General features: G+C 27.7%; 3 protein-coding genes across 3 annotated transcripts; all 3 read right to left on the reverse strand.

Annotated features, from left to right (window-relative positions):
- Positions 1–35,476: 35,476 nt before the first annotated feature.
- On the reverse strand, positions 35,477–36,076 carry LOC136076288 (uncharacterized). Its single transcript, XM_065789761.1, has one exon. It carries the CDS (start codon positions 36,074–36,076, stop codon positions 35,477–35,479), a length of 600 nt encoding a protein of 199 aa, XP_065645833.1.
- Positions 36,077–39,071: 2,995 nt separating this feature from the next.
- Positions 39,072–39,715, reverse strand: LOC136076289 (TNF receptor-associated factor 2-like). Its single transcript, XM_065789762.1, has 2 exons — positions 39,178–39,715; positions 39,072–39,076 (listed from the first exon to the last, which is right to left on the reverse strand). Exons 1-2 carry the CDS (start codon positions 39,713–39,715, stop codon positions 39,072–39,074), a joined length of 543 nt encoding a protein of 180 aa, XP_065645834.1.
- A 148-nt stretch (positions 39,716–39,863) lies between these two features.
- Positions 39,864–40,298, reverse strand: LOC136076290 (deoxyuridine 5'-triphosphate nucleotidohydrolase-like). Its single transcript, XM_065789763.1, has one exon. The coding sequence runs from the start codon at positions 40,296–40,298 to the stop codon at positions 39,864–39,866; it is 435 nt and encodes a 144-aa protein (XP_065645835.1).
- Between the last annotated feature and the right edge of the window lie 31,791 nt (positions 40,299–72,089).

The following is a 72,089-nucleotide window of genomic DNA, read 5'->3' on the forward strand; positions in this document are numbered from 1 at the left end:
AAACATAGCATCATAATTTAAAGTAAGTTTAATATTTAGGTTATTATACTTTTTTACTTCAATAGCCTGATTACTCAGATACAATTTTAGCATTATTGTATTTTGAAATAGCCTTGTTCTCATTTACAAATTTCAAAAAAAAAAAAGATATTTGAAAAACTAATGAATTAATTACATATTTTTGTGAATATTGTATCTATAATAGGACAAATATTTTCTCTCACACACAGAGAGAGTGAGAGAGTGAGTCTCTCTCTCTCTCTCTCTCTCTCTCTCTCTCTCTCTCTCTCTTTATGCTAGTTATGCAAGTTAAAGTATATACTTCAATAATATTATTGTATATATTTTTGTATAATATAGTATAGATAGTATAGTATAGATACAACCATAAGTTAATATAGTATGGATACATCATTATGATGTATCCTTTATCCTTACAATGCATCATTATGATGTATTATCATTATGATGTATCATTATGATATGATGATTATATAGCATTGATGTATGACAATAACTAGTTATTAAGTTAATTTATTAATTAAGTTATCGGCATACTGCAAAACTATATGATATATCCATACTATGGTCGCTCTCCTTGTTTTAGCTAGGCTATGAGAGAGTGAACTACTCATTATATAGATTGAGTGTATATTTTTTTAACTTTAAATTTAAGGTGAAAACAAGTTTTATAAAGAAAAGTTTATGTAGTACATCTAAATTTTTGGTAAATATACTGCTATTGTTGTTGTTGTTTAAAAAAAAACTATTTTTGTATTATTTAAATAAATAACTTAACGTATAGCAGTATAAAATTAAGATAAAATTATATTTTATTGGCAATAACAAACAAAATCTGAAATCTTTCATAATAATAAAAACGCCATTTTTAATTATTATTAGCTGATTTGAAAATATCAGACGTAACTTTTCTTTCGTAAAGTTTGCTCAGCACTTTTTAGGAAAATGCTGTGAATACCGTTTTTTAGACTTTTTGCGTTAGTAAAAACTAAGGAATTTTGAAGTTTTTGTTTACGCAAGGTTTGTGAATACCACTTAGCGTAATTTTGAACTTAAGCAAAACTTACGCAAACTTTACGCAAATTTTGGACTTACGAAAGTGTTGTGAATCTGCACCCAGATGCGGATATATAAATAAAATTATTAAGAATTAGGGTCGTTTTCACATCTACCATAAGTCGACGCTTATCGTAAGTTTTAAATACAAAAATAAATTTTGCAAAAAGTAATTTTTTTTTTTTCATATTTTGTGTATCAACAAAATAGTCATGCACTTCTATTACAATCACTGATCTCAAAATATAACTGGATAGCGTATACGGCAAATTTTTTGAAGCCAGTTTTGGCCTGCCAAGATGGCGACGGTTTCTGTTGATTACAAATGAAGAAATTTTTAATACGAACTTTTATGTCATTTACATATGTAAATATTTTGAAATGTACATGCCTCAAATATTAATATAATTTTTGGTTTTCCATAACAATAATTTAAAAAAAAGGCAATATTATATATTTACTTAAATTTCTAAATTATGTATTGTTTAACAAAATATACTCTAGACAATAAGTTTGTATAATATCTTGTTTTTTTAAAGATAAATAAATGTTATTAAATAAGATAAAAATTTTCAGTTTTTTTAATTAAGAATTAGTTTATTTAACATTAGTAAAGAACAAATAAGGAACTAGTAGTTATCCAAGTTAATAATTTCCAAACAACTTTTGAATAATTATTTTAAGCTTGAAAAACTGAAATAATTTTATTCATATTTTGTTTATTTTTCATTTATTTACTTTCTTTGAATTTTAGTTTTACAATAAATTATTTATTTAATATTGTTTATAATACAATTTATGCACCTTTTAGTTCTTAACTACCCAATGCTGTGTGCTAAAAGGTTAATAACACAACTGCATGGTAGGCAGCTGAATATCTTTTTAAAATAAACTATTATGAAATTAGTTTTTCAAATAGATATCACAAATTTACAAATACTGCATGAACTATTAGCTGAGCTCTGTGAGTACATACAACTCAGGGGTTCCTTCTAGAATTTTTTTATATAGTTATTTGTGTCTTATTTTATTTGGTTGTACTTTACTTAAATCACAAACATATATATATATATATATATATATATATATATATATATATATATATATATATATATATATATATATATATATATATTTGTTTTTGTAATTAATTTGTCAGCCAAACTGCCAAATGAGCTGAAACAAGGAAAATATATTGTTATCGCTTATAGTTGAGTCAAACATGAGGAGCTAGTTCAATTATTTTTTTCAAGAAATTGACTGATCTCAAAACAGCACTTGCTAATGCATTTTGAATTCCTATTTCATTTGGAAAGTGGCAATCTATTAAAGCAACCAATTAATTTGAAAACACCTTTTAGTTTCTTTGCATATGATAATAACACTTATGGTTGGTTTAATCAAACCTCCAATGTCTTCGAATTTTAAAAAGCTATTTTGTTTTAAATGAAAAGGGAGTACTAGTGCATTCTGACATTTAATGAGGATATTTTTTTTTTAAGTCATTTTAGCTACGTATCCAGCAATATAAGAGATCAAAGCTTTTTTGTATTCTAATAGATTGTTGCAGTTTGGAGTATCTGCATTATCGTGATCACTAACAGTTGGTTCTCTCTCCAACAAATCTTATTTTCTTATTAATTCAATTTTAGTCAAAGATATTTTTGTACAGGAATCACCAAAAGAATCGTCTAAAACATATATATGAGTTTTATCTCTGATGCTGTCATTAATATGTGAATTGTTGGCAATTGATATTGCTGTTAAACATTTCTGCAGATCTCACAGCACCAAAAAAGAGCTCTAGATGATTTTGACTGAGCTTATATGTTAATAAATAATTTAATGGTGAACCTTCTTTTTCAACCCAGTCAAGAAATACCTTGAGCAGATTTAATTGCTGACAAATATCCAATGAAATCACTTTTTTGATTATACAAGATCATTTGTGTACCAGTAATCTCTTTAGGACTAATAATATTATTTTGCAATTCATTTTCTTAAATTTAATGTCATATAATCAATCTATTATTTATAAAATTATTTAACAGCTATTTACAGTTCATTAATATAAAAAAGTCAGCAAGCTGTAATATATAACCATAATACTTAACAGCATTTAAGCAGGATATTTAAATAAAGTTAAGGAGATATTGCAAAGAGGAGGTAATGTTTTGAACATTTCTATATAAAGACATAAATACATTTTTTCAAACAAATGTATTTTTACATACATTTGTTTCTTCAATTGTATTGAGTGATTATCCTTCAAACTATAAGAAACTATTATTTACTTTTTTATTTGTTTTAAAAGTTGTTATAAATAACTATAATTCAGACCTGGTTTTTTTTTACCAGTATAAGTGACACTTTAGAATATTTTATTCAAATAGTTTATGCAATAATAGAATTCAAGTATAATATAATTCTAGAAGGAACCCCTAAGTTTTTGTATACTCAGTTAACAATTCATGTAGCATTTGTACAAAATGGCAGCTTGCTACAAAAAGTAGAGAATATAAAATTGTAGGTAGAAATGATAGCCGTTTATCACGCTGTTATGTTATTAACCTTCTAGCATACAGTATTGGGTAACTAAGAACTAAAAGGTACATAAATTATACATAAGACTTAACTAAATTAGTAAATGCCATTTAATAATAAATTCGATTATGCAAAAAAATAATTTCTTTTTTTTTCTCTAATGTTTATAAAATTCATTTGATTTCTTTTATTTTTAACAAATTTATAAGCTTATTTAATTATTTTCTTTTGTAGTTTGATAAAGCCGTTTAAAATATATATCATTTTCAATGCATGGAAATAAAATCGCCGTTATCTTGGGAAGCCAATTTCGGCTTCAACTTTTTTTGGAAAAAACAATAGAATCCGCTATCCCGTTATATTTTGAGATCAGTGATTACAATACATGGAAACCACAATACATAATTACTTATACATGAACTCAGTGGGTTTATTACGTCAGCCTTTCAAAATACTTTTTTTAAGTACCAACTGTTAGAAGCGTTTCAAATAAAACAAGAAAATCAAACAGGACAACATAAAATTTTATTTTTAAAATGACTTAATTGGTAAATAAGACATGAATCACTATTAATATTATTAAATTAAATCATCATTATAGTATCAATGTAGTATTTCTGAATGTACGATAAGTATAAACTAAAAAAAATGTCATTCCATGTACACGTGTATATCTTAGGTCCAATGAATAACCAACTTGTTTCTTTTTTACTATAAAATAAACATTACTTTACTTAGATTCTTTATAATAGCAAAACAAAAATATGAGACAAAAGTTTGTAGCTCAAAACAAAAATTTCAATATACAAATAGTCAATTATGTGATACAATTAGTGGTGTTAAACAACGTATGGTTGTGAACAAAGCAAGAAAGACGTTTAGAATTCCATATCAGACGTTATGTGATAAAATATCTGGTAGAAATTCTTTGAAAATACAACACTGCGGGTATGAATCGGTTCTAGGTGAACAAATTAAAAACAAGTTAGTCGAGTGGTTACTAACATGCACCAGAATGGAATTTGCCATGTCTGTAGTACAGTTATTAAATACTGTGCACAAAATATTTGAATTCCAACAATATAAAAACACAATTTACTAACAACAGTCCTGTAAAAGATTGGTTTTATGTACTTCGCCTTCACAAACAGCTATTTCAAAAACGAGGTGAATACTTAAACCGAGCAAGAGGGGGAGTAACTGAAAAAGCCATAAGAGATTTTTTTACTGAAATTCCGAAGCTTTTAGGTAAAAAAGCTAAATATTTAAATGATTCGACGCGCGTTTTCAATATGGATGAGAGTGGTTTTCAGTTGTCACCAAAAACTAACTTATTAATTGGTAAATGAGGAAAAAATACATATGAAGAAAGTGCTCTAAGTAATAAAAAAAGGGTATTGGAAAAAGTGAAAATGATTGGATGACCGCAGAATGTTTTTTTGGGTATAATACAAACGTTTTTTATTCACCTTTGATAAAAGAAGAAGTTCCTCTACCAGTTATTATTTTTTTAGATAATCATGCGTCACATTTTTAGAGCAAAACTCACAAAGTTCAATAGAACTTTGTGAGTTTTGCTCTAAAAATGGAATAATTCTTGTTGCTTTGTTCCCGAACGCAACACATATTTTGCAACCGCTCGATGTGGTAGTTTTTTGGCCAATGAATGCACAGTGAAAATGTTTTTGTCGACAATGGCGTATTGACCATGAAGGACAAGAAATCAAAAATCAAAATGAACCAAAAGCATTAAATTCTTTTATAATCGATCCTTTTATGGCAAATAATATTAAAACTAGTTTTAAAAATACCGGAATTTCTCCATTTGATGCTAACAGTGTTGACTACAAAAAAATTGTTCTGAGTCAACTGTTGCTCCAGCTCCTTATTTAGAAGAGAACCATTCAAGTGCGACATTGTCAGCTTTCTCTCTCATCAACTTTATTGAAAAGTGCATTGATTTAAGTATTTAAGAGAAGTTTGAAATTGCTGACAAACATGTAGGGTGGAAAGATGATCTTAAATACCTCCAGTTGTATCATTTTTGGAAAAGATCCTGAAACTGAAACATATAAGATCATAAGTTTACCAGATGAAATACAACAGGGTTTTAACTTTTAACTTTAAACATAATTTTTGTAAAACTCACGGTAAGTGTGGAAACGACCCTATAATCTAATTTATGCGGAAATACAAATTAAATTTTACGGAAATAAAAACTAAAAAGTGCGGAAAAAAGTTAAAACGAGGAATAAAAAAAGTATGAAACCAAAAAAAAAAGATTAAAAATAGACCCTGTAATTTACAATTTTTTTTTAATTTTCATATTTTATTTTTTTAATTTCCTATTTTCTTACTTATATTTTCTTATTTGATTTTTCTGTTTTAATTTATATTTCTTCATTTTTTTTATTTATATTTCCGCATAAATTACTTTATATTTCCGCACAACCAAAAAAATTTAAATAACAAAAGATTAAATATTTCAACATCTTAATTATTAGTTCTAATAAAATTTTTGCACAAAAAATTACTTTAAACTAATTTTTATTGGAAATTTCTGCAATAAATTATTAGGTGAAAAACTCAGATCTAAATAATACAGGTTCAAAGCGTCAGATTACCTAAAGATATCAAAATATTATCTAAAATTTATTGCAATATTGAAAAATATATTTAAGTCAACGATTTTTTCTGGTAATAATTTAAGTAACATAGGTTCCATTTAATTGCGTCAAGTCAGCTGTTTAAGCTCTAAAGATTTTGTTATATATATATATCTAAAGATTTTGTTATATATATATCTATATATATATATATATATATATATATATATATATATATATATATATATATATATATATATATATATATATATATATATATATATATATATATATATATATATATATAGGGCGCAAAAATACCGAAATGGTTTGAATGTGTATAACTTTTTTATTTAATGGTTAATTGTTATAATTTTTTTCATATTTCCATATTTGTGCTTCATATTCGTAATTCAAGTTTTAACACTGGAAATTTTTAGCAAAATTTCTATTGTTATGACTTGAATTTTATTGCGAATATTTTGTTTTAGCTCTGATATGGTCGCTGGCTTATTTACGTATACCTTTTTTTAAATAATCCTCAAAAAAATAATCTGGCGCTGTTAAGTCTTGTAAATTCCGAGGGTAGTTGAAATCACTTCTAAGCGAAATAATGCTTCGGCCAAAGAGGTCGCGTAACAGAGTCATTTTGTTCCTTGCAGTGTGGGCTATGGCTCAATCTTGCTTGAACCACACTTGTAGATGGTTTTCTACGGCTTGCTTAAAAGTTCGGCTGGCACAAAAAGTTGTCCGGCATCGTTGATATTCAGCACTATGAACCACAACTCTGGTGCCATGTGCATTTTCAAAAAAATAGTGATGTTTTCAGACGATACACCGCACTAAACAGTACACTTAAGTGGGTGTAATTGTTGCTGATGAACTGTTCTTGGATTTTCTTTAGCCTGTATTTAATAATTTCGCTTTTTTACGAAACCATTTATTTAGAAATGGATTTCATTGCTCATAGTCAAATTGTTAATGAAATTATTAATGCGATTTTTTTCTGCTTTTTGTCGCAATGAAACGGCATAATCAAGCCGTTGCTGATCCTCTGAACGGACTTCCGCAATATTAACAGTTGTTCCAAATGTCTATTTATCAAAAAGTAGAGGTTTGGCACAACTGTCTATCCATAACAAGGTAAATACTTGTTTCCGTTTGGACCGTTTGTGGTCTTTGGGTACATGGAAGGTGTGATGCTGTGTCACGTTGTCGAAGATATGCAACCAGGCGGTTTATTGTTGGAGTGAAGATTCAGTGAGCATATTAAAAAAACAACGATAGACACTTTCAACAATGTTGAAAATAAAATTCAAAAATTATTGATCGCTGTTCTCTATTGTAGTGTTCCATTTCGAATTCCCCAAGCTTTTTTCAAAAAATTCTAAAATAAAATTAAAAAATGTAAGTGAATTTAAAAAGTTGTTAAACATTCAAACCCTATACAGGTAAAAGGACCTCAGAATGCAGGTGGGACCTCAGAATGCCAGGTTGGAAATAAATCAACAACTTAATTTTTTTAAATCGAGTTCTATGTTGTTTGAAAGCGTTGAATAATCTGAAAAAAAGATTATAATGTTAAGTCATAAATAAAAAAATATTACATGTAATACTTTAAAATTGTATAAATTACAAAGGTGTTGAAAAAAGTCTACAAGTTATTAATACATTTTTTAAAACTAATTTTGAATATTTCAAGCATTTTTAAAAATAAGTTTGCAGAAACTTATCAGAAATGTTGCCTTAAGACTCCAAAAATAGTGCTAAAAAGATGCGTGCGGAAAATAAATCCAATTTTCTTAAAATCTCCTTTTAAAATATCTTGCATTTTGAGGTGCTGCACCTTTTGGTTTTGAGGTACCAATTCAAAAACTATATAGCAAACCTCACTGATTACTTTTGATAATTTTTTTAATAACATTAGCAAACCTAAAAAAAAAATTAAAATAAAAAAGTATATAATTAAGATCCTGGTGAATCTCGAAGCTCAATTGCTGGTCAAACTTTCTTTCGACATGTACATACTTCCTTACATTTATAGAATGTCTCAATTTGTTGTTGTTGCTTGGATTTCCTTTCTTTAATAGCTTTCACCTTTTTGTCTTTGTCTTCCTTGATTGAAGAAACCGTTTCCAATATATTTTCCCCTCTATTGTGGCGTAAACCTTTGTAACTCTAACATTGTCTTTGTTTATTTTAGGTGCTACTTTGGATATTGATTTATCAGATACCGTTTGATAAGCTTCCATGGCGTTTTTGTATTTATGTTTCCAATATCTTGCTGAGCCATAGCGAAAATCTTTTGGAGATGAAGTTGTTATTGCTGTTGATAATTGATTATTTTTAGTATTTTCATGAATACACAGCTCAGCTTGTAAAAACTTATCTTCCTGCATCCACTTAACGCTGAGTCCTTGAAATGCCAGCTTTTTTACCTGCATTGATTGTTTGTGTTGATGCCCATTCTTGCCATAACTCTGCGAGTATATTTATAAAATCTTCCCAGTTGATTGTCATAAACGAAGAATAAAGTACAGATTTAGTATTTATTATTTACTATAATACTAGTATTTAGTATTCAGAGAGCAATTTCTGCTTGATTTGATCAACGAGTTGGGTAACGCCAGTTGTGTCAGGTGGAGTAGATAAAAAGTATATTATTTTTTGAAAGATTGTTAATGTAGATCAAAAAGAGTATAGGGCCAAGGATTGAACCTTGAGTAACTCCTGAAGTTACAGAATAAGAAGAAGAGTGCTGTCCATCGAGGACAACTTTTATACTACAATTGGAAAGGAAGGATTTAATAATCTTTAAGATGTTACCATATACACCGTAAGAAAAAACCTTCTCGAGAAGACCAGCATGCCAAACTTTATCAAAAGCTTTAGAAATTTCAAGACAAATGTCTTTTGCCATATCTCGGGCGGATCTTCTAATAATTTCCTTTCTCTTTTAGACAAGGTGCAAAAATGCATTGTAAACATAGTTGGATCTGCTCTTGTAGCCAACTTCAAACCATTATCACATTGCCGTAATGTTGCTTCACTTTATCTTTTCTACATATAATATAATGGGCACTTCTCTAAAGAGCTAGCGTCTCTCGCGCCATCTACTAAAATTCATTCTTGTGTTACTCGTCATTCAATTAAGTCTCAATTTTTTCTGTAACTGTTCCTAAGTGCTCCAAAAACTCTTATTCGTCTAGTTTTTTTGTTCAAACCTCAGTTCTTTGGAATTTGCTTCCTTTATCTTGTTTTCCTGATTCATATAATTTGCAATCTTTTAAGACGTCTTTCAATCGTTATCTTGCTCTACAATCTTCATCTTTTCTCTTCCGGGTACTTCCAACTCTAATTAATGATTGCTTTTAGCCTTGTTGGAAACATGAGGGATTTGTTTGTTTATTTATTAAGACGATGTGTCATAATAAATACATCCAAAACAGGATATTTAAAGAATGCTGTTACAGAAATCAGAGAAACCGGCTACTTTGAAGATAAAAAGAAAAGTGGTAGACCTCCTAAACTAACAAAAGATGACAATGAATATTTAAAAACCCTATCATTAAGAAATACAAGAAGAGCATCAACCGAACTGGCAAAAGACATTAACAAAGCAACTGGGAAAAATGTCTTCTTTTATTCGACGGCACCTACTTAAATCGGGATTAAGAGGTGTGTTGCAATTCAAAAACCATTATTGCAATGTGGCAATAAAGAAAAACGATTTAAATATGTAAAACAACTCAAAGATCGGGACTAGGAAATATTTTATTGGGTTCTGTAAACCAATGAGTCCAAATTCGAAATTTTTCGAAGAATTGAAGAAGCGTATCAGCTCGAGTGTTTAAACTCTACTATTAAACACAGAGGAGGCTCTTCACAAGTTTGGGGCTGTTTATCTTCATCTAGAGTAGGTGATTTGATCGAAATAGAGGGGCAACTCACCGGGGAACTTTATGTGGATATCCTAAGGCATCATGCTGTATCATCCGGAATGAGAATTATAGGTCGTATATTTATTCTGCAGCAGGAAAATGACCCATAACATTGTTCCTGAGTGGCAAAAAATTATTTAAATGAAATGGCAGAGTAAAGGAGTACTGGAATTGATGACCAGGCCTCCCCAGAGTCCAGTTTTAAATATAATTGAGCATATTTGGGATTACTTGGACAGAAAGAAGGTCGAACATGCTCCACGAAATGCTGATGAATGTACTTAAAAGAGAATGACATAGCATACCCCAGGATTTTATAACTAACTTGTATGAATCTATTCCCCGGCGAATATTGGCTGGGATTGAGGCAAAAGGAGGACATAGAAAATAATAAGAGTTTTTTATAAAGTTTGACATTAAAAAGTTTGTAATTAATCCATATTTTGTGTGAAATGCATGTGTTTTAGTAAGTTTATAATTTAGAACTACAAACTTAAATATTAGAGAAGAATTCTCCGGGATTTTTTGAAAAAGTGTAAGTGGTCTAAAACTTATTCACAGTACTGTATATATATATATATATATATATATATATATGTATATATATATATATATATATATATATAAATATATATATATATATATATATATATATATATATATATATATATATATATATGTATATATATACAGTGCTGTGAATATATGTATATATACATATATATATTTATATATATATATATATATATATATATATTTATATATATATATTTATATATATATATATATATATATATATATATATATATATATATATATATATATATATATATATATATAGTGTGGTGACCAAAACTAAAAATCGCAACTAACTAAACTTAAAAAACCGTAAATAAAACTAGCCGATTAGTTTTATAGTTAACTAAAACTAGTCAACTAACTTTTTAGTTAACTAAAAATAGTCGACAAACTTTTTAGCTAATTTAATTTAGTCGACTAAAGTTTAAGTCTTAATAATGCTAGCATTGGTGTCGATAGCCTTTATGCCGCCTGGGACAGAAAAACCAAGTCAGCGCCTCTATTTCTAAAAATTTTCCAATATTTTCAGGGAAAGAATCTTTTTTTTTTTTTCAGATACCTTCTTTTTCTTTGACTCCCCTTGGACATCTGTCGCCTTGGACAAACTGTCCCTTTCGCCAAACTTGTCCGTTTATAAATTATTTTATAAATTAAAAATATATATAAAATATTATTAATATATTAATAAATATATAACATATTTATTTTGTATAATATATTTATTAATAACTATATTATATAAATTAATTATATTATATATAATACAATTAATTTATTTAATATAGTTATTAATAACTATACTATATAAATTAATTATGTTTATATATTTATTATTATATTAATAATATATTTTTATCTAAATAAAAAGTCGACAAGTATTCAGGGCCGCCGAGAGGAGAATGGGGAAAGAGAAAAGGACAGTTTGTCGCACTCGACAGAAGTCCTAGAGGCGCCAAAGAAAAATAATTATTTTCAAAAATTCTGACAGAAACGACACCATGAACTTTAATTAAAACTCTATCAGAATTTTAAAAAAAAAAGTTTGTTAGTACATGATCGTTGTACCGCAAAATACCGCAAAAATAAAAATAATAAAAATATCCAGAAATTTAACGAGATGCCGGCGTGAAGAAGTGGGCTGGTTGGTTGTAAAGTGTGTGAAACCCCATCAATTAACTTTTAGTTCATTTGGTTGGCAAATTTGATTTTTTTAGATAAGTCTATCAGGAATTGTAGACCTTTCAGACCAGCCAGTCAGCAAATTTTAAAAAGTGAAGACTTTCATTTTCTTTTCCAGTCAGCAACAATTTTAATGGCGCTCTGGACGTGATACCAACTTGCGCCGGCCGTGTAAGTAGCAGAGGTGATTACAACCATTTTAAAAATGAAATATCTTAAAAAATGCAACTTATTAAAAAAAACTTTAAGTTGGCCTAAAAATTATATAAGCTCCCAAATTATGACTATTATTCAAAATAATTTTTATAAATCATGTTATGTGTTAGTTGTAAAGAGGTTAGATCTCCAAGAATTTATTCATTTGCCTTTACGAATTTCTGTAAGTTACAATTTACAGTTGTAATTTGCTAAAGCGCATGAATTTAAAGGTTTGCTTTTCAGAGTTTTTCAGGTTTTTCAAGAGCAATAGTTTTCAATTTTTTATTTAAACTATATGTAATAATAAAAAGAATTATGTGAAACAAATTTATAAAAAATAGATGGTGCAATATTTTTTTTAAAGTTAGGTTTTGTGCCGGAACTATATTCGGATTTCCTTTATGTAACACCTCGAATCATTTTTTGATGTAAAAACTCGTAAATTAGTTAGCTCTACATTCTTAAAGCGCTAATATATTTACTTACGACAATTAGATTATAAAATTAGGACGATTAAATTTTTTTATTAAACTTTTATTGTTTAATTGAATAACTGTTAAACTATTTACTTTTTTTTTATTTTAAAAATTGTAAAAAATAAATTAACTTATTATACATTCGATATAACGGCGGATTTTTTATAAGATAAACTAAGCAGTTACCTTAGGTCTGCTTAAAAAAAAGGCTCGTAATTTTAATCTGAAACATTTATATAAAAGATATAGATATATACCGTATTAAATTAAAAGGAAAAATAATAAATTAAATAGCATATGTTAGTTAAATGTTTTTGTTACTAATATTGTTTAATATTAGTAATTTTATGATTTAATTTAAACAGAAAAAATGGTTTATCAAAATACAACTTCCAAAAAAAATTTGGTAGTGAAATGCCTAAATTTATGGGCCATGACATGACATTTTAATAAAAAAAAAGCAGTTAAAAAAAGCCTTTTGAAAAGACCCTCAGTTGGCATCAAATTAGGCCCTCGAAGTGTCTCTGCCTAAAGCCTGAAATACTTTAATCCGTCATTGGTTCTGTATGAAATTATTTTTTATTAAAATATCAGCTGTTTTAACCAAGTTATTCTGCTAAAAATCCGATTGTTAATTAATTCAGTAAAATATCATTTGGGGCAATACATGTACAGACAAAACATTTTATTTACCTATTTTTCACAAATCAAATATGGTTTTTGATATTTCTGAAATTTAAAGGAAATTTAATGAATGTCTTTGAGTTAATTTGATTGTGATAACTTCATTAAATTTCTCACCGCAACAAATTTTATGCAATGCCCTTATTGCATAAAACTTCTGCCTTTCCTGCTTCATACTAGATAAATAGTTCTTCTAAACAATATCTTTAAATTTATTTTAAGAAATTAAATTATTAAACTACGTCAAGCAATATTACGTTTTCTCCAATTCAAAACGGTTGCAAAACCAGTTTAAGTTTTTTATCCAGTCAAAAAGAAATTGAAATTGATACACAGTCCATTGAGGAAGCTAATAAAACGACATACGAGTATTACTCAGATGAGGAGGAAACTTCAAAATGGGTATACAATGAATGTAGTAATAACTGATCTAAAAAGTACTCAAGTGAAACATCAAAAAGTATACTAGGTTATCATCTTGAACATGATTACGAAATTATAACGCCGAAAAAGAAGCGAAACATTAGTGGTTTATCAAAAGAAAATAGCAATTAGATTAATAGAAGTCTTTTGATATTCATTATTGCCTATTGTGTTTCATTTATGTTGGTAGAAAGCGTTACGGAAAATTTTAGAAAAATTCAAGGTAGACGATAAAATAATGAGTGTAGACGATAAAATAATGAGTGTACCGACAACGCGAGTAACGTACGCAACTGTTTAAATTCTTGAAAAGTTAGTTTAAACATCCAACCAATAAGATGCATGGGGCATGTTTTGCAATTAGCAGTAAAATATGTCATAGATTTAGTTAAAGAAGGTGAAAATGATCGTTCATCTAAATTCTTTTTTATTGCAAAAACATTAACTAAGTGCAGAAAAATTGTTTTTTTCCTTTCAGACAATACTTATGCAACATGTTCTTTAATTATTCCAAGTATAAAGTACCTTGAAAAGCAACTAAATAAGAAAAAAAGTGAAACCCCTCCTTTAATTATGAATTTAAAATTGCATTTATTAGAATCTTTAAAAACTTACAAAGACTCATATGATTTAGAGAACAATTCGTTTTTATTATGAGCCACTTTTTTGGATCCAAACTATAAAAGTTTTTAGTTCTTAGAAAAGTATGACATTTAAAATGCTTGAAGGAATTTTTTTCAAATTTTTACCTGACAAAAAAAATTTGTGAAATAATTCCAGTTAAAAAGGTGACAATCAAATCAAAAAAATTTAAGCTATCATTTTACGATGAAAATGATGATTCAGGAAATGATAGTGGCATAACAATAAGTTTAGATTTAAAAAAAGAAATTAGTGGCTATATAGAATTGTCAGTACATGATCAAAATGTTTTACACTTTTGGCATCAAAATCAACATGTGTTTCCAATATTGTATTGTATTTCAACAATGATTTTGTGTACACCTGCTACCAGTGCACCTTGTGAGCGCCTTTTCTCTGACGCATTAAATAATTTGTATGCAAAGCGAAACAGAATGACAACTGCATGTTTTCAAATGTTGATGTTTTTGTACAAAAATTTGGAATTTTTTAATTTAGTTTAAATTTATTAAATGTAATACGAAAGTTTTTTCTAGTAATAATTATATTTTTAGTTCATTTTATTAATATAACTCTTTTGTGTAATAAGCTATTATAAACTCTTTTGCGTTATAAAGTTTTACAGTCGCGTTGCGAGGAGAGGTGGCAAAGGGGCAATTGTCTACCCAGTACGCACAGGACGTTTTTAAAACGTTTAAAAAACTTATTGAAACAAATATTACAGTTTTTTAAATGTTTTATCTGTACGATCTGTGCTTACTGGGTACGGCATGAAGGCTTAAATGGGAAAAAAGAAACAAAAGAAGAAAAAAAAACTATTTTACATAAGAACATTTTTTTAAATTTATTGTAAATAAAAATTTTATTTATTTTTACCCTGTGCGCAAAAATCCCCGGTACGCCGCTGCATCTTTATATTATATCCAACAAAGCGTAGGGTGTGATGATATAGTATGTTGGATTTCCGTGTTACGGGAAGAGTTCAGCCTCCACTTGTTTGAGAAGGGGGGGGGGGAAGGTCTACAAAAAAGCAAAAAAATGGGGCCTGAGCAAAAAAAAGGGGGCCTGAGCAAAAAAAAAGGGGGATCAGGTGTAAAAAGTTTTAATTTGATCCGTAATGCGTGTGCGCAGATTTAATAGAGAATCAGGTGTAAAAAATTTTAATTTGATCCGTAATGCGCGTGCGCATTTATAATACAGGATCAGGTGTAAAAAATTTTAATTTGATCCGTAATGCTAGTGCGCAGATTTAATAGAGAATCAGGTGTAAAAAATTTTAATTTAATCCGTAATGCGCGTGTTGCGGGAATAGTTCAGCCTCCAATTGTGTGAAAAGGTGGAGGGGGAGGGAGGGGGGGAGGGCCTGAGTAAAAGAATGTTAGGAATTTTAATTTGGGGATTTCCGTGTTCAGGGAAGAGTTAAAAGTTGTTTAAAAAGTTAAAATGAGGGGGACCGTCAAATGAGGCTGTCAAATGAGGGTCTAAAAAAAAGTGACTAAAGCGAGAAACGGCTTGAGCAAAAAAAGGAATTTTAATTAGTTTAATGATCCGTAATGCGTGTGCGCAGACATAATAGAGGAATTTTAATTTGTTTGATGAAGCGTGACAAAAAGTATATAAAGAGTGAAAAAATAAAAAAAGTAGGATCATAACGAATGGAATTGGAAAAGTAAACCGTTACAACAATTTCAAACTCCAACGACAGTGGCAGTAGTTCAACCTTACAAACCTGATCCTCCAATAGATAATGGTAGTACGAACGACTCGCATGGGAATCGTATTCGATATTTTGAAGTGTATTAATAAAGAAAAATATTGACGATATTAGCACTTTCGAGCTTGTTTATTGTTATTGTAGTGGGAGGATATTTATTTGGAGCGTTATTGGCAGCTTTTATATTACTTGGAACAATGTTGTGATTATATATTTGTAATAAAATAATAAAAAGCGAATTGTAAATTTTTTTATATTATATATTATAAATATTATTTTCCAATTCTATTAATACCGTACGAAATTCCACCAGAGATAGCTCCACCCAAAACAGCTTTACCAATGGTAGGTAGAAGAGCGCTAGTAAAGGAAGGTAAAACGGCTTTAGATACCATTCCTAAAAGAGATCCAAAAAATTTTCCACGCATTCGTCTTGTTCTATGTTTATAATGTTTTTTATAATGTCTTTTTTTATACATTTTTTTATCGCGGTATAAGAGACGATATTTAAGTCGGTGCTAAAACTGCAGCTAACAAGGGAAGAAATTTACCACGCATGCGTTTTCTTAATTGTATTCTTAAACGTTTTCTACCTGGGCTTTTTAACGGAGGTAAATAAACTCATCCTCTTCCTCTCTTTCTATGCATTACGACATGTTTGAGGTCGGTTAAAGTAAATTTATATTGTAAAGTTGAGTTTTTTAACATGATCAAATTTAGTTTTTTGCATTTGTTTCTTTTAAGCTACATACCAATGGTAAACTTTAAATTTTCTTAAAGTGTTTGCTAAATCTCCTGTTCCTAAATTTCTTCGTCTTCTTAAGCGCTTTCTACCTGCGCCTTTTAAAGGAGGTAAATAAACTCTTCCCCTCCCTCTTTTTTAACATAAATTTTTTTTTATTTTACAAGCGGTGCAACAAAATTTTTTACGCATTGCGTTGCTTTTGAAGATAATCTAAAGCGTAGCCTCCTACGTTTGATTTTAGTAAACGTTTAGCAAAATTTTTAACTTTGGTAAAAAATTTTCCTTTCCCTCTATGATGTCGTGCGCTACCTCTATGATGACGACGACGGTGACCGCTTCTTCTCGTACGCCTGCGAGCCATTAACACAAGAAATAAAAAAAAAACAAGATTTTTGATTTTGAGATTTTTTTTAGAAATAAATAGTCGTTTGGTTATAAAATAGTAAATACAAATAGGGTTCGTTTAATAAAAGTAAAATTGTTTTTTATAATAAATTAAGACGATTTAAATTTGGTAGGAATATAGTTGACTTCAGTTTCGTCTCTTACCCCGCTTTCTACAACTGCAGCTGGATATTGCAAATACCTAACAAGTACACCTTTAAATTGTTCTGTAAATTGTACATTGATTTGAAACGAATTATTTCCAGCAATTGTAGCAGGAGGTTTATTGTTGATAAAATTAAAATCGCTGGTGGTGTCTATGACTAAAGGTTCGGTAGTGTTAGCAGTACTAAAGTATAATTTAGGATGTCTCAAAAAACTATCATCATCTCTATTATAAAAATCTGCAAAATTGTTATTGTTAAAAGTAGAGGGTGTATTTCCATTAGACCAGGAAGCGTAACTTCTCCAAATTGTCCATTGATCGTCTTGCTTTGTCAAATCGTATTCAGTAGTATCACCTGCTGAATTAACATATGTTCTTCTGTAATTATAAAGGGTGATTTTTTTAATAATGTTGCATGCCATTTCAACCGGTGTAAAACAACCTTTGCTTAAATGATCACTTTCTTTTTTTGAATTAACAAAAAATATAATGCTGTGAGGCACAAGATCTGCTCTTTTTATACTTCCCAAATTGACAGTGACTTCTGTAATATTTTCTACATTGGTGACAACTTGTTCGTAGTGAGCAATACGTAGTAAAGTATACATTTCGTCTTTTTTACTGTTGAGATATAAAGATTTTTCCAAGGGTAAACTGGGTTTGAGTCTATACGTATTGCAATATATCATTGGGTTTTTAAAAGCCACTCCCACATTAGCAAGCGCTGTTATGTCAGCGTCTACAATAGGTCTTACTCTTTCTAATAGTTGATTCATATCATTTTCAATATAAAGTTCCAATCTAATTGGTTTATATTTTCCAAAATGTTCTTTCATTTGAAAAACTTCACATAATAAACTCAAAGGTACTCTAAATTTACAACCTTTTTCTCCAGTCATGAAAGCATTATATTTATTTCTTTGTGCTGTTTGATAACCAGCAGGTGCCACAGTGGCAGGTGCTGTTGCATTAAGAGGTCCAATGAGTCCAATAGGGTCTGCAGCTTGTATAAGCGCTTTGGTTTCAGCATAACCAATAGGGTTTGTTGCATTTTCAGTTTCTTCGGTTAAACCTAAATTAGGATTAATCATCAATTCTCCAAAAGATTTCATATAACTTTTTTTAATCAGCATTGCTCTAAAACGATCATAAGAACGATTAATGATAGCGTTGTTTGCATAAGTAGTATTATTTTTTGAATAATTGGGATAAAATTTGACAGTTTTAAATAATGCATAAATAAAGTTGTTGCAAAGACACACTTTTTTTGCTAAATCATCGTCTGTTGTAGGTGTAAATCTTGTTTGCGTGCTCAAATTTTTATAAAGAAATAAATCAAAATCCAAATACCAATCTTGTGGATATGTCCATTCGTTAAGTACAGTCGTAAAAGTAATTAAATTAGCCATGTCAGAAGTTAGATCGTAAGAAAATTTTTGATTATTAACAGCAATGACTTCATCTTGAGCTTGAGCTGTTTGAAAACCAGGATATTTTTCATTTAATATAGCTTTATGTTCTGCGCTAATATTACAACTTGTTGCTTCTTTCAATAAACGATTTTCGTTGTCGGCTTGTGCCAAAACATCTTCAATAGTAACATGACCGTTTGTATTGGGTGTATAACGATTGCCGTCACCATCTCTCATATATTTAGCTAATCAACCCATTTTTTTTAAAAAAAGAAAAAATAACTTTTTTTCTAATTATTCATCTTCTGATTCTGAAGTGGTTTTTTTAAATGGTATTTTTTTATTTTTAACGTCTTTTAAAGCGCGAGTGTAACCAAGTTCAATTACACTTTTTTTGTTCAATTTCTTTTTATTTTTTTCGTTATTATGCATGAGTGGACTTGATAAATTGGCTCTTTGTTGAATAATGCAGTTTCTACATAATCCGTTTATTTTGTCGACTGCATTGACTTCTTGAAAGCATTGTGAACAGATGTGTAAAGGAGTTGATTTCATTGTAGGTTTTTTTTCAACAATTTCTTCTTCTTCTGAACTTTTGGTTTGAGATTCTGAATATTTTCGTTTTTAGGTTTGGGTTTGATTTGTACATTTTTTTCATTTTTTGGGAGGTTTTCCTTCTTGAATTTCTTCTTTTTTATTTTTCATTTTTTTAATTTCATCCAATTCAGTTTTCATGTTTAGTAATTCAGATTTAGTAGAATATTGAGTAAGTTGATTTTGTAATTGTTGCATGTGATTTTTAATTTCATTCATTTGATCTTTAGGATTTATTTTTGATTCTTGCATCATTTTTTCTTCTAAATTGACTAAATTTTTATGATATCTTCCTTTAGCACAAAAAAGACTCATTTTTAGTAAAATAGAGAGAGAAAAAAAATAACAACTTTTTTTTCATTTTATATTTTCTTAATCATAATAAAAAATAAAAGACATTTATTTATATCAATCAAACTAGTTAATTGTAAAACGGAACCATTTGAATCTTTAACGTAGGATTAAAAAAAACAGTAGAACTAAGATATTAAAGGTGAGGGGTTCAGATTTTGAATTGAGAAACGACCATCTTGTTTGTTTCCAATCGTCAACATCGTTGATATCAAAGGTGGTCAATTGTCCTTGAGTAGAAGTCTTACGATCTTTTGTAAAATCAATATTGGTGGTGAATTGGGTAGAATTAGTATAGTCTAATAAAGTAAAAAATGCAACAATTCCAGGAACATAAATTTTGTTCATATACATTCCACATTGCACAGCTTGATCACATTTAATAAAAATGTAAGTGTCTGTAGTTGAAGGAAAATTGGAAACGGTGTTATTAAAGTTACTAATTTGAACGAGAGCACATCTTAAAAAAAATAGTCTTTTTTTTTTTTTTAAATCTAGTTACATGGCGTTAGTCATATTTTGATCGACTTGCATAATAAAAGGATTGATTTGTTGAATCAAACTGTATTGATCTCTTTGTAAAAGTAAAGTATAAGGTATAGGATTGTTTCCAACAGGTTGATACATTTTTAAAATGATATTTTTTAAAGGTAAACTGTCTGTCTAAGTTTGTACAATAGTACCATCGCTCTTTTTTTGATAAATGAATTGCCCATTAAGTGAAGTGCAATAAAATAATAATTCTGTTGGATTATTTCCTTGTAATATACCTTTGACACTATTTAACCATGTTTTATGACTCGGTGTAGTAGCTCTTTCGAAACTAGTTGTAGTGACAAGAGGTACTTTGATGGTATTTGAAAAAACAGGTTTGCTTTGTTCGCAATATATTAAAACTTCAATAAAAGTTTCTGCGCTATATTTAGCGATTAAAGAGCTATCAGATGTCCATATTTTATAAATGTCATCAGGTAAGTTTGAAGGTAATACTTGAAAGGGAGTGCCTTTTATTTCGGGAGTACCATTATATAGGAATATAATAGGAACATTATTCCATGTATAACTGGTATCATAATCTGAATAGAAGTTACTTTTCATTTCAAAATAGGCGTTACTTTTCATAAGTAATGTGCTGAATTTAATGGGTGATAATAATTTTCTTTGGAAGGATAATAAAGAAAAAAAAGTATAATAATTTGAAGTTCCGTCTATAGGATTAGGAATGCATGAAGGCACACCCCTTGCTTTATTTGTAAGATATTTACTAAACATGTTAAAATCGGACCCTGCATAAGTATGATCGTCGAAAGTCAAGTTGTTTAAATTGAGATTGAGTAAATTGTTTGTCATGATTAAACTTTCGTTAAATACATCCATCATTTTTAATTCTCTTTCAGGCCATATGACTTGATCTTCCTTTAAAAAAAGTAAAGGTAAAGAAGCTTACGGTATATTTTTTAAAGTATAACGATAATATTTTCTTTTGGATGTGAGAGGAAAATAATTTCATAAAAACTTGTTAATAATTCTGTAGGTTCTACGCCTAAATCAGCTGCTGTAATATAGATAAGTTTTGTACCAAATCCAGTTGGAAAAGGCAGTTGTAAAAGCAGCCTTGATAATATCTACAAATTGTGGTAGTACTAATTTTTCATTGGTATAAACTCCAGGATAAAGTGAGTTTTTAGTGTCGACATAATCGTTCCAAATTTTCCATAAAGATTGAATACGAAGGTTGACATTATAAGGTGTGTTGAAATCGTTAAGATTAGTTTTTACGTTATATAGGTTGCCTTCAAAGGGTTTTGTGTTGGTGTTGGTTATTATTTTTAATAAAAAGAAAGCAATTTGCCACGGCACAATGTGTTTCATTTTTGATTTTGTGCTTTCTGCAATAGGTAAAAAAGTATTAGGATACACATCTAGATCAACACTAAAAATATTATTGTCGTCGGTTAAATTTGTTCCAGTTAAAGCCGGATTTATATAATTGGGTGAGAGCATAATATGAATAAAAGGTCGAACAAAGGTTTCTTCTATACCGTTTAGAATAGTTTGTCTTTCGGGTGAAATAGCTGCTATTTGTGCGGCGGTTAAAAGCGGATGTTTTGCATAAATTAAATAATTTTTACAAGTGTTAGTATTTAATGATAATTTGAATATGTTGTCTTATAGAGAATTAGTAGTAATATAATCAAATTGTAATAATTTTGTAAAATCTTCTAGAACGTACACATTACCACGTGTTCTATTTGAAAAAAAAACGAAATAAGATAAACCTCTTTTTTGTAAAGGCGAGATCACGCTTAAGGTAGATCGAATAGGTTGTAAAAAAGAAGGATTTCTTGTGTATTCGTTTCTTTTTTTATAATACCATAATAAATTATAATTGGTCCTATTACTAAATGGGGAAGTATTAAAGTTAAATAAATTTTGTTGAACATTGTTGTTGCTATCTAAACTAAACTTTATCATGGGTAAATCGATTACAGCCGTTTTGTATTGAAGCTCAGTTAAAGGATCAAATAAATATTTTAGGTTAAAATATTTTGTTGTTGAAATTTTACCATCTTTGTTATAATAACTTAAAAAAAAGTCTGAAAAATATAAAACTCTATTTAATTTAGAATTATAAAGTTCTAAGTTTCTAACAAAAGAATCATCTTGATAGGCGGTGGGTGACATAACGCCAAAGAGTTTACCTCCACCTGACGCATTAAAGGTCCACATATAACTCAAATGAATGGCGTTCATGTTTTCCATATCTAATTTATCATAGCAAGGAAACGTGTCACCTGGTAAGGGTATATGATTGGTGTACAAGACAACATTTTTAGTAACAAGATAAAAATATTTTATGGGTCTTGTAGGATTGCTAATCATATCGTTTTGAATATCTGATAACATTTTTTTTATAGCAGGTTTGGATTCCATTCTTAATTTGTAATTGTTTTTAGAAAACGATAGGTTTTCGTCTACTCAAGTTAAATTAGTAGGAACATCCATACTCGCTAAATGTAGAATGGTATTATTTTTAAATGTAGGTTTGTCGATATCGTTGGGAGTTAACGGTAAACTAAAGTCATTCAAGACATTATAATGCACGCTAATGCACGCTAATGCACGCTAGCTTCATTTTTATTTTTAATTTCGCTAAAATAATAAGTAGTACAATCATATTTATTTACATCTAAAACATCGTCAAATGTTAAATTGGTCATTTTTTCTTTTTTTTTTTTTTTTCTTGCAGTCTTTTCTTCAAAGGTTTTAAAAAAGTATTAATACATTTTTTATAGTTTTTATAGTAAATGTCTTTTATAGTAAAGTCTTTTATAGTAAATGTCTTTTATAGTAAAGTTTTTTAGTAAATGTCTTTTATAGTAAAGTTTTTATAGTAAATGTCTTTATCTTCTTCGTTAATAGGTAATAAATCTTCTCGTTTCATTTTGAAAGTCGTATTTAAATTGCCTTCTACTCCCACTTTATAAATATAAACGGGTAAATAACCTTCTACTGAAAGTTTAGAGCGCTTAGAGATTTTGATAATATTAACTTTTTGGTAGTGTCCTAATAGGGTTGATTACGAGTGGTCGATTTGCTAAAGGTGTCTTTGGGATCTATTTTATATTTTTTCAAGTAACATTCAGTTCCAACGGATAGAGGTTTATAAATTTTAAATTTTTCGTTTTTGTATTCTTTTTCTACTCGATGTAACATGTTGGAAGAAAAATGAAGACCTCCTCTTTTGTCGTCGCGGTTTTGATCGACTAAACGAAGAGCTTTACCTTTGGCGTCGTCAGCATACCAATCTTCAGGAGCTATTCCACTCGTCACTTTTTCTTTTTCGATGAGTTTTTGTTCCATGTCCTCGATATAAAAACTCCAATTGTTTTTTTGAAGTTCGCCTTGTTTTCTTAATTTTTGATAAAGTTTTTTTAAACGTCCTATTGCCGATTCGGCCAAGTAAGCTTTTCCATAATTTTTAGAATTAAAATGAACAATGTTTTATTCATAACACCATTCTTCCATTTTGTTGTTAAAAAAATCTCCACCTTGATCGGTTTGCAAGTAAATAAATGTTATATCGTCTCTTTTAATGTCTTCAAAAATATGCTTAAAACTGCTAAGCACTTTATCGGCAGTTTTTTACTGGTGACTCTCAAAGACTATTTTTTAGATACTCCATCTAACACAACTAAACAAAATTCAGGTCGATGAGGAGCAAAATTTAAATTAAAACTGTTCATGTCGGCGAAATCAGTTTGAAAATATTGTCGAGGTCTATCGTATGAATATTGATGCGTTTCGTAAACTTATCAATATTCATACGATAGACCTCGTATACTATTCGTAGGCGCTTGTTTTTTAACGTTGACATCCGTTGTTTTTTTAAAAAGTAGAGTGACTTGTGACCAAGCTGTTATGAGACCGTTCCATTTGGCATAAATGTAACTTTCTAAAAGCGCTCTTAATTGTTCATAAAATTTTAAATCAGTTGGATTTTTTTTTAAAGTGTCAAGTTGAAGCAAAACTTTTTTAATTTTGGGAACGTCTGTTAAAGCAAATAAACGACTCGATAATTTGGTCAGTTGATCTTCTACAAGGTTGTCAATAGCGTCTCTCAAGACATTATCCATTTTAATAGTCGGAATATTTTGTTATTGAAGCTTTTTTTTTTCTTTCTTCTGGATTTGTGGATGACGACCTAGTAGTTACTTTTTTTGCTCTTAATTCTATACGACCACTTCTAGTTAACATTGGGGTTTCAGTACTATCACTAGCACTTGTTGGTTCAACTGTAGTTGTTTCAGGTAAAGCAGTAGCACCTAATAATTCGGGAGCACTTTCAGGTGTTTCACTAAGTTCGGCTTTAGTTGTTTCAGTAGGTTCTTCTTCTTTTTTAGTTTCTATTGGTGCTAAATAGGGATCGGATGCTCGTGTTTGTGGTTCTTTTTTGGGTGTAGGAATTTCTAATAAGGAAGACCTTGTTAACGGATGAGCGAATAAATTTTTCATTTTAAAATTGGTAAGTAGTTTTAAAGCGTTGGCAAAATTTTCAATATTATTAGAACCCATTTCAAAACATTTTTTATAAGATATTAAAAGTGAATTTAAACGAGCAGGTTGAAAATTATACATTGCACCCATTATCATCAACATTTCGAGTAAACTTTTTTCTTTGATTGAATTTTCTGTGCTGTAAAATTGATTTGAATTTGATTTAATATGTTGCAATAATCGCAACGCTCCTTCTTTAGCACAAGTTTGTTCTACATCTTCTTTTAATAGGACTACATCTGTTACATCTCTAAAAGGTAAAGAAGGTACAGGATTGAAAAAAGTTTTAAATGTTAAATAGAGCATGGTTTCTCCGATGGTTCTGTTAGCTAATGCGTTTTCGTCATAGTTATTTAACATTCCAACATAAATATCTTTATTAGGTAGTAAATAACTGTTCACTTGAATGTATTCTCTCAAAATTTCAAATTTGAAACCTCGAAACATTTTTCCATTTTGTATACATCTTTGTTGAATAATGTCTTTGGTTTCTGATAGTATTTCAAAAGCTCTCTTTCCACCGAAACTTTTATCGGTTATGGATTCGCTTTCTATAAAACTAGAAGTCATAACAGTGTAAGGATCTTGAGCTAGAGCGCTAGCATATATACCTTCGGATGTTAATTTAGTTTCGTTTCGAAAGGGTATGTTGTATTTTTTAATAAAACGCCACAATTTCGCAAAAGTAAGATGTCTTATTTGATAATAATCGGCAGCTATTCTCATGCTAGCTACAGAGTGAGAAGAGGTTAGTAAAGTTAAAAATTCGTTAGCATAAAAAGAATATTGTTTTGGATCATTAACTTTTTGAAAGGCAAAGTTGGTGACATGCTTAATAATACTAGCTATGGATTCTTCTACATCTACGACATTGGCTTGATATAAAATATAAATTTTTAAATTGTTCAGAGTGGCTTTTTCGTTTCTCGGTTTGTAAACACGTGAAGAAATTTGATGAGATCCAAACCGATAATTGACTTGATTTTTACACATGTCGACGAGATGTTTAGGTAAGTTGGGAATTTTTTTTACAGATTCGTTTTTATAAGGCTGTTTTAGAATTTCGCTCGAATTGGCTGTTTCGTGAAAAGTTAAAAATTTATTAAGAGGTGTCAAAGCATAAAATTTTTTTATGAGTCGATGGAATAGTATTTAAAGTACTAGAACGCGGTAAAGTGTTTAATGTTGATTGAATAGAGGAAGGAGGCGTAGAACTAAGAGAGCTGTGTTGAATAGGAAATCTTTTTAAATTTCTCATCATTCTTAAAGATTCGCTTATGTTTCTTTGATCAATTTGATCATTTAATTTGCTTTGCTTATTCAAATTTAAAAGGGTTTTAAAAGCGTAAGAATCTCCTCCCACGTTGAGATATGTTTTCCATTTTTCTTGATCGCTGATTAAACTTGTAGCTATATCGCTGTTAAGCATAGTATCAAGAGGTAAAAAAGCATTTAAATTTTGTTGAAAGCTTACTTCCCTAGCGATTTGATTTTCGAGATTAATGGCATCTGCATAATTAAAAGAAGAGGGTAAATCATATCTTAGGATAAGCTGAGACAAATCCGTTCTGTTTGTTTCTTCAGATTCTAGGTTAACTTCTGTGTTTTCTTGTTCATTAGGGTTAGGGTTAGGGTTAGGGTCAGGGTTAGGGATAGAGTAAGGGTTAACCCTGAGTTAGGGTTAGGGTTAGGGGTAACCCTGAGACTCGTGATAAGGTCTATATCTATTCATGTTTCATAAAAATCCAAATTATTTTGAAAATACAATTCTTATTGACAATAATTAACCTTAAACTGCTGTCTTAATAAATCGATTACAGTTTTTGTAGGTTGTATAGTGTCGAATGAGATTAATTTATTAGCATAATAATTTAAAATTTCGTGATAAAGTTTAAAACGAGTAGAGTTGAAATATTCTTTTAAAACGTCGTAATTGTTATAAAAAAGTCTGATATAGCTTCATTTTTATCTTTCATTTTTTCTTTTTTCATGATGACTTTTCCGTTTTCGTTAAATTTTGGATACGTATATAAATGTTCTTTGACAAAGAGTTTAATTTCTATACAATCGTATTCTTGAAAAGCGTTTTTTATTTGATGTCTTTCGTAATCTGATAAAAATTCGCATTTTTACAGCATTAAAAGGTGTTAAAATTTCTTTCATCCATATTTTAATTTCGTTTTCATCACTGTCTTTTCTTCTATTCATTTTGGGGATAAAAATTTGTCCTCGAACAGCCAACTTTTGTCTCATGGCTTGACGTTTACTCGCTTTGTTTGAAGGATTGCATAATTCGTAATCGTTTTGTAAAATTCGTAAAAATTCTTCGCTTTCCCAATCATTTAGAATTAGAACTGGGTCCACCGTCTGAAGATTCGTCTGAAGATTTGTCTGAAGATTCGCACAATCCATATCGTTTATGTCTTTTAATTTCTTCGAATAATTGTGTTGCTCTTTCGCTTTCACTCCGCTTTCTTTTCTTTAGCGGATTTTATTTTTCCTTATTTATATCGTTTTCATCTTCCTCGTTGGGTTTATTCTCCTTCTCTTGATTATAGTTGTTGTGATGAGATTTGAGATAATAATGATTTTTTAATTGGATAGCTTTGACATAGGGAAAGGATTAAAAACTAACAATTTTTTTGTTAACGCTCATGTCTTTATAATCAAAGTCCAATTTGCCTTGAGCGTCTACTGGAACAAATACTTTTTGTTCTTTACTCGTAATCTGCGTTCTCAAGCGTGCTACCGAAGAGTTTCTTTTAAATAAAGCCAAATGTCCGTGTTGATTAGAAGTTTCTTTATTTAACAAATCGCTTATAACGTGATGATGCATTTTGCCAGTAGAAGGAAAATTATTTTTAAATATTTTTTCAATCTCGCTGTTGTTATCAAAAGAAATTGTACATTTGTAATGAGTCACTAAATTGTTCCAACATTGACTGGCTTTAGAAGGTACAGAATAAAATATGATAATGGTACCTACTCCGTGATGAGAATCGCTAGAACATGCGCTAGTATATTGTTGACTTTTTAAGCAAAAAGCACTAATATCATCGAATAAAAGTATTGTTTTTAATAGTCGATAATCGCTATTTTGAATACCGTATTTATCTTTGGAAAAACCAATGGCTCTCTGTATTACTGAATCTAAATTTTCTGGACTGTTAACTGTTATAATATGATAAGCTTCTAAATTATTTTTAGAAGATTCGATAATATTTTTCCATGTTTTGTGTTGACAATCGCTAGGTTCTCTCATTTGTATCACAAATAACATTTCGGCATCAGGAAATTTTCCACAATGTAATAAATCTCTAGCCATAGTTGACTTTCCGCTGTTTGTAGGTCCTGTAATAATTGTATTTTCAGGATATACATCTTGAGTAGGTTTAAAATATTAAATTTAACTTGTGAATTGTTTTCTTCGTCTTTGAGTTCAGTTTCTTTTGATGTTCCTTTTAAATAAAAATCATGAAAATCTTTTTCGTTTAATATTTCGGTTATAGATCTACCCTCTTTTTTTTCTAATGGTATCTCTGCAGGTTGTTCCACAGTTTCGAGTTTTTATTCAAGAGGTTCTTCTTCTTTTTCCTAGATTTTTTATATTAATAAAAAAAAACAATTTTTTTTAATTATATCTTTTTTTTTACCAAAAAAAATTTACAAAAAACGGTCTAAAATAATTTTTTTAATGTCCATTTTTGGTATATTATCCAATACGTAAAGTAATTGTTCTTTTGTCCCATTACGATTCGATATATTTTTAACATTTGAAAACTTTTTTCTTCGATATTTATTTTATAATCGTAAGGGTTAGGGTTAGGGTTAGGTCACGGTTAGGGTTAGGTCAGGGTTAGGGTTAGGGTCAGGGTTAGGGTTCAGGGTTAGGTGTTTCTCGGGGTTTTAAATATCTTTCACAAGGTTTCCGATTGATCGCCAATCGTCTTACTAATTCTGTAAGTAATATAGTGTCCTCTATTAAGTTATGATTCGTTTTTTTTCTCTAAAAGACAAGAACAATTATGTATTCTATTAAAATCTTCACAATGCTCACAATCTTCTTCATAACAGCCTAGATGACATACAAAACTCAAACATTCAAGTAAACATTCTGTACAACAACTTAAAAATGCTTCAGGGATTAACTCGCGTCCGTTTAGAGTGATTAGAATTAAACAAGAAGTAAAAAATCCTTTTTTATCGTGATAATATTGAACTTCGTTTTCTGTATTTTCTACTAAATAAAAATTCTTTAAGCCAACTTCTTTCAACTTTTTTTCGAGTTGTAGGGTTGTTAATTTTTGATCAAAAAAACAAAACTTTATTTTTTTTATTGACAAAAAAAATTTTACAAATTTATATTGTTTTTAATATTGTATAATAAAGGTATAATCAAGGTCTAATCAAAACTTTTCGATTAAACATCGCCATTGTATGATAACGCTCTGAATCTTTTATAATATATTTTTCAATTTGAAGTAAATTTTGAATGTGTTCATCGCTACAAAATTTTTCAATATCAGGTAAAACTTTTAAATTGGCTTCTCGTATCGGTTCCAAAAGATAATGATCTCGAATTTCAGTCATGACTCCGTCATCAAAATCATAATTTTTTTGTGTAAATCTTTTTAAAAAATCAATAGTGTGCGTTTTTATTTTAACTTGTTTGTAATTGACACTCATTCTATTTTGTTCGATAGGTTGGTTTTCTTTTACCACTGGAAAAGGAAGTGGTCTACACAATCTTTTTGCAGCAAAGGTATCAAAGCCGTTAACATAATTTGAAAATAAGAGTTTAGAATTGGGTACTCCTTTAGCTCTATTTTTGTAATAGTTCTTTTTCTTCGTCTCCGTTGACGCTGTGAACACTATAACATTTAGGTCCCATAGCAAAAGCTTGAACAATATAATAGGGAGGTATTTCGTTTTGAAAATGATCCGTTTCTTTGGCGTAAAGAGTGGAATAAAAAGGGTGAGTTTTTTTATAGTTGGATTAATCCATCCAACGATTGCCAAATTTTGAAAAATAAATCCATTCTTCTACTTTTTCGCGAAACGTTGAAGAAAGCATTTTTTTTTTTTTTGCGTAATGAAAAAACAACCAGAACCAGTATCTGTTACTACCAAATGTTTTTCAGCTCCATGATTTCTTAATACTTGTCCCAATTCCCAACTAAAACGTCCTACGTTGAGTTTTGCATAAGATAAAATTTGTGAAGGAACAATACGTAAAGATTTATTAATGAGTGTGCATTTTTCGCTGGTTGTTAAAATGAGAGCATTTTTATGATCTTTTGATTTTAAGAGTTTTAAGACGTCTTTCATTTCATGATGATTGTTTTCATAGTGAAATAAAATACTTTTGGTTTTGACATTGCTCATCAAACTGAAAAGAATTTCTTTAAAATATTCGTTGTAATTAAAATCGATAGTGTCGTAATAATCTAAACACACTTTTTTTTCAAAAACGTCCGATTTATATCTTTCAGGTTCAACACCAATAAACATGACTCCATTATATAATAAATTTTGAAAATGAAAAGGAAGTAACAACTTAACATTTTCATTCGTTTGACCTTCTTGAATTAAAACATGTCAAATATTTTGAAAATTTTCAATAATGTTTAAAAATGCTTTTTCTTTGTGATTAATAAAAGAAGTATTTAGTTTTTGCGCAATTTGTTGACTTAATGTTCCATAATGTCCGTTAGTTTGCAATTTGCAAAAAGCATCGACTACCTTGTCACCCTTTTTAATGGCTTCTTTTCTTTTTTTCCATATTTCTTTTACCATTTTTTGAGCTAAAGGATAACGCCATAAAGGAAGTACTTTGTAAATGTTTTCAACAACACATCCACAGCATGTAGTCAACCATATTAAAGTGTCTAAAAATTCACAAGTTTCATGCGAACTTAATTTCATGACCAGTTTAATAGTTTTGTCTTTTTCTATACCATAGGTTCCATTGTTTTTGAGATAACGTCTAGATGCAATTTCAGTTGGAGAATAATCTTTTAAGGATATAACTTCTTTTTGTACCATGGGCGAAAAACCTCTTACTTGATCTTGATACTCTGGTTTCATAGTAATTTGACAATGAACTAAAGCACTAGTTGAGAAACCGTTAAAATTAACGCTATGGTATTTTCGAATCACATCGTCTAAAGTAATTAATGTGAAAAGGTAAAGGTTTTAATTGAGCTCCTCCATATTGACCATTTTCGTCCATAAAAATTAAACAAACTCTTAATGCGCTGTTTAATTTGAGTTCTTTTATTTTAGGATCAAAGCAATCTGTATCAATGGCGAATTTTTGCGTACCGTTGGTTGACATGCCGCCTCGAATACTCTTTTCAATCATTTTTTGATGTTCGTCGGTCGGAGGAAATTGAACAGGAATTAAACTGATGGCAGAATTTAATTTACTTGTATAGCTAAAAATACTAACATGATTGAGAATATGAAATTTTGTAAATTCAAATGTTGTTTCGTCAAAGTCAATCATAACAGAACCTTATATGACCGCGTCAAGCACAGTATATATACCTAATAAGGATTTTAAAGTTTTTAAATTTATAAGGTTCGATAATTTTTGAACACCTTCATAAGCTTCTTTGATTTTTTTAATTTCTTCTTGTAGGTTTTTAGACTTCATTAAATCGGTTTGAGCAAATAATTTAATAGGAGGTAATGTTTTATATTCAATGTTTAATAGTTCGTCTGTTATTTGCGAGTAAGGAAATAATGTTTTTTTATGAAAAACAGTTTTTAAACTCTTGATTGTCGGTTAAATGAATAATTTCAGGATGAAAAGGTCGTAAATAATGCAACATGGTGTTGACAATTTGATTTTGAGCTTTTTGAGATAACATACTACTGGCTTGTTCTAAAGAACAGTTTTAAATTTTCAAGCTGTCCACAATTTTAATATGTTTACCAATGCAAATAATATTAACTTTGCTCACATTTTTAGATATAACAAAAACATCTTCCATGTTGCTATATTTTATAAAAGCGTTAAAAGGTGTTGTTTCAGATTCGGCCAAATGACCGTATAACGGAATATCAAAAAAATTTTTTAAACCTTCTACAATCATAATACGGTTATCAAAAGAAGCGTTATGAGCAAAAATAGGAAAAGACAAATGTTGACTATATCTGCCTAAATTTTTGTTGCAATAATCATAAGCTAATCCATACACTTGTCGTGAAAAATGATCGTGATCAATAACTAGATAATCTTCAAAAGCGTTGAGAAAAAAATTGCATTTATTTAAAACTTTTTCTCTACTTTTTTAATCTTAAATAAAATCGGATAAACTAAATTTTTTTTCATATTGACTATTAAAAGAAACCAACATGCAATGATACCATAATTCGTAGACGGGTTGCGTATATTTTCTCATAAGAAACATAAAATTGAGGTTATCTGTATTTTGACCGCCTATTTCGTTGATACATTTTTTAATCAAAATCTGTCGTTGAAAGATTTTGATTAAAAAGTAGGGATCATCTAACAAGTCGATATATTCTTGATCAAAGTAGTTTTCGAGTTGATGATCGCTCATGATAAGGGAAGCCAATTGTTTCATATAATCTACAAGTTCTCCACTGGTTATTCTCACATAATCACTCAACAAACCGTTAGTGGCAGGTAGGTATTCAAATTTTTCCCACCATCTACAACAAATGTAACACAAACTTGATACTTGAAATAAATCTTGTTTTATTTTTTCCGCATCATTGTTGATTAAATAATATTAAACGTTACAAGGTAACATGAACAATTCTAAACGTCCTACTCTTTGAAACATGATGTTAACAACTTGAACTCGATTGTCGTTGTAAATACGAAATTCGTTATCATTTAATCTTTCTATTTCTTGGGGAGTCATGCGAGAAAATTTATTTTTATAAGTATCAGATTGACGTATTTTATCTGCAGGATATCTGCAAATAGAACATAAAGGATTTTCTTCTTGCCATATTAAATTTCTTTCTTCAGATGATATATTTAAATTTTGAAAACGCGGTAAACATATTTCATATGCAAATCGAACCAAAGTATCTGCTAAAGCTATTAAATTGTAAACTCGTAATTCCATTTTTAAATTTTCATTATTTTCACGAGTCGAATTTAACTTTTCCCACATTATACGTCTGTGTGTTTTGTGAAGTAAAGAAACTCCTGGTTGAAAATAGGCAGGTAGACAGGTTAAAGGATTTCTTACTAAACTTTCAATAGTATTTTCGAAATAAAAAATCCATTGAGTGATCACGTGACTTTGTTCATCCAAACCAAAACATTCTCTTGCTAATGTTTCATGAATGCATTGAATCACGATATAATGACAATGATAACTGAACTCAGATAAAGGTTTGACTTTGGAAGTGGCATTTTCTTCAGACTTTGTAATACTCGTTTCACAATTAAATGTCATTAAAAAAAGAAATAAGTTTCTACTTGTACACATAAACGAATTTTGTGGACGATAGTGAGTAATGCAATCGCCATATGTAAATTTGACCGGTTTATAATAACCTTCACATTCGTGTGTCTCTGTAGTAAATTTTTGTCCACATTCTGAACATTAAAAAAGAACACGTGACTTGTTAGTAGAAAAATGTACAGTAGAAAATTTTTCATTCAACATGCTTATAGCATGAAAAGAATTGTTTTTTTGAAAAATACAAATTTTTATAGTGTTGTTTGTTTTTTTCCGTTGATTGGCTTTATTTCTTTCCTCGTCGTTAATAAAAACTCTTTGAGAATCTTGATCGTATTTGGTAATGTTTGCACTTTCGTAGACCACTTTTAATAATTCTTTAAGACTACTTTTATATTGCGACTTTAATTTAGAATGCAATAAACGAATTTTGGTATTACTTTTGTTAACGGCAAAAATTTTAATGTTAATACGATCAAAAGTATTTTCATAAGCAAAACAGTGACACAAATCAATCAAAGTTTGAAACGACATACTTTTAGATTTTTCTTTTAAATTTTGTAAAACGTTTTTCCAAACCAGAATATTTTGCTCATCTTGATCTTCAAAAAGGAGTTGTAAAATATTTTCTTCCGAATATAAATCAGTCGCATTTTTTCCAACACTTTTTTATTCAACTCTTTAATGGTGCTCACATTCCATTGGCGAATCAACAAAGAGATTAGAAAAGCAAAACAAAAACATAATCCTGGTTCAAACAAAATACTATAATCTAAAAACATTTTCCTTTTTGTTCATAAGAGAGTTTAGTATAAGATTGACTTTTTAGCGAATTTTGCTATTGTGTTATAGAATGAGGTTTATACCATTCACCAAACCATTCGTCTACATCAATTTCTTTGCTCCTTTTTTGTTGACTTTTATATGAAATTGATTTTTCGTTTTTTTTGTAATATGATTTCTTTTCTTTGCTACTCTTTTGTTGTTTTTTTATCAAAAGTATTTTTTTATTTTTTTCGTAATATGCTTTGTAGCGTTTTTTCTTTTTTTGAATTTCTTCATCTGTCATGGACATTTTTCTTTTAAAACCTGACAATTCAAAATCTCGTAATTTCATCATTTATCTTTCTGTTAAATTGGATAGAGTTTTAATTTTAATATTACATAATCGTATTATCTTCCATCCGCTATCGTTTTCCAAAACATTAAAAACAGCTCGTACATTGGCATCTTGAATAAAACGTAAATAAGTCGGTCCTTCTAAAGGTTTTATAAAATAAACAGGCGAGTTGTAACAACGTTTCATTATTTTACAATATCCATTTTCAATAGATTTGCAACACAAAGTAACAATATTATAACCAGTTATGAAATTTTGAAACAAGTCAGCAAAATGAATACTGTTTTTCTTTTGTGTTTCAAACCCTTCCATTGTTTTATGTTCTACGTGATAAACAATTTCATCAGGACTTTGAGTTTCAGAACAAAAGCGTGATTCTTCCACAATATCTTCATCTTTTTAATCATCTTTGATGTAAAAAAAATGTTCAGTGTAAATAGTGTTATTACTAAATTTAGTTTCCTCAGTTTGATATTCAAATTTCATTTTTTATCTAAAAAAAAATTACATGTATTTTATATAAAATTCCAAAACATCAGAATCAACAGTGATACTTTTAAATATTTTTCGTAATTCTATTTTATTATTAATAATTATAAAAATATCATTAATTTTACAAACTCGTGATAAAGAAACATAATAACGACTATTAATATAAGCCTTTGAATTAAATTGAACAACGGCTTTATTCATTGTACTTCCTTGAGCTTTATGAACAGTAAAAGAAAAAGCTAATTTTAAAGGTAAACCAAATCTTGAGCCTACAACAGCATGAGAGCAATCTAAAATATCTTCTTTGACACATTCAATTTTGACTTTTTTATTCATATTAACCCAAACTGCATTATTTTCTATTAAAAAGACTGTATCAATAGTACCATTGCACAAACCTTCTTCCACATTAATATTTCTTACAAGCATAACAATAGCACCTATTTTGAGATAAACAGCTGCTGGAATCTGAAACGAACATTGTATGTTTTGATTTTTAATAACATCTTTAGCATAAAACCAATACCCTTCTTGTTTTATAGTCTCCATTTTATTATTATTATAAACATCGACTTCCATATTTCTAAAAAATAATCTTGTAAATTTAGTGTTTAAATTTTCATCTTTTTCAAAACAACGCGTCATAAAATAATCAATAGTTGGTCTGAAACTTGTCCAAAACGTATTTCATTTAAAGCTCCAAAAAATTGCGCATCTTCTTTTTGTTTAAAGCATTCAGTTAAAACCAAAACTTCCGTCATGTTTTGTTGCCATATTTTAGATTTAAAAACAAATTTTCCTGTGACAGGTGGTAATTGAAAAAATTCACCACAAGCAATAACTTGTATACCACCAAATAATTCATCATAACATTGTTTTATTTCACAAGCAATTAAATGTAATAAATCAAATGTTTGAGCATTAATCATTGAAATTTCATCAATAATTGAAACATCAGTTTCTAACCACCTTTTTTTAATGTCTGGATGCATGTGACGTTTATAATAATCTAAACTTTTAACACCAGTTTCTATACCAGCAAAAGCGTGTATAGTGACACCATTTAACAAATGAGCTGCTTTTCCTGTACTCGCAGTAATATGTATTATTTTATAAATTTGTCTACTTTGAGCAATTTCTTTGACAATATAACTTTTTCCACAACCAGCACCACCAGTAATAAAAAAATTGATTCCATCATCAAGCCATTGAAGCGCTTTTTGTTGTTGCAAAGATAACATTTTATTTTTTACTGAAAAAAAAAATATGACAAAACATGTTTTTATTCTGAATAAAAGTACTTGTAAGTACACTTGATAAAATATATCAAAAAAATAAGTTTAAAACCCAAATTCATTTGTAGTTTAAACAAAAAGTCACTGTCATTCTCATTCAACAAAAATTTCAAAGATAATTTTTATCGTTATTTAAAGTTTCATTTTCTAAATGATATTTTTGATTATTTTCCTCATCCAAAGAGTTCATATTTAATATTTTCACCAACATTTTTTTATTTTGATTTATAGTATTCATTTAAAAAAAATTTATTTTGAATATAAATATATAATAGCATATTTTTCAAAAAACATCATAAAAATAATGTTCTGGTCGACAATTTTTTCCACTATAGATAATAAATCGTCTTGTTCATTAACAATCGACAAAAACTTTAAAGCCATCATTTCATCTTCTGTTAATAGGTTTTTTGTTCACTTAATAATTTGAGCATTTTTTTTATTATTATTGTTTCTTATTTTATTCATCTAAAAAAAAATTACATATAATACACTTCATCAAAACATTTTTCACAATATATAAAAAAAAATTTTTTTCTGGACGTAAAATCTAACTTTGTTGCTGCTTTAAGAAAATTAAGATACTGAGACAAAGACAACAGATAATTTATTATCTGTTATCATTATCTCAGTATCTTAATTTTATTCATCTAAAAAAAATTGACATTTTTTTAATTCAAAAAACATTTATCACTCTGACTGAAATAGATAAAGTAAAAATAAATATGCTTTTATTATAAAAAAAGTATTTACATGTCCATATATAAAAAATGTTTATATTTCTTTCCATAATCATCAAATTCTGAATGTATAATCGCTTTTTTGTTTATTTGACATTTAAAACACAAATTGTTATTTTGACATGGACATAATCCCAAACAAAGAATTTCGCTTTCTCTATATTTCCTAGTCTTTTTTAGCGAAACTTCTGACAAACCAAACTTTTTTGCTGGGTTAGGGTTAGGGTCAGGGTCAGGGTAAGGGTTAGAGTTAGAGTTATGCACACATTTCACGTTTTTTACAAATAACATGGAGTAATGTTTCCATACAGCTTATTTTTTCGCAACTTTCTCACATATTTCTGAATCATGTTGAGTTAAACCATATCCTGAAAACGCTATTGCTGATAAACATTGTAATAAAATTTCTTTTTCAATTGCTAAGGTTTTTTATTCTGAATAATTGATAACTCGAAATTCTTCTGATTTGATTTGACGAACTTCTTTTACAAAATCATCAAATTCTTTTTGAGACATTTCTTGAGACATTTCTTTACGATTAAAGTCTTCCAAACAGCCCCATTTTTCTAAATCATTACGAACATTATTGTAAATATCACTTCCCGCGAGTTCAAAGAGAAGAGGTGCAAGATCTATGTTCACAATTTTATCATTGACGATACCAAAAGTTCCATCTTCATTTTTAACAATTTCACCTTCATAAAATACATTCATTTTTTATTATGTAACCTAAAAAAAAATAATTACAAAAAATTTATTTATAATAAAGTATAATTTTTAAATATTTCAAATACAGTTTCTTTAATATTTTCTTCGTGAATATAACGATGAATGTAATCATAAGTTTTTTTACAAGATTCACAAACACTAAAACCAGTACAATTTTCTTTTGGACAAGATTCAGCTTCTTCCAGTAACCTTCGTATCGTTTGACTTTCATCATAAATATCAGCTGATATTAATATAAGTTGATTGATTAATTTTTCAACTTGATTTTCGAAAGACATTTTTTATTATGTAATCTAAAAAAATACAATTAAAAAAAAAAATGAATTATAAATTTTTTTTCTTTGGTTCGTTCATCGCATAAACAATTTTAGCCTTTTGACAATTGGGACAGTTCTATATATCGAGATGTCATTACTACAGGTGTCATAAAACTATTGGTTGCTCGTACTGTTATTTTTACCATTTTTTTATTATGTAATCTAAAAAAAATTAAAAATACAATTTATCATCATTACAATAAAAAAAATTTTAAGAAGAATTTTAAAATAATTTTTAATTGTTTTTTGTAACAAATATCTTTCTTCATGCTTTGAAATATAATGAAAATCTTTCATATCCACAATTGTTTTTATATAGGAGAACATGACTTCATCTCTTCTCGAAAATTCCTCTTTTTCTTTTGTTACTATAAACTGATCATCTTCAATCGCAAGATTGCAAATGACAATCATATGATTTATCAATTCTATTAAAAAATTACGTAGATTTAGGTAATTTTTTATCAGCTCGTTATTTTTATTTATACCTTCTGTTATTTTTTAAAACTCTCCCAATATTCCATCTTGATGCTCATATTTGGTTAAAAATTTTTCAATGATAACAAAATGACAATAAAAAACAGGTGATAATTCTTCCAAAATCTTCCACAATTCCTGTTCAGAATGATGTGGCTTGTAATATTTGGTAATTCATTGAACACGATCTTCAGTCCAATTTTCATTATTCATTTTTTAATTAGTTGTCTAAAAAAATTACAATAAAAAAATTAGAAAAGCAATACATTATCATGAAAATTAATACTTATTAACATTGTTCTTTTTATCAAATTTCTAAAATAATTTCTCAAACATCTTCTACAATTTAAAATTTTTTTATCGTTTGGTGTTATGATAATACCATTTTTTTGAAAATTATAAAACAAATTGACAGATTTATTGCACTCTGTAAACATTTTCATAAGAAGTGACAAATATATGTTGTGTATTTCGATATCCTCCCAAACATAAGATAATAAACCACTATCTATAACACAAACATCATTTTTGATTTCTTTTATTTTTTCATCATAGATTTCGATCAATTGAGCTGCATCAACCATTTGTAAAAACTTTAACACCTTTTGAAACGTATTATACATAACGTTGTTTTCTTTTTCCACCAAATCCCAAATATTTATTTCCATGTTTTATTAGTTAATCTAAAAAAGTTATTACAATAAAAAAATTATTTAATTTTTACTTAAAAAATAGTATCCTCAGAAGGTTTTTAAAAATAACTAAAAAAATTTTTTAATTTTACATTTAATGTACAATTTATTTTCAATTAAATAATCATTATTGTCTGCTTTTTTTATAAAGTTGCAATATCCATAACCAACATTTTCTCCATCTCTAGCTGGTCGTTGAAAAGACACATTATTCTCAGTAATAAAACTTTTTTTCATTTGTTTACCATTAGGTCCAGACAGTTTAAATGTAATGACGTGATTTAAAAAAGGCCATTTTAATAAAGCATCATAAGGTGAGGATCTCATTATAATATACAATCCAATTTCTTCTTCCTTATGGCTATCACATTTCATATTGATATTCAGTTTCATTAAAAATTGATAATTTTTATAATAAAAGGGAACACTATAATAAACTTTGCCTTCATTTTTTAATTTCTCCTTAAAATTTTCAAAAATCCATATCTTACAACCATGTATATTATTATTGTGCATTTCTTCTAAAATGGTTAGTCGAAAATCTAAATTCATTATTTTCTCATTATAAAATCCATTGAATAAAATACTTGGATTGTCAGTGTAAATGGTAAATGAAGGTTTGTCAGCCATAATTTTTTTATTACTAATCAAAAAAAATAAAAAAATATATAAAAATATATTACAAAAAAATTTATTTTCCAGTGGTACCAAAACCACCCTTTCTTTCTACGTCTTTAATCATTGACATTTTCACTTGACGACAATAACACCCATCAATTTATATTACATTTTTTATAGCTTTAAACATTTTCACAAATCCCATCTGAGCAACAGCGTCTCCATGTTTAATAATATAGTTTTCTTTGGAAAGATTCATCAATAGGACTTTAATTTCATCTTTATAATCAGCGTCTATTATTCCTGGAGAATTTAACACTACAACACCATATTTGTAAGCTATACCTGATTTTGAATATACATGTCCTGCTAAATTTGTATCTATTTTGTCGATATAAACTCCAGTACTTACTAAATTACGCTGTTGTGGTTGAAGTATATAATCCTTTGTGCTCCTTAAATCAAAACAAGCACTCTCTTTTGTTTCATAAAAAGACCATTCTTGAATATATCTAATTACGAGTCTTTTAAACTCTTTTACTTCATAAAGAGACCATTGATCTTGTTTGCGATGTGCATCTCTTATTTTAATCATTTAAAAAAAATTTAAATACATACATTGTGCTTTTTTTCTAAAGAATAAACTACATGTTCTCTTTTTTCCTTATGAGAAACAATACAATTTTTACAAAAACTTAATTTACAAAAAAAAACAATTAAAACAAAACAAATATATTTTTTCACAAAGTTCACAATGTCCAAACCAATATTATTAAATTTCAAACTGTTTTAAATCGTTTTTGTTTAATGGTCCATTAAAAAGTTCATTAATATAAGGTAAAAAGGTACATCAGTATTAAACTCAGTATATTTCCACATATTTAAAAATAAATCATTTATTTTTTTTACTAATTTTCTATCGTGATTTTCTACAACTAAAGATTTTTCTAATTGAATACTACCATAAAAATGTTTGTATTTTAATTTTACAATTTCCATTCTTGTTCTTTCATAATAACTATTTTCTTCCTTTTCCATTTTTTTACAATCCAAACACATTTTTTAATCAATTAAAATCAGTTGAGTTTAACGGTTTTGGTATACGTTTAGCAAAAGAAGATGATGAGATTCATGTTACAGAGTACAAAAGATTGTTGGCTGTAGAACCGTCTTTCCACAACACGATGAATAAAAATGGTGTTCCAAGAAATTATAATCAAAATTTGAAGAAAGCCTGTGCCGAGTTTGCTGAAAGCAAAGCTAAAAAAGCCAAAATCGAACCTGAAGTACCAGAAGTACTAGAAGAAGACGAAGAATAATTTTTTTTGTAATTTTTTTAATTGAATTAAAAAAACCTGTTTTATTAATAAAAAACTTGTTTTTTCTTATCTATTTTTCCTATATAAAGGGAAAAAAATAAATTCTAGTTCATTTTTGAAAGAGAAAATGACTAGCAAACAACTCGACGAAAGTCTAATCAAAGCTGTTCAACTTTTTTATCCAGATAATTAATTACATCCTATGTTATTTGAATTTCACCATTTAAATAAAACGTATGAAGATTGGCAAGAAATTATATTTACTTATTTAAAAAATTTTAACTTGGAGTTGAACTTGGAAGAAGAAAAATACAAGGATTTGTATTATATATTTATAGCTAAAGACTATAAAAACTGGCTTCATTTGTTTGAAAAACCTTCTCGTCGTTATATGAATTTTGCAGAACAGTCACCTTCATGGAGAACGACCATGTTTGAAGTATGTCGCATGATAAACGATGATTTTTTAAATATAACCAAAATAACAGTAGAAAAACAACACGAAGAATTAAAAATAAAACTAGAAGAGTTTATTAAAATATATAAACTTTATTACAAATCAAAAAACATGGAAAAGAAATGCACTTCATGGAAAAGCAAACTTAAACAGTCTTTAAAATATCATTTTTTGTTTCCTTATCTATCTAACAAATGGGAGTATGATAACTTGAAGAAAAATTGTAAAATATTAAAACACGTTTATCCTGCTTGCATGGACCAACCGCCTTGCTTTTCGTTCAACGATAAAGTTTTTCATAATGCCTATTACACCATTTATACACCTGCTCATATTTATGAATATTTTATAGAAAAAAAAGTACAACAAGAAGGAGATAAAGTTTACATTTATAAAGCCTTTGAACGTTGTAATTTTCACGAAAAAAGTTTAATAGAAATGTTCCCTACTGCTCAATGGTTTTTTTTCTTTAAAAGAAACTTTAACATTTTAATGGTATTATACAGAAAAGAGGACGAAGTTTATAATTACAATACTAACGAAATAGTATCGAAACAACCTATACACAAAAACACTAATTATACCAAACATTATGTAACCGCGAAAGAAGGATTATAAGTAAGACATTTTTTTATTTTTTTTATTTTTTTTCCATTTCAAAAAGTTGATATACAAGTTTGTTAATACGAAATATATTATCAAAACATTCGCAAGTGTCTTTTTTTAATACGTGCACGCAACGAATATTGTCTTTTATTAAACGAATAAAACTTAATAAAGAATTAAGAAGCATATTCTTTAAATAAAATGAATAAAAAAGTATAAAAAATTATTTTTAAAAAACTTTTTTACATATTTTTTTTATTAAAAAATGAATTGCGTTGATAGCATCATTAAAAAAATTCACAACAATTGCGCAGTGTGCGCGCTAGATGAAGTGTCTCAAAGATATAAACATTATGAAAACAAGTCTGGAAATTCTTCACCCTCATCTGATCGTGTAGAAGAAGAACATTTTACTGATAAAAAATCATATGATTTTCTACAAAATGTACTCGATTCTAAAAGAATAACATTAAATTCTTACAGTATTGAAAAATGTTTTAAAAACAGTCAATTTAAATCCTCAACTTTGTCCTATTAATTAAAAAAACTTTATTTGTTAATATATTACACGCTATTGTAACTATATTTATTACGAGTTTTTTTAGTTTAGAAAAAGAAGAAGAATAAAATGGCCGCAGATGAATCTTTGTCTCGCTTTTTTAAAAATTCAGAATTTAAAAATTATTTTATAGGAGTATATGCTTTTGATCAGTTGAGTCAATCAAAAACTCATATTCATATTATTAATCAAATGAAAAAAAAATGGTTCTTTTATCATTTACGGCAATGAAACCAAAAAAGAAGCAAGTCAACATTGGAGAGTGTTGATGAAATAGACAAGGGTCTTTTTTTTTGTTTTGATAGTTTAGGAGAAGAAAGTGTATTACAACAAATTCCAAAACATTTAAGATTTAATAAATATTTGTTTGAAGCAGTAGAAGAAGATAATAGCAATATACAAATCAACAATATTAATATAAGCTACAATGAAATTGAAATTAGTTCTTAAATACGACAATCAAATCATTTACCTACAGAATGGACAGCAGAGAATTGCGACTTTTATTGGTTTACCAAATTTATTTTAAAATATAGTGAAATCACTGGCAATCAAAACATATTTTTTTCATACAATAAATTTCCTTTTGAATGGAATGATAGTAGTTTATGTGGAGCATTTGCCGCTTATTTTGTAGCTCTAGTTTTTTGCAGTGAAAATGTATTATATACTGATCAAATTTGTTTACCTTCATTGTGCAGACTGTTAAACCATTATTTTTATGAAGTAACAACTCTTCATGCTTCTGCACAAGTTCAAACAAATCTCTATTCATTTTTTCAATTTATTAAAAAGAAGTCTTTCCACACCTTGATAACACTGCCAAACATTTGTTTGAAAAAGACATGCAATTGCATTTATATATGAGAAAACAGGAAAAGCTGGAAAGAGATCTATTGTCTATGAAAACAAAACAAATTCCTCTGAATTATGATATTTATGAAAAGCAAATATTAGCTCAAAATGCTATTAAAAGATTTTCAAAAGATGCAGGATTCTTAAGAACAAATTATGAAGCTACGTGGGACAAATTATCTGTATTGGATATTCAGGCTATTCCATCTGTGATGAACGAGGAAAATATTTATTACAAGATCCAAACTGAAATGGATAGGATTTATGCAAATAATTACACACGCTTAAAGACAGCCAATCAATTTTTAGATGTTCCTATTGATGAGCGCATGACTAAAAAAGGAATAAAAAGGCATATAGCTCTGAATTTAATATAAACAAACATGAAGAGGTCAACACACACGCTGCTAGAATAAATCATGGAAGAAAAATGTGCTACGTGTAACGGATATGGCGAGTTGTTTTTTGTTGTTTTAAAAGAAAAAAAAACAATCACTTGTTAAAAAACTGCACTATACACGTTAAAAATAAAGAAGTATGGATTTTTAACACCGTCACCAAAAAATCAGCAAAAATACATCTTCATAAAACAATTTGTTTAACTTGCAAAGGAAAAAAGTCAATTCTTATAAAACGTTATAAAAAGAAAAAAGGAGAGGAAAAAGAAGACAATATTTTATTTATACATGTTTATTCTTTAGATGAAATAATATAATATTTTTTTTACAACTGTCTAATTTTTTTTTAATATACTTCAAACACTTTATCTGGAGGCATATAAGGGTTGGCAGGTTTTGTAACAACAAGAACAGGAGGAGTTTTTGTTTTTTTGCCTTTCCACGCTTTTTTTATACCGTATAACAGCGAACCCACTTGCAAAGCGTTGGTTACAATTTTAGGGGTTATAAAATCAGCTAATCCTCTTCCTCGTCGGACTCTTCCTCGCTTACGTAATTAGATCTTTCTCGCTTAGATCTATAATGTCTTTTCTGTCTTTTTTGTTGATAAGCCATTGTCCATGAGAATTTAGAGCAAACAATAAAAAGTTTTTTTCAGTTATTTCAAAAGAATGTTCTTCTCCGTTTTTATATATAAACACAATAATGAGTTTATCATTGGAACGAGTTACTTTAACAATTCGACCCTGTTTCAAACAATGTGTCAATGAAAAATATTCCTTTGCATTACTATTAGCTTTAAATAGCGAAATATAAAAATCAGATAATTCTGGAAATGGATAACAAATCTCTGCATAAGTTTCATAACTCATTTTTTATAATGTCTGCTTCTTCGAGTAGCCAAATATTAAATGACTCTTTAATAACATCAACAAAGTCTTCATATACCATTTCGAATTCGTGTTTGCTTTCGTCATAAATAAAATTAATATGGGCTTTATTATTAACACGAGTTACTTTGATTTGTTTACTTCCATCCAAACGAAAAAATAATTTAAAATTACCATGGACTTGTTTTAAACTATCATTACCTGTAAAGGTAAAAGTTTCTAAATTAATAATTGATTTATAAAATCCTTGTAAACAAGTTTTAAAATCCATTTTTTTTTCAAATGAATTTTTTTTATATCAAAAAACTAAATTTATAGTTTTTTTTATAAAAAAAGAACAGAAAAAACACCATTAAATATTTTTTTTTAACAATTTATTTTTGGTATTTCATTAGCAACATAAAATATTTCTTTATTTACATGAGATATTGTGTATAATTTATTTCTAATATCATAATCCAATATCAAACCGCCGAAAAACGTAGATGATTTTGTGTGTCCAGTATCTTTGCTACCACTTATAATTTCAGCGATACCATTTTTGTATTCATAGGTTAAAATGTATTCACCTCGCGAGCTCGTATCTGTTCGTAAATTTTTCAAAGAGATTTTATTATATTTTTTCATATCTTTTAAGAGCCAAATATACTCGTTCAAGTTTTCTTTTACATGTTGTTGAAATTTTAGTGATAAAACATTTTTTGCAATACTTTTTGTTGTGCGTTCTTCTATGCGTTTGTTTACACGCTTGCAATGAATTCATTTTTTGAAATAAACGTTTGCAGAGTTGAGCTTTTTTATTCTTGTTTTTTAATCCGATTAAAATATGGTTTTAAATACACCACCAAGTATAGGTATATTTCCTAATAGGCTACCAAGGATACCTTTACCACGCTTTTTAAGTATACGTTTACCATCGCCCTTTACCAATTAAAGAATGATGAGATCTAGGGTAAGGTCTTGATCTTCGGTAAACAAAAATATATCTTTTAGCACCCCTGTGTCCTCTATGTCTTCTATGTCTCATATGTCTTCTATGTTTTTTTAAATATTTCTTTGTTTATCTTGATCCACTTTTGTTAAAACAAAACGATATATCGGTTTTCCTACTCGATCCATTTCACGATTTTGTTTATTATTTATATACTTGCTTTTTGTTTTTCGATAACACATCAGTGCTTTTCTACAATATTGACGCTTTATTTTTTTCAAATTTTTCTTAGCTCTTTTACGTCTTAGAGCTCTTAGTTCTGTATTATTAGGATCAGTTAACTCGTTTTCATCAAATGAGGTCCTGTCAAAAAATTCAAAAAAAGCATCCCTATGAAAAGGCCATTTTCCATCTACTGTATATTTGGGTAATTTAGATGTATATTTGGGTCTTAAATTACTTTTATATGTAGGTCTTGAAAATAAATTCCGTTTTACAATCATACGGGAAAAATCAATGTCGTCTGCAGCCATTTTGACTTTTTTTTCTTTGACTTTTTTTGACTTTAACTTTTGACTTTAACTTTTTTTATTGACTTGTATTTTTTTTGACTTTGACTTTTTTAACTTTAACTTTTTTTTTATATCTTTTTTTTACAAGATAAAAAAACATGGTGTCACCCTGACACAACCTTACTTATTCCATCTTTACTTTATCTTAGTAGGCCTACTTACTTATGTTTTTCTTACAGTGTTTATTTTTTATACGGTCGTATTTCTTAATTACTTACTTAACCTTACTTAGTCCTTACTTAACTTACTTAGTCCTGCCTGATTTTTCTTAGCCTGCTTACTCACACACCCGTACGCTCACTCGTTCTCACTTCACTAAGTTTTACGATTTAGTGTTTTTCACTCCACAAACTCACTAATTCTTTCGAGTTAGTGTTCACTAATTCTAACCAGTTAGTGTTTATCATTGAACTTTCTATACTTTCAGGACGCACTCACTAAATCTTTCGAGTTAGTGTTCACTAATTCTTGCGAGTTAGTGTTTAACATTGAACTTTCTATACTTTCTAGACGCACTCACTAATTCTTTCGAGTTAGTGTTCACTAATTCTTTCGAGTTAGTGTTTTTAACATTGAACTTTCTAAACTTTCTAAACTTTCTAAACTTTCTACTACCTTCAACGAGAGTCGAACCCACGACGTTTTAATGGCATGGCGTTTGAAACATAGTGCGGCGAGCGAATGCACTATGCTACGTCTAAGTGATGGTTCATGGAGTTTTGAATTCATTTAAATTGTTATTTTTACACTTATCACAGAGTTTTTTTCTTCGCAGTGTTTTTAAAAAGTTGTTTACTCCCTATTTTAATCTCTTTAATCTTGTTCATAAAAACGGTATTAAAACTTTCTAAATTTAACTACCATGACACAGCATTTTCTTTTTATTGCATAAAGTTGCTTCACTTTGTCTTTTATATTGCGTTAACCTGTAGAGATTAAATTCTATACATAAAAAGCGTTTTTTTTTTGCTTACAAAATCAAATGGCTCGAACAAGAATTGGAAAACGCACCAAGACAATGGAAAAAAAAAAATACTCGAAGATTTAGAACAAGAATTGGAGTTTGTCGTTGAGGATTTAACAATACCTCAAGAAGTTTTATAATCGAAGAAGATAACGATATTTTCGAAAAACTATTTAATCTAAAAAGTATTGAAAAAGATGATGTAGCAAAAGACAACAGAGAGGATAAAGAAATACATTTTGTCGTGGAAAGACACGAAAAAGACATTGAAAAAGTTGATAAAAAAGCAAAAAAAAAAAGAAAAAATCGTTAAAAAAGTAAGTTGTTTTTACTCTATTTTTCAAAATATAAATTTTTAAGAACGTTTTTTTCATAAGGTTTTTTTTTATTTTAGAAAAAGAGTAAATTGTACAAGCGACGAAACGCTAAAAGAAAATTAAAATATTTAAATGATAAAATAAAATATCTTTCATAAATTTTTTTTACAATAAATTATTTTCTATTTTTACGTCTTATGTTTGCTTCTTTTAATTGATGTTTAATATCGACATATGGTTCAGCAGTATGAACCCAACGTTTTATTCTTTTCCCAACTCTTCCAAGTTTACGGTTTGTTTTATTATCTTTATATCTGTTATTTTTTCCTCGTAAACAAGATAATGTTCTTTTACAATTGCTCGGTAAATACTGACATTCAGCCTGTGTCGAACTCTGTTTTGTACTCGTTTGTGTTTGAACTGCTTTTTTTGTTCTAGGAACTGTTGTTTTTGTACGCGCCATATTGACAGTGTCTAATGATCTAGGAGTATACCTTATTTTAGCCATTTTTATAAAAAAATGATATTTTTTATTTATATATATTTTTGCTTATTACAAAAACAACATCGTTTTTTTTTATATAAAACAACTCATATTTTTTTTAGTAAAAAAAAAAAATGGTAACAATAAACATTAACAAAAGGATATATCCTTTGGAAAAAGAAAACGTATTTAAATTATTTATTGTAAAAGATGAAAAAAAAAATACCATTAGCATTAGTCAAGCCTTATTATGCTGCATTGGGTAATTTTTTATTTTTTTAAAAAAAAATGTAATATTATTAATAACTTTATAACCATCATTTTTTTTCTTTTAGATAAACGACTAGCAGTCGTAAACGACTTAATCGAAGCCCTTAGAAAAAAGCAAAAGCTTGACTCACCTCGTAAGTTTAACTTTACTGCTTTTTTATTAATAAGATAAATATTTTTTTTTTGCAAAAGTTTCTTTTTTTTTTTAGAAACGCAATATACAGAAAACGAAATTTTGTGAATTTTTTTTTTGTATATTTTTGTAGAAATAAATTTTTTTATAGTCTTTTTTTTTTTGTTTATTTTTGTTTATTTTGTTTATATTTCTATTTTTATATATACAAAACATTTATTATTTTTTTATAATATATCTTAGAAAAAAATGATGAAAATAATAATAAATACCATAGCAAAAGAACTTCACACCCATTGGAAGCAATTAGCAATATATTTAAATTTTTAGAAGAAACGAAATTAAAAAAATTGATGGAAGTTATAAGAAAAACTTTGATAAAATAAATTTTTTTTTAATTATTTACATTACACACCACAAAGACAAAAAAAGAGCCATTAACCATTTGTATTTTATTTTAACACGATGGCAAAACGATATTGACAACGAAGAACTTTTACTTAACTTAACAGAATGTAAAATATTTATAATAAATTATTTACGATAAATTTTTATAATAAATATTATATTTTTTTAGCAAAAAATAAAAATGAATTTTATACAAATTAAACTGAAAATAGCTGGACGCTTACAATGGCAATAGGAAAGTTTGGCTCAATATCTTGGATATAAAAGAAGAGAAATTGAATGTATACAACAAGACTATCGAGACACGAATGAAAGAATCTTTAGAGTTTTAACTTTATTATATCAAAAACACAGAACAGAAATTGAAGCAGCACGTATTTTACACAATACATTATGGTTTTGGTCGTTAGACCTTTCAACTGTCAATGAAAAAAATCAAGAACTTTTAAATAACATAAACGAAAGCATGACCCTATTACAAAACTTTATGTTACAATAATTTTTTTTGTAACTTTTTTTTATTTTTTAGCAAACTAATATATTAAAAACTGATTCAATATATCAAAAAGTGTGGATGGTAAGAATATTAACTTGTATTTTTTTGATTCTTTATAAATTTTTTTATACATTTTATTTTTTTTTCTCCTAGTTATGGTGAATATATCAACGAGTGGACTATTTGTTACCACGACTTGTTATTGTCAGACAGAGAAGAAAAAGAAATAGAAAAAATTATGAAATGAGAAGAAATGTCAGAAGAAGACGAAATTTATTTACAACAATTACTACAAGAAGACATGGAAGAAATGGAAGAAACGGATTATATTGAAGAACTGAAAAAGCAAATGATGGAAGAAAAAGTAGAAAAAGAAGTAGATCAAATAGAAATAGAAATTCACGAAATTATAAATGGAATAGACTTTGAACAATATATCATCGATGTTATGAATAAAATGGATGATTTGCCAGAACTAAATTTGTGATTATTTTTTTGTACATATATCTTTTTTTTAGGTAACTAAAAAAAATGAATAATAATGATGATGATTACAGCGGCATGTATCCTGGTTTTTTTGATGTTTTTAAAGATAAAGAAAATGAAGAAATAGAAAATATCTCTTTTAATAACGTATTTCATGTTATAAACAACGACGAACACATCATTTTAAACATGGACGATTTTTTTTTTTTTTTTAATTTTTTTTATCTACTTGCCATGTTTGTTAATACATTATATTTAATCATTCTATTTTGTTTTTGAAAACTAGTGTTTAATTTTGTTATGTTTTTTATATAAATAAATGTTTTTTTTTCACCATTCTTTAATAAAAAATGGCAGACAACACATATCCATGTTGTTTTTGTGACAAAGAATTTACTAAAGAACAACTTATGAATCATCAAATAGAATGTTCTACAGATCAATTCTCACACGAATGTTTTACGTGTAAGAAAAAAGTGCAAGATTTGTTAAACCACGAATGCGATTATGAATTTCTAGACATACAAAAAATATGCTTTTTTTGTAATATCAAAGTAGATAATAAAGACTACTATGAACACTCTGTAATCTATTTTCAATGTTATAATGAACAACAAAATCAATATTTCGAGCAAATTATTCAAGACGAAAAGAAAAATTTAAATTATTTGAATCTTTCTATAAACCACATCATGAGTGGAATGAAAAATCATCAAGAAATCCTAACTAAACAAATAGTCAACTCAAAAGAAAAAGAGCAAGAAATTAAAAAACTGAAAGAAGAGAATACTAAACTTCATCAAACCCTAGAAGAAATGAACAAAGAAATGACAGAATTAAAAAATCTCTTATATGACAACATGATGGTTTTAGCAAATCAAGAAGATGTACAAAATCTCAATCAAGAAATAACAAAACTTAATCAAATCGTAGAAGAAAACAGTACAGAATTCTTAGCATTAAAAAAATCAATTCAACAACCACAAGTAAAGCAACGCCTTTTTAAAGACAAACATATCATCATACTCGATCAAATGAATCTAAGACTGCTATCAGATGAAGCTTATTATTCGCAAGCCCTGACGGAAAAAAACACATCTAAACTACTTTAGTATTTGTGTTAATACCGATTGCACCCTCTAACATCTTGTGCAATTTCTGTCCGCTTTTCTTTATGCTATCTTTCTAACCCGACTTCTTCTATCTTTTATTCTAACATATCTTCGTTTTTCCAAAACGCACTCTACTCTTGGCCGTAGAGCGGTAATGACGCTCCCCTACTAGGGGCTGAACATGTCTCTGCGTGCCATGGTATAGTGGTCTCCGTATGGCAATTAGCTGGAGGAGAATAAACTACAATACCAGCTTATTATTCGCAAGCTGTTTACTCATCTGAAGGGTATTATTATCGTATAAAAATGTATACTCGAAGCACAAATGTAAACAATGTAGCCATTTTCTTCCAACTAATTCGAAGTGAGCTCGATGATGTTTTAAAATGGCCCTTTGCAAAAAAAATATTTTTTACTCTAAAAAATAATGATAAATTTTTTGCTCATACTATCACCCCCGAAAATTATATTCAAAGTTTAAACGCGAGTTCTTTTGATAAACCTACTGAAGAATATAATGTAGCTGTTGGTTTCCCCAATTTTATTTCGCACGAAGAACTAAAACAATTTATTATTAATAATAACTTATTTATTCCTATTACTATTCAATAATATATTTATGTAAAAAATGGTTTTTCCTAATTTTTTTGTATGTATTCATATTTTTTATCGCTATTTTTTATACATTATTTTTTTAGATTAACTAATAAAAAAAATGAATTCAGTAGAAATATTCAGACAAATCAGTCTTGAACCAACTATTGCCAATGTGAAAAGTATCAGATTCATGCTCAGAATACCAAAAGGAATCAAAGAAAATTTAAAAACTGCAATGGATATCGTAGAGTACTTCAAAGACAACATTATAAAAGATGAAAGAGGTCGTATTTATTAAACTATGGAAAGTAAATTGGAATTTTTACTTGTAATGTGTAAAGCCATTCATCGTTTAGACATTGTGAATAAATATAAAAATAAAATACCGCGATTGCCAACATACGAAGCTTTCTTCGTATGTTGGCAATCGCATGATTAAAAATCTACCACCTGTTTGTTCTCCATTAAATACACTTTATCCAAGTGCTGTCATTAAAGCCATGCAAGAAGAACTTTTGAATTTTTATCATTTTCTTAATGCTGAACCACCTAAAGCACCAGAATGTGCCCAAGAACCTGATTTCCTCTAAAAACTTTTTTTTTTGGAAACAATTCAATTTTTTTATTGTATTTTTTTATATATTTGTAATTTTTTTTTAGATAACTAATAAAAAATAATGGGCAGCAACTAGCGCAATATTAGCTACATACTTGAAAAAGAATTTAGTTCATTTCACTACTTTCTGCATAATCGTAGAAAACAAATGGAACGAGATAAAAAAGTCAAAAAGTTGGACAAAAAAACTAAAGAACGTTGCGTTTATTTGGAAAACATTCATTCTCACATTAAAAACTTTGAGGATGAAACACTGATTTGGGTTTATCCTCACGAGCGACATTTTTCTTATTATGTTTTTCATTACGATATAATGATAGATTAGATAACATCAACAAATTTAACTTTGAAAATCAATAAAAACTCACCTTGAAAGATTTATGTAAATTTATGTTTTGATTATGAAGATTTATGTTTTGAGTTTGAACAGTTACAAAATAAAATCATTTCTGTATTCGATAAAACTAAACTACCACTCTCCAAATGGAAAAATAAAGATGATATTAGATTATTGTTTTACTGCTTTCATAAACACATCTTTTTCGAATGGAATGTCAAAAAAAAGAAACATTATTTTTTCATCTTCAAAGATGTTATCTTTACAATTTATTTCATTTACTTTTTACAGAAATATCGTATTTTGCTTATCCACATAAACAACTAGAAATAGATATAATGAAAACACTATATCATTTAGTAATGGAATTTATAAACTGGGCCAAACAACAATATTTTTATATTACAGAACCTTGTTTTATTCATGTTAATATTGTAAAACAATTTTTTTAATTTTTTTTTAGATAACTAATAAAAAAAATGCAAGTACAAAGAAAAAGTTTCGAAGAATACAACATGCATTATCACAAATGGGTATGGTTTTGTGGTCAAACAAAATATGAAAAAATACCAACGTTAAAACAATTATGTAAAAGAAATATGGGATTTACTAGAATACAAGTTGAAATACAAACATTTTTAAAAGAACTTGCCAAAGAAATACCAATTGAATACTACGATTCAGAATATATTATTTGGGATCAATCCTTTTACAAAACAACTGATATTAGTCCTCGTTTTTTATTTAGAAAACATTTGGAATATTTTTTCGATCAAGCTTTTTTTATAAATATAAGCATTGAACTTTTTAATTGACATTATATTTAACCTTTTTTAAATAATACACAATATGAACATTTTTATATTTTATTAAAAAACTATATTAATTGGGCTTTACAACAATATTATTTTGTTTCTACAGATCAATTTGTACATATAAAGGATGTTATTTTATATTTATAGATAGAAAAAAAAATGAATAAAATAAAATATGGCTATTCCAAAAAAAAACCATCCAAAAAAGTAAGAAATCAAATGAGAGGTATATTCATTTTCTTTTAATTTTTTAAAACAAATAAAAATTTTTTATTCAACCTATTTTTCTTTTTTTATAGCAATGTTTCCCTACCTTTTCTTAATGAAAAAAGAAGCGATGATGAAGTCACGCTTATTAAATGAGCGCTATTTCTGCGTTAAAAAATGTGGAATATGCCAGAGTTGTCAACTCAACAAACAACTTTTTGTATTATTTTTATTCAGAAATATATATTTTTTTTATTACATTTTGTCTTTTTTTTATTCCTTATTTTTTATTGCTTTTTTATTCCTATTTTCATACAACTTTATACTAACATTCTTTTTTTTTTTAGATATAAAAATGAATAATAATAATAATGACAACTGGGAGTTGGAACTCGGCGCACCACCGTTTGAATTCAAACAACCTCACTTAAAATTAAAAAGACCTCTCCGAGGTCTTAATTTGGAAAAATGTATAAAACTAGAATTAAAAGACTTAAAAAAAGAAAAAGAGCGGATATGCAAGGGTGCACAAGAAGAGTGGACATGCGACGCTCCCCCATTCGAATTAAATTATAAATATTTATACGAATAAACTTATTTGTTTTTTTTTTTAATTGTAACCTATTTTTAATTGTAACAGTTTTTTTTATATGAATAAATTTTTACACCTGATCCTCTATTATATCTGCGCACGCGCATTACGGATCAAATTAAAATTTTTTACACCTGATCCTCTATTATATCTGCGCACGCGCATAATGGATGAAATTAAAATTTTTTACACCTGATTCTCTATTAAATCTGCGCACGCGCATTACGGATCAAATTAAAACTTTTTACACCTGATCCCCCTTTTTTTTTGCTAAGGCCCCCTTTTTTTTGCTCAGGCCCCATTTTTTTGCTTTTTTGTAGACCCCCCCCCTTCTCAAACAAGTGGAGGCTGAACTCTTCCCGTAACACGGAAATCCAACATACTATACCATCAAGGGTGAGTTAAGTTTAACAATTTTTAATAAATCTAAGACATCTCATTAGCGGTACGTCAGATTTACAGAATTCTTTTATTATTAGGAAGATATCTTAACCTGGGACCAATGCTATAAACAATGAAACGAATTTGTCGAAAAAAATTTTCTTAGTTTTTCTAATTTATTCGTTTTAAATTTAAAACTTAGTTATTTTAACGTAAAAAAATGCGTAAACTTGCAATTTTCTTGCTGTTTCAGTAATAATTTGGTCATTGCTACGTAATAAATTATGTACGTTAACGAAAGTTAACGTACATAATTTATTACGTAGCTAACAAAAAAACAAGATAATCGGATCTTGGGAAAAAAAAAAAATTAAAATGTTAGCCCCCTTGCATGAAACGTGTGAAAATCATTATTAGACAACAGGCGGACATCCGCGGATTATAAATCAAACTTATATTATTAAAATACATATTGAACAAAATACTTTAAGACTCGCATTATTGAACCACCACGGACCGCAAAAGTATTTAACTATATAAGTGAAATTTTAATTAAAAAAAGTACTTTAAATATATCATTATTTGAAATCAATTTATTTGACATCCTACGTCTGAAATAGTGTTGCAATAACTCATTTGAAAGGAAATGTATGAATTAATTTAACGAAGCAATAAAAAGGAGGTTTAAAATCATTAACTATTTTATGCTTCTTTGTAACACAAAAAATAATCTTTAATTTTTTTGAAAAAAAAAAAAAAAATCTTGATTTAAATCAAGGTGGTTTAGTAATGGACTTTTAACACGCGTATGCGTCATATTTTGTTCAAACGTTTATATAAAGAAACGATCGCGGTTAAAAAGGGATATCTTACTAAAGTTGTATACACTTCAAACTTTAATTATTTGCGGATAATGCTAAATTATCTCTAAGAATTTATGTCAAAACATAATTTTAGGTATATAAGGTTTAACCAAAGCTATCATTTAATAATTTTAGGAGGAAAAAAGATGTGGAACTAAAGTGAAACTTTGCTGTTTTTCTGGGAAAGTTTAACCTGTGCTTACATTAACGTCAATATTTTGGAGTTTTTAGTCATTACCTTTAGTTTTTTTTTAAATATAGTAGTGTGTTTAAATTTAAAATTAAAATTATAACCGGGTTACTTTTTTTTATTATAATTTAATCCTTTTAAAAATTTATAAGTTTTTTTTTTATTTGAAGGTTTAAAAATACTGACAGAAGTAATATTTACGCTATAACACTGCCATTTATATTCTGAAAACCCATTTGAAATATCTGAAAATTAATTTTAAGTATCTGCAATTTTTTTCTACTTAGGCAGAGTTTTTTGTTGATATTTTTTTACAGTTGGGTGATTATTTATGAAGTGCTCATCCATTATACTTTTGAGTTTACGTGTTTCTTTTATGTGCTAGTAGGTACTCTTCATGCTGTTGAATTCAGCATGAATACTCTCTGCACCCAGTTCTCCATAAGTACCACGTCTTACTACCCGTTTCCTAATGAAAGATGCATGATATTCAAGCATATGAAGCTTAGGTGTAATTGAATCACTTGGTCAATTATCACGGAAGTATCTCATAAAATCTTCAATTTGATTTTCTGTGAATGTATAATGATAATAATGTAATTAATAATAATAATAATAATAATACATGTCATACCAAGATTGTGAACGTTTTCTTTGTTAAACTACTTGCAGGAGTTATTAAGCTTGTGGCGAATTCCAAACTTTTCAAATAGGACTTTAAAGTTCTGACAAAGTTCAATAGTTTCTTTGTGTCAAGTCCAATTACAAGCTTTGGTATTGTGTTGCATAGTTTCGAGGATATTTTTCATCTAATATTGTTTTTTAAATGAAATTAAAGTTTTTTAAATAAAAATAAAAGTTTTATATGTTAAATTACACTTTCAATTTACACTTTTTTCATATATATATATTAGATATACATATACATATAAACAAATATATACTGACCTTACCTGTTTAAATATACTTTTTTTTTTGATTTGGAATAAACGATTATATTACTTTATATTTAAGAACTATATGGTTAGTTTACCTTTGACATTTTGTTAAAATGGTTACCAAAAAAACTTTTTCCATGGTATGCTTTTCTTTCCTAACAAATTAAATACCTCGTTGAGTTTATTTACTAGTGGACCAAATGACATCTTTACATGGTCAGTTTCTTTCGTTATTTTCAGTTCTGAGATCAATGAATATAAATATAGAAGTTGATTCTCATATAAATACAAAATACAGATATAAATACAAAATACCAAAACATAAAATATTAGAAATAACATATCTATTAAAATCCAAACAAAAGGTATTATTTATGACTTATATTTTTAGTTTTCCTTTTTTTTCCTCTTTAAAGTGAATTATGCGTGGTTCAAATACTAACTTCATACATTCTTCATTTTCAGAGTGAGATATTATGTGAGTTTCAAGTGCTTCTGTTATGATATGTCTTTTATCTTCAAGTTGTAATTACTTATCAGAAGTTGTTTTATTTGACGTTGCTTGTCAGAAAAATTTGTTAAAATCTTCACACTCAAATCTTTGGTTGTTTACTTCCAAATGTGTGCAACATTTTTTATTTAATAACATAAAGTACAACAGCATTAATATCCTTTGTGATAACGCTTTTTGAATTCAATGCAAATATATCTGAAAGACTTATTTGTGATGATGATGTTGACAAGGTTGAAGAAGTTGGTATTGGAATCTGACAAATATTTTGATGATTCAAAGATAAAAATATTAATATGCTTTTTACTAATATGACAAATGAATTTAAAAAAGTATCTGTTTGGTTTAAACAAAATAGATTGTCTCTAAATATAGAAAAAGCTAAACGACACTTTTTTATCCACCTTCAAAAAAGCAGAAACTGCCTCCTATCATGCCAGTCCTTTTAATTGATAATATAATAATAAAAAGAGAAAAAGTTACTAAGTTTCTTGGAGTATATATTGATGAGAATCTATCTTGGAGAGATCATATTGATAACACCTCAAATAAAATCGCTAAATGCATTGTAATTCTCTATAAAGCAAGAAGTATATTATGTAAACACCAGTTAACACAATTATATTATTCATTTATACATTCTCATATAAACTACGCGAATATTATATGGGGAAGCACTCATACAACAAAACTAAAATCTCTTTACCTTCATCAGAAACACGCAGCTCGCGGAATAAATTTTAAAAATCGGTTTTTTCATACGAAACAACTTTTTAAAGAAATGAATATTTTAAATGTACATCAACAAAATGTCTTTTATATTTTATGTTTCATGTTTAAGTAAAGAAAATTTGTTGCCAAACGTATTACAAAATCTTTATTGTATGAAACCTAAAAACAAATATAATCTTCGAATTAATAACAATCTTATTTCCCCTTTTTGCCATTAAAGCAAAGACCAGTTTTTTGTTTCTTATCGAGGTCCTTATCTCTGGAACAAAATAGTCTTACCAAATTTTGATTTTTCTACACAACCGACTATTACTTCATTCAAACGAAAACTTAAAAAAATTATATTTTCAATTGAAAATATTTTGATTTATTTTTAATTATTATTATTTTTTTTTTTTTTGTTTGTTTGTTTGTTTGTTCGTTGTTGTTCTATTTTGTATATTTTATTTATTTTTCAATCTTGGCTTTTCGAAATTTTATCTTGGTTTTTACATGTTTTGCATAAAGTTGTATTGTTAATTCACTTAAGACACTGTATCTTTATCAAAAATTAACCATATATTGTAAAGGGCTTCATGACAAGATCCACATGATCTTCTAAAAGTCCTGTCGTTACTAATGTAAAAATTGTAAAATATAATTATTTATTGTAGAATTTTTAAACGGCAAAACATTTATAAAAAAAAAATCATGTTTTCTAACAGTTGTGACACTTTAAGTAATCTACAACAACATTGCTTACATTTTTCCGGAATATTATTTATCATTTCAATAACATTGTTAGAGGTGGTTAATCCATCAATTGAAATTGAAAATGAGCATTTAGGGCAAATGGTTTTAGATAATAGTTTATTATTGATAAGTGGTGATATACATGGTGCACAAAACGAATACACAGAGGCGTGGTGGCCCCAGAGGTTATGCGGGATTCCCGCATGGGCTTTTCACTTTTTTATCTAAATATAGGCCTTTTGGCAAACTTTAATTTTTTCTACATTTCAAAGAAATTCCACAATTATTTACAATATTTATATTTGCACAAATTAAATTTTATTAGTCACTTGATTTTAAGTCTTCAACTTTGAGCGCAATTATATTAGTATTTTGCATAATAATAATATTGCTCTGAAAGCAAAGTAGATATTTTAAGACGTATTATGATATTTTTTTCATAAAAAAAATTATGAACCCATAAACTGTTTTTAACGATCGCAATGTTGACAAAGTAAATTTTAAAAAATCCGTCGACTTATGTTATTATTGTTGGACTTAAATTAACTGAATTTAAAATTTAACCCCAAATGTTTAATGATTTAATACGCAATACAATTACTATATAGTAATTGTATTGCGTTTTAATTCATTTAAGAAAAATGTTTTGGTGTTAAATTTTAAATTAAGTTATTTATAAATAAGTATCGAACTCATGTTTTGCATTTTTGGAGCGTTTCGAAACAGATATAAACTTGTTTTATAATAAATAAAGTTTTTTATTTTTATACAGTTTATATTATTGTATGTAAATAAACAAATTACTCCGTTTTATCCTGTCCTCAGACAGATTAAAAAAGTATGATGGCTGTGCAAAAAGTACATTTAAAGAAGATATGTTTAATGCAAACTTTGAATTATGAACTATACAAATACACAAATTAAACCTTTTAGAAATAGCGTAAAAACGCAATTTAATATTACACCTTAACAATTTACTTATTTACGACACATTTTTATTACTATTAATTATAGGTAAGTTTAGAATAAATTATAAAGATTCCATAGCTTTAAATTTTTTTATTTTCATTATTTTAATTTTATTTTATTTTTGAAATGAAAAAACAATAAAATAGCATTTTTGGAAAAAAATATGAAATACTTTCAATTAAGTAACTGCTAAATGAAACTACGTTATAAAAACTTTTTTGTTTAAATTATGTCAATAACAAAAATTTATAGAGCGGCATTTTTGCTGTTGTGAGTTTATGCGAAAATGTTAAAAAAAGTTAAAACACCAATTTAAACGAACGCATAAACTATCTATAAAAAGAATTTCAAATTTTTAAAGATTTTCAATAATTATTTTTTAAAAAAGAATTATATATAATTTAAAAAAATTTATATTATTATAAAATAAAACATATATCATTATATAGTAATAGAAAAATTAAAATATTTAATTTTTAATTTTGTGTTAGGCCATGTTCTTCAAACAATAGAATACTAATCGCATCTGCTTGCGGTAAATTGGGCATAAGAAAATCAGAACAAAAACGTCGCTGCATCGTAATGTTCTGAAGTTTTTTATTTTGAAGTATTACAAACAACATTAATAATTACAAATCACAAATACAATAGTTAATAATTACAATATTAATAATTATAAGTATTACTAATTACGAATGTACTACAAATAATATTAATAATTACAAGTGTTATCTTAACTTGCTAGTTTGTATTGATGATATATTAAAATAAGGTCAGTTTTATATATATATATATATATATATATATATATATATATATATATATATATATATATATATATATATGTATATATATATATACACACACATATATATATATACACATATACATATTTTTTTTGTATGGGCCTTTATATCAAGCATATATGGTAAAATACCGCATATATAGGCCTTTTAATAAAAATCCCGCATGGGCTTTTAAGAGCCACTACGCGCCTGCGAATGCAGGCAGTTTTTTAAAATAACTAGTTTATACGTAATACCATTACAAATATAACAGACACAAAGATGTACATGTGGGTTAAAGTTTAGGTTGATGTCTTGTAGTTTCAGATTTAAATTTGGTAGAGATAGAAGTTTAGCTTGTTTGTTATTTATTGCTTGTTGAGTCCAAATTTTTTCATAAGCATTACTTAAGGGGCTTCCCTTTACAGTTTTATTTGGTTTTTTTCCTTTATTTACTTTGAAGCAAACACATTCACATTTCTTGCAATTGCTAATCCAGGTTCTTAATTTAAGATTAGTAAAAAAATGCAATTCTCTTCTAATTACATGGTTTGTTAAAAGAACGCTACAATTTCCAAGATTTTCTCATAATTTTTTTAATTTTGTTATATGAAACTCAGTCATTCTTATATTTATTTATAGACAAATAATACACTGTTTTTAAACTTAAAAAAGTAACCCAAATCTAATATTTTTTTAAATATAAACATAAACTCTTCTAGTTTTAAAATATGTTAGGTTTTAAAGCCTAAAAATTTAAATAAGCGCCTCATTATCCAGTTTTAGTAGTACGCATAGCCATAAAACCAAGTCTGAGTTTCCCGCCTATTTAGAGATACTAAAATTTAGAGATTTAAATGTTGTGAAAAAAAACATTTTCCATGGCCATATTTAAATTAATTTAAATAATGGGATATCAATTATACATTTTTATAGCAAAGCTATAAGCTACTTTTTCAGAATATGGTTAAAAAAAAAATACAAAATAAAATCGAAATAACGCGATATCTTTTTAAATAAAAGCTGCGCATGCGCAATATAAAATGCCGCGATTGTTCAATATTAAACCACCGTGAAATCAACAGCTTAAAATGCACACCCATAGTTAATATAAAAATAAATATAGATATAAAACCTTCATCTGTAACATAAAAAATGGTGTGACTAAATGTCATGTTAAATTTTTTTTTTTACTTTTGTAAAAAAAAAATTATTTTTCAAAAACAGTGGTTTTGAAAAAACAGCTGTTACTGTTTTTCAATTTCAAAAAAAACAGATGTTAACAGCTGTTTTTACTGTTTTTTAAAATTTTATAAGAAATTAAAATAATGACACAAGTTAAAGAGCAAAAAACGTCAATGTCCTTATATTTGTCAATGTCGTTTACAAAAATAAATTTAGAAGCTTTACTTGAAGAAGACTAAATAAATAAAGATAGAAGACTTGAAGAAGACTAAATAAATATTAAAAAACGCAATTTTTGAATTTTATTAAAGGATGAAAAATTTTAACTATTTATTCAGCTATTTGAATACAAACTACAATTTTTCTTCATTTTTTATAATAAAATTTTAAAAAGACAAGGGCTTTAAGTGACTCGTCGGACAAACGCGATCTAGTTTTTGTGCAAAAATTTGTGCAAACTGAAAAAACACGCTCAACGTCAGTTGATGTTGGTTTAATACTTAAAAGTGCATTGAATAATTTTTGAAAGTTTTCTGTACGTTGTCCAGTGTTCTTATAAAAAGTGAATTCCGATTTTAACCATCTGAAATCAGATCCAGTTGTTGTTGTTGTATGTTCTTTACGAAGAAGCAAGTTTAATTCGTCGTTTAGTGATAGACTAACATTTTCAGATTCGGATTGTATCGACTCATCTATTTCAGTTTCTTCATCAAATTCAAACAATCGAGAAGCAAGACGACCGGCAAATAACAATGTTGCTTTTGTTGGAGTGTTTGAAGGATCTTTTAAACTCTTTAAAAGATTCATAATATCCTTGTTCAATCTTTCCTCAGTACGGATTTTCAAGTTATTGTAGAATTCTTCACTGACTTTGCTGTTGATCATTGACAATTTTTTAAACATAAACTCCAAAATTATTTCAGCACTTGCTAATGTTGCACCTTCCTTACTTAAACGTTGAACTGCAAGTTTTATCGGTTCCATAGCATCATAAAGATTACGAAGAGCAATAAACTCAATTGAACCCAAAATGTGTTTCACATTGAACTCAAATAAAGTCTCTCGAATTGCCATTTCAGTCTTAATAATCGAGTCCAACATGGTTGGAATTGAATTCCAGCGAGTTTTTACATCAAGATGTAGTTCAATTTCACGTCCTGTTAAAGCTTTCACTTTACTCAAAAAAATGTTGTTGCGAACTGTTGAATTTTTTATGAATTTGACAAGTTTTCGAGAATTTTTAAGCAAATTGTGATAACTTATTTCAGATTGTTCAATGTCGTCATCATTTAGCAAATCAAGGCAATCATCAAAGCAATCACTTTCATCAGATTCATCGCTATCAAAATAGTGTTCCTCAATTTCATTCTCTTTCTTATATAAAGTATCGCAGACACCCAAATTTAGAGCATGGTTTAGGCAAAACTGGCCATTTAAATCCACAAGTCTAATGAATTTTTTATTGACTGCTGCTCCATCCTGAGTTGAGCCAACAATATCTTTGTTTATGTCAATTCCAAATTCAGTTAAATGTTGTTTTATAGCGACGACCATGTCTTGAGCAGAACAAGATCCATCAATGCGAACAAGACCAGTTTTAAAATTTTAAAGACACATTAGTACATCAAGTTTTAATAAGAAACCAGTTTTTATTAACGATGAAGGCAAGGTTTTTAAATGCATATCAAAACGTTGTAATTTATGTTCAATGTACTTTCAGTTTGTTAACCATTTTACCACATCATCTGGTAAAGTATAGTACATTAAAACTTCAATATCATGTAATTCAAAAAATATTATTTATTTTCTATCATGTATTGGATGCGATGGAAAAACAACATACATTGGTAAAACTAATAACCTAAGGTTAAGAACTAATCTACACATCTACACATGCAGAACAGGTATTGGTTCAGATAAATTTGATCAGCATGTTTTCAATTGCCATAAAAATAAACCTTTTTTTAAATTATTTCCGATGTTAAAACTCTCAAATGAGAATTTACTTCTTATTTATGAAGCTCACCTACATAAACAAGGACATGATACAATGAACATATAAACAGGAAGTAATTATTTTCACATTTCTTTTAAAATTTTCCTTACCAACTAGTATCAAGTTATGCTATAATTTTGTTAATTATAGTTCTCTATATAAACCTTAATTATTTCCTTTTTTAAAAACTTTTTTTTGGAAGTTCAATATAAAGAGTTTTATTAGTTTTGTATATCTCATACACAGCTGAAGATTTTATATGAAAGGCCTTCTGTGTTAGAGAAAAATTTTTTTAAATATTTGTCAAAATTTAAATAATAAATATATTTTACTCATCTTAGTTTGAATAGAATTTCTTTTGTTACCTGGAACATTAACTCATATTTGTTAAAAAAAATTTGCTATATATTTCTATATATATATATATATATATATATATATATATATATATATATATATATATATATATATATATATATATATATATATATATATATATATATATATATATATATATATATATATATATATATATATATATATATATATATATATATATATATATATATATATATATATATATATATATATATAACGCTATTTGATTGCAAAGCAGACAGTATTAAAAAGTTGACCTAAAGTAGACACTTGTAATCTTGGTCCTAAAAACAAAATAGTAATGAAGTTCCTAGTAAAAACATATTATTTTTGCCTTAGAAAACAAATTTTGTAATTAAACTCACTAAAGATGCAAAAAAACTAAATTAAAAATTTAATGTCTGCTTTACGTAATATGAATAACTTTCATACTAAAGGTCTGCTTAAAGTAAAATTTTACGCTATCTTAACGTTAAACATACTTTTATTCAGTGTAACATTTTCTTTTATTTTTGATCTCATTAACGATATCTCGCTTGTGATTTCAATGCAATTGTAATATTGTTCCATCAAGTCACGAAGTTTTATCAATATATATTTTTTTTCTAAAAAAGATCTTACAATCGAGGTCATTTACAAATAGTTAAAAACTAATCTTAAGTAAATACCATGAAGTAGCATTAATAACACAAATAACAATGATAATAATAATGATGATAAATTATAAGAATAATAAGAAAATTATATGATGATAAATCAATATCAACTTTAAAACAACAATTGAATATAATGCACAGACAGGAAAGTTACAATGTACTGACAAAACGTAACAGCCTACAATGTTACTTAAACAATTACTGCATAAAAAAAGTAACAATGTTTTAATAAACATAAGAATCTTGATATCAATAATCATATAAATAAAAGTAGTATAAATATTTCATTAAAAAATAACAATAAATAAACAAACAAAAAATTTTGAATAATACTCACAAATAAAAACGTGTCACCCACTTACACACAAACATTGAGTCACAAAAAATATAGAGTTTTCTCAATAAATGACAATAATAAAATAAAAAAGTAAATCATATCAAGCAAACACATATAGTCTTTCAAAAATAATAAAATTTAAAAAATATTCTTTTTCTTTTCTTCATAAACGGAGCAATTTTTATATATTTTTAAAATTCTTTTTAATTACTTTACATGTTTTTTTTACTTTTAACTTTGTTTTTTTGTCTCTTCCTTATCTAATTTTTTTCTAATCCAATGTTTTAATTTTTTTGTAAATTTATAGCTACATACAAATAAGTAGTTAAAAATAAGTCACTAATTTTTCCTTTACAGTTCGTGCAAGGATTTTTTTTAAAGTTTTATAACTATTATGTAAAGTCTAATAATTAATAAGAATTTATTTCCATATTGTAATAATATTCTAATTTACAAAATCCATTTAAAACAGAGATTCTTTTAAATAGTTTGATATTTAATAACATAAAACACAGCTACTAACAAATTAAAAATAATCACCGTCCTAGGTAATTTTTAATTTAATCATGTAATATTTCAATATAATTAGCTCAGACCGTCATCAGACTGCATAAAATAAAAGTTTTAAGTAGTGTTTATGCAAAAGGGTAATTATTCTTAATTAGACTTATACTTATCTATAAATTTTAAGTTTCATAGTACTTTCACTCAGGGTTCGAAAATTATTAAGTTTAAACCCCCTCAACTTGAGAGGGTTACAAATTTTATATAGTCATAGTTTTAGAACGCTGTGAAACAATACTATGAAACTTTATATTTATCGATAAATGTATGTCTAATTAAGAATAGTACAAATAAAATTTATCAACTTATTGCCCCTCGGGGGAGGGGGGATAAAGTCAAAGGGCTTTTTCGTTCCCAGCCTCCAGTCAAAGCAATTTTTTGTACAGCCTCATTATTTGACATAAGTATAAACATACAAATGTTTAGAGTTTGCTCCATGACTGGAAGTTAGCTACCTCAACCACCAAAAAATTCTGGATCTGTCGCTGTCACACTCTGCCCTCAAACTTCTCTGTGATACCTAAATGATTCGCAAAATAAATGCGGTTGATATTATTCTCTTTGTTGATACTTTATTACTTTACAATTGCAACAGTCTGCATCTAACAACTAAAACATTTGGTATCGAATCCGTATATTAGATTAATACCAGAAATCAACGTTTTTAGCACAATTAATTGTGCTAAATAAATACAACAAACAGTACTTTAAAAACGCAAAATAATAGTAAAATGTTTTACTAATAATTTGCGTTTTTAAAGTACTGTTTGTTGTATTTCAGAGTTTTCATCAGAAAACGTTAGTTTATTATAACTACTGTTACTTAATGTTAATAATATTTTATCAAATAGTCTTAGGTTATTTATATAATGGGTTCTACATATGTTCTGAAAAATTTGTCTGTCTTTGTTTAGTAAATTATTTAGGTTCAGTCGTTTCTTGATCATTAGTTTACTAATAATGCTTTGAGACAATATTAACGATAAGTGGTAATTTTTTTAATCTGAACTAGATTTTATTTATTTTATTAATTGTAGAGGAAGCATTGCGATAGCAGAGCTAATCAAGGCGAGTTCCGTTTGCACTAAAGTTCTACTCACTCACTGAGTTGGTAGAGCTGGGATTCAAGCCTACAAACCTGCAACGGGTGTTTTGGTAAGTATTGAATAATGGCAAGGAATTGTTCAACTGAGCGATCCCGATTTATCTCTACTATTTCGACTCACCCGTACATTACATTTAACCGAAATCTACTGAAATTAAGCTTTCATTTCTGAAACCCATTTAAAGCTCTTTAATTTTATCTACGTGGGTGAACGGACTTGATTTCAACAACTCTATAAAATATAAAAACACTTGGGATGTAATAAAAAAAGTCATGTCTATAGGGGCCGTAGGCACCTTTTACATTTGTCTAAAATATAATATTTAACTATGTTTACTGTTAGTCTCAAATATATGCACGGAGGTTTTTTCAGTTATTCTATAACTTAGAATACTTTAAATAACTATAAAGTATTTAAAGTTATCATTTTACTTAGAAGTACATTTTGTACATGCACGTGCAGTACCGAGAATTTTTACTATTGGAGTCGGAAGGTTTCCACTCATCCGCTTTTTCTACAAGAACGGAAAAGGCAAAAAAAAAATAATCACGTGAGCATGCGCAGTTTTCCTTGAGACAAGTTAAAACTTTTATTACGCATGCTCACGTGATTTTTTTTTTCCGTAGAAAAACGGATGAGTGGAGACTCGGCTGGAGTCGCAATTTTGTTTAGCGACTCCGACTCCGCTTAAAATGTTGCGGCGTTGACACTACAACTCCGGAGCCTTACAAGCTTACGGCTTCTTGTTATTTTCTAAAATTATTTACTTAATGTGCTACTTAAACTCTTATAATTTTTATAGTTCTAGAAATATTTTTTGTTCTGTAAAAAGAGTTTAAATTTCAATAAAATGTTTTAATTTATAGCACTTGACAAATAATTAAAAACTTTCCTCAATTTTAGAATAAACGTGGGAAATGATGAACTTGGCTAAATTTTAGTAACTTGTTTATACTTTTTATTTTTTTTAATTTTTTTTTTGTTATTGGAACTTTTCATGCTATACTTTTCTATACAATATTTTTATCCGAAGATATTGTTGGCGTAGCATAAGAAGAACTACAAATAGTCATTAAAACTATTCCAAAGTAGTGTCCGTTAGTAGTATATAATGCGGGTTCTGGCACATTTTGATTTCGACCATTTTACTATCCACATTTTTTTTCATATTATTTCAGGTTCATTTCAAATTGTAATTTACATATTTTTGATAAAATTCAATTTTTTTCTTATCAATCCTGATCGTTTTTTATGGGTCAATTCAAACTATAGTTATCAAAAATCAAATTTTTTATAAAATTTTTTGTATTTTGTAAAAAATTATTCTATATTATAATTTTCTCAATTTTTTATTATCAACCCAAGAGTTAAACGAATCAGGATAACCATACCATTTTACAAATGATTTTATCAACTTACGCATAAATGTAATCTAGTCTAAGCGTAAATGTAATCTAGTCTAAGCGTAAAAGAAAGCATGTCCTATTAAAATAAAACTTCCAGATTGACCAACTTCTTCATCACCAGAGGTTAATGTAACTACTAATTTCTTTCCAGTAGGAACACTAGGCATGGAATCAGTAAAATTTTTGTAAAATGAGATAGTAGTTGTAGAACCAATTACACTACTTGATTGATACAATAGTCCAGATGATTCATTTGAAAATGAATTAATATTAACACTGTTCCACGAAGAGAGATAAAAGTCTTCTAAACCAGATGATGCGAATATGCATACACTATTATTATCAAAGCCAGGATATCCTACTGTTCCTTTTTTATCTCCATCATAATGTGTCAATGTATTCATAACATAGTTCGTACTTGCTGGAGAATTGTATGCCACATACATGCGTACTCTAGATTCCCACCAATTTCCATCTATTCCAATTACATGCATTCTAATGTACTTAAGATAAACACCTTGTTTAGCATTGTCTGTAGTGTCTAATAAGATATATTCTTTATCATAAATTGTGGGATTAAATCTAAATTCTGTTGAGTATAATTTAATAAGTGACAATGATTTAGGTATTGATGTAGTCATTGTTATATGAGGTTGTGTCCAATATGAAACGTTTTGTTTAGTATTACAGTATAGTTGAATGACTAGACTTTCAGTAAATGGCATATCAAGTGTAATGTATCCTCCTAAATCATTAGCTGTATATACATTACAGCCTTGAAAAGAGTTTGCATAAAATGGTCCACCAAGTGGTGCAATTAACATATCACAAGCTAAAGGAATATTATTATCTCCAATACTCTGTGTAGAAGTATAATAATCTCCTATGCAAAGTGCATGATCTGCAAATATTCTAAGAAATACATTACCTGGAACATTGTTATTAGAATCTAATCCGTCTAATGCTAACCATAGTTTTCTGAGAATACCAGGACCGGTAGCTTGTATAAAAACTGTTAATGCATCAGGATATGTAGATGGTGGAATAGTATAGCATTTTTTTCCAGACACGTTAAACTTGAATTTGGTACTATTCCTAATTCATTAAGACTAAGTGAATTATTATAAACATAATTCTTTGTAGCAGCATCTTGTGAGTTAGTAGGATCTGCTAAATTTATTAATTTATTAGAATTCATATTAATATTACTAGTTGCATTATTTTGTCCATCTCTACGAATGAACAAGTTATTAGCTTCAGATATTATTAAACCATTTAAATATACATCTGAAGTAGTAGTACCGAATATATCGACAGGCATTTTATATATATAAAGAAAAAAATTGCCATAGATTATTAATAATATTCTGAAAATCATATCCTTCATCTAGTTTTTTCAAAACATATAAACACATGTGTCCACAGAATGAGGTATTTCCAAATTGAACTCTTTCACTGTTATAATAAACAGGACTTTTTAAATAATTAATAATTTCAACAGGAGGTGGTAGTCCATAAGAGTCAAAACTTAGTTTTTTATCACTGTCTTTGTACCAGCAAATCCAGTGAAATCCTTGCGTACTAGAATCTCCTGTATTTAATATTCCACATTCTTTTCTTTTCATATTTTTAGATCATTCGGATCCATGCGGAGCCGGTAATTGGTCTCTTACAAATACACCTCTAAAATTTTTTATTTTTAGTTTTTTTGCTGCTTCTATCAATTGAAAATTTGTTAGTGGTTCATTTGGTAGAATTATTCCTTCAACATTTATAAATTTGTTCATTTTATATATGAAAAATTATTGGATAACATATTTATTCCAAATTTTTATAACTTCGCGTTCAATTTCATTTTCTGGTTCCTTAAGGAATACATTTAAAGAATATTCTCTTCCATATAAACTAATAAGTAAATCTAAATAGTCAGGTGAAATGAAAAATTCTTTTAGCTCAGGTAAATGTAAATTTATATGACTCTTGATTTGTTTTAATATTTTGTAAGAAAAATCTAATTTATTAACATTATTTTTTAAACAATAACTTTGTTCAAATTTTATATTACCATAATTTATTCGTAATTCTAAAATTTGTGTTGTCTTATTATAACTATAATAGAGACACGAATCATTATTTATTTCTTCATATTCAGATATATCACCATGTACATTATAGTATTTATTTTTATCATAATATTCATTATAGTATTTCTTGTTATCCATTTTTATATATAGAAAAAAAATGTTTATTTTAATTCATTTTTTAAAATTTTTTTTTCTTTATATAAAAAGTATTTTAAAATAATTTGTTGCCTTTTGCCTAACTGTTATGGATACGATTTTTGGCTTATTAATGAGATTATAGTGTCCATATGCTAATGTGTGAATTCCATCTTCTAATATGACTCTTTTATCTCTTTTATCATCTTCTGAACTTAATGCTACTTTATTAATCTCTTCTGTAAAAACTTCATGTGCATGTGATCTTATAATATTTATTTTCCTATTGTGTTTTTTTCTATTAAGTAAACAATCTTTATAATCGTCGTGTGTTATGTAGTTCTTAACAACATTCTTTTTTACTCCTTTACATTTTTTGTTTTCTTTTCCGTTAATCTTGTATGAATACAACTTGGATCTTATTCCTACAAATTCTTCAATTTGTTTTCCTGCTGATTCATCTTTGAACATTCCAAGTACTTTCTTATTTAATCCAACTTTAAATCCATTATTAATTGCTGGGTGATTTGGATCAAATTCACTAGTTTCAAATTTACTTTCAATATCGTTTTTAATATCTTCATAAAAATCCTCTGTTTTTATTTCGTATGCTAATGAATCTGTATCTGTGAATAATAGTTTTGCCTTATTAGAATATTTTTTGTTTATGTAATCGTAATGAAATTCATACATTAGAGTTTCGCTCAAATCTAATATACACATACCTAAGTAAATCGGTTTGTTATACTTTAATTTAGTTCTTTTCATGTGAATCGCTATTAAATTTTCATCAAATATTGTTCTACTTTCGTAGTTTGGTCTTGATGCTAATTTAACAGCTTCGTCTCTGTTTGTAACTAATCTTACATCAACTCTGTTTTCAATGTTTTCCATTGTTTTTCCAAAGACTGAATTGTTCATGAGTTTAAAGAAATCTTTTTCAAATTCATTTGTTGCTTTAGCCCTTAGATTAGTATTAAGTTCAATATATTCGTTTAACCATGCACTTTCTTCAAATTTTATTCCTCTATGAATTTTTGTTATCTTTAGTCCTAATCTTTCATATAATTTAAGATTTGTATAATGTATCACATAAATTTTCTTATTATTCAAGTTTGGAATTAATTTTTCAACTTTACCAACTTTTACTCTTTCAGGAGCAAGTGGATAGTCATTATGCTCATCATGAAGATGATCTGGATAATCTAAATCAACTTCAAGTATACATGGAACTGATTACCAATTTTCCAATTCATCTTCATCCATCCATTTAAATCCATGTGTAGGAAGTGGTTTACTCATAGCCCATCCATATAGATTATTAGCATCTAGATATTGGATAATTTTGATGGTTTAGTTTCATCATAATTATCCATATACTTATTGTTAGATTTTCCTAATCTATTTGATATTGTACCGAATCCACCTCTTATTCCTTTTTGTATCATTAGTATCATATCATAATCACTCAATAGTTCTAACTCTACTTTTGTTTTTCTCAATGCAGCATCCCAAGCTAATCCTGGTGATGTATAATACCAAGCTGGATCTAACTTATAATTTTTCGTGCAAACATCTCTAAAATTTTCAAAGACATCAACTAGTAAAAGTACATCTGAAACATTATATAAGTTGTGATAATCTCTAAAAGATTTACAGTTAAATTCCTCCCATACAGTTTGTGCATGTAAAAAAGCATCATCATTAATTCCTTCATCATTCAATTTAGAAAAGAACGATTCTTTTGGAGGTAGTTGTGATTCATTAAATTTATCAATAGAATCAACCCAATCATAAGGATATATACCTTTTTTGAGTAATAAATCTAATTGTGTACCTGTATACAATTTTCCGATATTTTTACATTGTTCTTTTGATAAATTTTTTGATAGAGCATTTAAACTAGATGGCATAAATCTATAACTGTCTATGAAACTAATCTCTCGCTTAATATCAACAGTTTTACTCTCTTTATTAATAAACTCTCCAACTTTAATCTCTCTAGAAAAGCTGATAT

The sequence above is a fragment of the Hydra vulgaris genome, chromosome 02 (genome assembly GCF_038396675.1).
Source record: "Hydra vulgaris chromosome 02, alternate assembly HydraT2T_AEP".
Taxonomy (NCBI): domain Eukaryota; kingdom Metazoa; phylum Cnidaria; class Hydrozoa; order Anthoathecata; family Hydridae; genus Hydra; species Hydra vulgaris.

What these genes read in the sequence shown, in the direction of transcription:
- LOC136076290 (XM_065789763.1), bottom strand. Translation starts at nt 40,298, where the DNA reads ATGATTAAAATAAGAGATGCACATCGCAAACAAGATCAATGGTCTCTT.
- LOC136076288 (XM_065789761.1), bottom strand. Translation starts at nt 36,076, where the DNA reads ATGTTATCTTTGCAACAACAAAAAGCGCTTCAATGGCTTGATGATGGA.
- LOC136076289 (XM_065789762.1), bottom strand. Translation starts at nt 39,715, where the DNA reads ATGGCTGACAAACCTTCATTTACCATTTACACTGACAATCCAAGTATT.